Raw genomic sequence first — 72089 nt, 5'->3', positions numbered from 1 at the left:
TTAATTTCGTTAACGGATCTTTTGCTGGCATGAACTTCTATGATAGAACTAATAGAACTCCTTACCTGCCAAGGAGATTCATTGTACGAGCTTTAAGCAGGATTGATCTCCCATCTCAAAGGTACGAGCTTTAATTTGCCTGAAGTGTTGTCTTAGTTCTGCATTTTTTTAGAAGAGTTCTACTTTCTTTTTATGTAAATTGTCTCGGTTCTTATTGTGTGGCTGCATATTCATTCGGTATGCTTACAATAACTTGTTCTTTGCATGACAAAGAGGATTGAACCATCCCATAGACATAATGGGTGATGCCACAGTTAAGAAAAACAGGTATTTTTGCTGTTTCCCACTGCAAATTCATTTCCTATTTACTTGACGTGAATTTTCACTGAAAAATTTGGGCGACAGGTGGCCGGTGCCTAAACCATATTGGCACCATCGTATGTTTGATGATGAGCCTCCTCTCCGTTTTGTTGGAAGGGTGCTCCATTAGTGCTATCTACTTATCTCGATGTCCCAATTCTACTCTTTCTAGCAAGTATTTCAATGTGCCACTCTATGTAAATATGTCCCCAGGCTTTGTAAATATGTGTTACACTATGTCGTTCTAATGGCTCGGCATAAGTTTATATTAAGTACTGAATGCAGGCGTCTCTGCCACGATACCTCTAATTTGGACTATTGACTATACACAATCATCTCTAAAGATACTATAAGCTCCCAAGAGTGGAACTATGGGTTTCGTTGTTTCAGCAACCTTGGTCAAGCTATTGGGTGTGTGTGACCTGTGTGTAGATTTCCTTGTGTCATGTGTCATATTCAATGGCTCACAATGTCCATTCAAAAGACAAGGACCAGTTAAACCACACCAACTGCCTACAAAACCATACAGCACAACACACATCACCCAACAAACATCGGCATTAAACGACTAAAAAGGTACACAATTGATGTGACAGCAAAAAAACGGTGCATCAAGTTCTAGTGGTTTATTATAGCTTATTGTTGGTGGAGGGAGAGCGTGTATTGAGCTATACAGCCTGGCGGGGCCTCTCTGTTCTTCTTCACTCGCTCGCAGAGGCTGGCGCGGGACGATCGGGCAAATGGAGGTGCATGGCTTGCGGCGAGCCTAGTGGTGTGGCCCTCTTATGTCGGCGTGACGACATTTTGGGAGCCCGTGTGAAGTGGGGCAGCTGCGTCTGGCTCCAGATTAGGTAGTGGGTGCTTGTTGGGCTCCAATCAGATCCATCTGGATTTGACCCCTGGTGGTCGGCGTGCAGCGCGAGGTGGTGGCAGCGGCCAGGTGGTGGTTCGGGTCGGTTTGTGGCGGCAGCTGGATGTGCTCTGGCGTCTGCCCTTTGGCGAGTGGCTAGTGTGGATGTCCCTGGTGACCATTCGCGGCGGGAGGTTGTGCTCGGTTCGGCACCTCGCGTCGTTCAATGGGTGCCCGAGGTGTACCACGTGCGGATCCAGGAAGGGAGTTGTTGTTGGGTGTTACATGGGGTCGCATTTTAGAGAGGTGGTGAGAGAGAACGGTGGCGCCGATGCGGTCAGGCCAGCCATCACTGGCAAGGGTGGCAGTCGTAGATGTGGCCCACTCCCACATGTTTCACCTCTTCTTCGACTTAGTGGCTCCCTGATCGATCTGGTCGAACAGGATGTTGGTGGCAGTCGAAGGTTGTTGGTCGATTCATCGCCTGTAAACATCGATGGCCTCTAGGATGTCTTGTTTCCTGGGCGGCGGCCCGGGTGGTGGTAGTCGTAGTGCTCATGGGTGGAGCTTGCAGCTTAGGTCCGGGAAACCATGTCTGAGGAAAGTTTCAGTTGATACCGGGACTCACATGCTGCCGTGATACGGGCTCCTGAACCATTGGATCTCAGATGTCAGATCCGACGACATATGAGGAGCTGGTGTACGTACCTGCACACAATTTTGGGACTCTTTGAGGGTATTTTTGCAAAATGTTCAAGAGCTCCCAGGAACCATTGGATCTGAGATCCAAACGTCCCCTGAGAGTCCGTATCACCTCAGCCTCGGTATCACCTGATATTTTCCCTCCATGGTCGAGTGCACGATGTGGTGGCTGGCATACTGACGTCCTATGGTGGTGGGCGGTTGTGGTCCATGTGCTTGGAAATACTTGGGGTGAAGACAGAGTATGCTTGCTAGGGTGAAAACAATGTCTGACTTTGGTCACGCAGACGAAATCGACGCCCGTGGACGTCGTCACCTTCTTGAGGTCCTCTGTTGTGGTTGCTCCTTGACCTTCGTCATGCTTCAGATGAAAATTTTGATCTTTGGATCAGGTGGTGGCAGCGCTTTGGCATCGTGTCCTTCCTGAAGGCACTGTCTAGGAGGTCATGGTTCATTCTTCACCTCTTCACGGTGTCTTTCGCCGAGAAGGGCTCCGGCGGCTTCATAGTGCTCACGGGTAGTTTTTTTTTTGCAAAATGTTCAAGAGCTTCCGAGAACCATTATATTGGATCTGAGATCCAAACGGCTCCCGAGAGCCTGTATCGTCTCAGCCTCCGTATCTCCTGATATTTCCCCTCCATGACCGAGTGCATGGTGTGGTGGATGGCATACCTACATCCTATGGTGGTGTGCGGTTGTGGTCCGTATGCCTGGAAACACTTGGGGCGAAGGCAGAGTATGCTTGCTAGGGTAAAAAAACATGTTTGGCTTTGGTCAGGCAGACGAAGCGGCGCATGTGGACGTCATTACCTTATTGAAGTCTCCGTTGTGGTGGCAGCGCTTCGGCATCGTGTCCTTCCTGAAGACATTTTCTAGGAAGTCATGGTTTGTTCTTCACCTATTCGCGGTGTCTTTCGTCCAGAAGAGCTCCGACTACTCCATATTATGCATAGTGTCATTTTGTGTACTTTGAATCGTTTGAGGTGTTGTGGTTGCTGGCCTTTGGCACATGTGTATCTTACCTTGGGTGAGTGTGTGTGTGTTTGTGTGGTGTTCTGTGGGCGCGTCGAATTATATGTTGGGTGTCGCTTTATCTATAAAGCTGTCCAAACAAAAGCCTTAATTTAACCCCCCTTCAAGAAAAGCACAAGCCCAAATTCCCAACCACCAAAGAAGAAAATCCGAACAGACACGCATGAAATGCAGGATTACAGTACATATGAACAAGGGGATTATTGGTTAAAGGTCTCTGTCTGAAGGATTTGACTACTGCGGTAGCTTGTTGATCTTGCAGTACTTGTAGTCCTTGAACTTCTTGGCCTTGTACTTGGCCGGGAACTCGTCGGCGACGAGCTGCCGGTGCGGCCCGACGACGTGCTCCGGCGGCGGCTCCACGAACACCGGCCACGACATCCGCGTCTTCTCCCGGCTCACCGTCGTCCGGTGGAGCACGGCCTTGTACCTCCCGTTGCTCATGATCTATCACGAACAATGCAAATTAACACATGTGAAAGGTGAAATAATATATAGTTGATGCGACGCTGCAAGTTTGAGGCACTTGCCTCGATCTGGTCGCCGATGTGGATGATGAGGGCGCCGGGCACGTAGTTGACGTCGTACCAGCATCCGTCCTTGAACACCTGGAGGCCCTGCACCTCGTCGGGCAAGAGGACGGTGAGCGTGCTCATGTCGGTGTGCGGCGCGAGGCCGAGAGCGAGCTCCGGCTGCGGGCATGGCGGGTAGAAGTTGATCTTCTGGAGGAGCACCACGTCGTCGCCGCCGAACGCCTCCGCCATGGCGCCCTCGTCCAGCCCCAGCTCCGCCGAGAGGCGCCCGAAGAGCTCCCGCGTGAGCCGCACCATGTGGCCGCAGTAGGCCTCGTTGGCATCCCTGTACCCCTCGGGGCTCTCCGGCCAGACGGCGTGGTTCACGGCGGCCGGCGGCGCGACGTTGTGGAAGAGGAAGTCGGCCCAGGCCTTCTTGCCCTCCAGGTCGCCCTTCCGCAGCGTGGAGCCGTAGCCCTCGGTCCTGCCCTCGCCCGGGTCCATGGCGTACCGCTGCTTCTCCTCCTGCGGCAGCGCGAAGAACCCGCGGCCCACGCGCTGCAGCGCCGCCACGGCGTCGGCCGGCACGCCGTGGCCCACCACCTGGAAGATGCCCCACTCCGCCGCTGCCTCCGCCATGCGGCGCCCGGCGTCCGGCGAGGACATGTCGACCACGGGGATCTCCGGCGGCGCGGCCCCGCGGAACGTGGTGGCGCGCGGCTGCTCGTGCTCGGGCCGCACGAACTCGGGCGGGAGCGCGCCCAGCGAGGACGCCAGCGCCTGCACGCTCTGCGCCGCCGCCCGCGCCATCCCCGTCCGCGCTCCCCCGATCGAGCCGGCCGAGTATTTATGCACACCTCGATCTCCTCTCGCGCCGGCTCGCGTCAGCCGTGACGGCAGGGCCGGCCCATAAGCCGGGCAAAAAGGGCGACCGCCCCGGGCCCCAATAGGGAAAGGCCCAACTGAACTTATACTAGTAAGCACTATATGTCAAAATATAAGTTCACGTCACATACTAATAAGTTGTACCATGCATAGGCAAATCAGTCTGACTGGCGGAGTTGAGTTCAAATACACTAGTCTCTCTTTATGATGGATGTTTTAATATCATAATGAAAATTATGATAACTAGATTTTTAATGTTTAAACAAATGCATAATTTTTAATTCGGTAAACATGTAGGACATCTCATTTGCATCAAATCAAACCATGTGAGTCTGGATGAACATGTTAGTTAATCGAATCATATGTAGAAGTATAATCAACAATATTTTTAGTTCTTCGATGATTCTATTGTCGAACCCAACTTGCAAGTCACAATTTCTATGCCCTAGAAGTTTCCGGGAATGACTGCCTAATATACACTAGAAAGAACTATTAAAATATTTTTTAGTGTGTATATGATTTAGAAATCTCTACCATAATATTCAATAATATTAAAATATATATGAACACATGCATAGATATTCAAATGTGTATACACTACACTGTTTATGCAATATTCGAAAAATAGATCCAAAAATTATTTTAACAATAAAGAAAACTTTTGGTACATGATAAAATTTTCATTTTGTAGAATTAAAATTTTCAATGATATACATTACAATTGCATAACAATGAATAATATAACTATTATTTGAAAACAATCTTATGTGGCTAAGTAATAGAAAATATATATTAATTACAATTATAATGTGGTACACATTATTTAAAATAATTATAAAAGTTTAGTATAAAAAACAAATATTTTACATCGCCTCGGGCCCAAAAATACTTTGAACCGGCTCTGCGTGACGGGCAGGTCTGGCGAGCACGCGTGGGAGCGGGATGGGACGAACACTAACGGAAAGGTGCTCCATGGGAGCGCACGCGGTGCGTGCGGGGCGGAGGATCGCAAATTCGCAACCACTCTTGCATGGCGGTTTTAAAGCCGGGAAAAGATTTATGACGGCGACCGCTCGGCAACCTCGCCGCTCGTCGCCGTCAGGCACGTGGTGGTGGCGGTGGAACTCGGAACACGTCGGGATCTTCGCGTGGTCGCAGTTCCGTCCATGTCGATTTGATGAGCTCGTGACGATCAGTTATCAAGCAGCTACAACAATGTGGCAAGTTTTTCTTTCCCTCTGCGACTGGGCAATAATGGCTAGCGATTCCAGCTCCTCATCGTGCGGCTTGGAGTTCGATCGGCATGTACAATGGTTCTATCTTAGCAATGTCATGTAGGATAAATGATGAAGTGGAGGAGAGAGAAATCATAAAAAAAAGGCTTGTCTTCTCTTATTTAAAAGAAGGCAAGAGGTAATCTCTTAGCACAATATGTCTCACCATGTTTTTAGGAATAGCTAGTTATTGAAGATAAGGCTAAGAGATGACCCATTGTAGAACATGTTTTTTTGTCATATCTAAATTACATGCAAGACTTAAAGATAAGATTGTCTTATCAACCATTGTACATGCCCTAACAGCTGGTTTGGTGGATGGAGAGCGATGTGCGTGTCTTCAACAACCACCGCGTACTCCCGCTGCGAGGCATGCAGTCGATGGGCAATAATACCTTGATTTTCTCAAGTTTTTTATTTATTCAAATTAAAATTATATTGTATGGTACCGTCTATATGTACAACTAATCGACATGGAAAAAAACATGAGAAAAGAACATCTTTTCAGCATGGAAACCACTATCAATCAACAAGCTAAAAGAAAGTCAGGTTCGGTGCAGACATTGTTAACAAAACTATTGCAACTAGTACCGGGTAAAACTTCAGAAAATCTTTCAATTGTAAGTGTGCACGCACAGCGCATGCCATGTGGCGTAAGTGCTTCCTTTTTTTCTAGAGCAAGTGATTCTGATGTCAAGGAAAGTATACACAATCAAGTTGGGCCTGATGTATTTATGGTTTATATGGCCATACACTTGTTTCTGTCATTAAACACATCACAACTACACAAGGTAACAATGGAAATTACAGCAAGAAGTTGATCCATTTCTTAATTTGATGTTTAACAAAAAGATCAAACATTCTTAAGCCAACCAGCTATGGACAAAAAATGGTTCCGAGACAACACAGAAAATATAAGCGTAAATTATGGCGCGAAATAAGATGGTGCAACCAACAAATTGGTACTTACAGGTGACTGCTATGTACAAAGGCATAGATCACAATTCACATCTCCATAATAGCATTTTGGCACATCGTTGACTTTTTTATTTACTACCAATTCTCATGTACAATATTTGCCTTCTCAAATATGAACTTCCATTCCTTGTACTTCTGCGATTCCTCGTAGTCCATCTTGCACTTCTACACGAGCGCCTCACGACAATCAAGGTATTGGATATCGGCGACCATGTGAAGCCCCCGCATGAGCTGAATGTTCACCTTCACCCCAGTAGCAACATTCATGGCCTGAGGGACAGCCAAAAGATCAAAGGAGATAGTATCAATATTTATCCTCCAGACACAATGAAAATTGAGATGTAAGTAAAAACTTCTTCATCAGAAGGACAACTCATAGCATATCGAGTTATTGATAGCTCGTGTGACAACGTCAAACATGCTGGCATATACCACAATAACTCCACTATGCCAGTTCCTTCAAATTCATTGAAACAAATGCTAAAATCAAACTACAGGAACATAAATGCATGGTTACTATAATTTTTCTATAGAAAATGGCCGCAAACCATGCTACGAGGAAGATGCTTGATGGTGCAATGATCTTAAGATATGAACTGATACTGAATCACTTTAAACAATGATTCATAGAATAACATTTTGTTTTGTTGAGTTGGCACACATTCATATCATGCTTCTGCATTGTATCTTTGACATAAATTTTAGCCAATCGAAGGTTATGCCTGAATCTGTATCACATTTATAGTAATTCTAGAAAACGAACCCTTCTCATTATGTACAACATGTAAGTGAAGTACAGAGTCAATTTCCCGCATCACTCACCATAAATATAGTCTTTATTCTGTATGTAACTGAAAGACTCTTAACTTACCTTTACTGCCTTTACCACGATTTGGGCATTTGTGAAAACTAGTTTCCTACCTGAATCGTTTGACCAAACGTTGCTCTCAGTTCTTCATCCATATTACTCTGCAGTGAAGCAAATCACATTGGACGCTTTAGATGTATCAGAAAATAAAATGCCATAGCAATTAGTAATCAGCAGCCATGCTACTGAAAATTACATTTTGTCAATCAGCAGATTCCAAGGATAACTTATTATTATCGTTCTAATTGAAAGGATCGATATGGTTGACTAGAGGGGGGGGGGTGAATAGGCAACTACCAATTTTTACTTTTCTTTACCAAATTAAACTTTGCATCAAATTAGGTTGTCTAGATGTGCAACTAGGTGAGCAACCTATATGATGCAATAACAACAAGCATACAAGCAAGCAAGAGAAGTAACACTAAAGAGCTTGCACAAGTAAAGGTAAGAGATAACCAAGAGTGGATCCGGTGAAGATGAGGATGTGTTACCGAAGTTCCATCCTTTTGAGGGGAAGTACGTCTCCGTTAGAGCGGTGTGGAGGCACAATGCTCCCCAAGAAGCCACTAGGGCCACCGTATTCTCCTCACGCCCTCACACAATGCAAGATGCCGTGATTCCACTATTGGTGCCCTTGAAAGCGGCAACCGAACCTTTACAAACAAGGTTGGGGCAATCTCCACAACTTAATCGGAGGCTCCCAACAAAACCACGAAGCTTCACCACAATGGACTATAGCTCCGTGGTGACCTCAACCGTCTAGGGTGCTCAAACACCCAAGAGTAACAAGATCCGCTAGGGATGAGTGGGGGAATCGAAAATCCCTTGGTGGAAGTGTAGATCGGGGCCTTCTCAACCACTCCCGAGCAAATCAACAAGTTTGATTGGCTAGAGAGATAGATCGGGCGAAAATGGAGCTTGGAGCATTTAATGGAGCTTGAGCAATAAATGGAGCTTGAGGAGGAAGAGGTAGGTCAAAGGGAAGAAGGGGACCCCTTTTTATAGTGGGGGCAACAATCCAACCGTTGCCCCTCACCAACCAGCCCCGCACAGGGCGGTACTACCGCTAAGAGGGGGCGGTACTACCGCTAGGTCAGCGGTACTGCCGCACCAGCCAGCAGCACTGCCGCGCAGAGGAGACTAGTAGGGAAAAGGACCCAACGCGGTACTACCGCGGTGGTAGGGGCGGTACTACCGCTCCTGAAACGGTACTACCGCCTCTACAACTGCAACTAGTGCCGCAAAACCCGACACGAGAAAAAGACCCCTTGAGTCAAGGCGGTAGGAGCCAGACAGCCCAACGATACTACGGCAGCGGGGTCACGGGCGGTACTACCGCTGTGGAGCGGAACTGCCGCTTGTGACCCTTCGGCCGTACTACCGCTGGTAGTGCGGTACTACCGCTGGGACACAGAAGAGAGAGAGAGAGAGAGAGAGAGAGAGAGAGAATCTCTCCAAAGAGGCTGAGGACGAGGCGGTGGTGCCAGGCACCCCAGTGGTACTACTGCCGTGGAGTCACGGGCGATACTACCGCTGTGGAGCGGTACTGCCGCTTGTGGCTCCGCAACGGTACTATGGCTGGGGCTGGGTTGCGCGGTACTACCGCTGACCCAGACAGGACAAAAAGAGGAGAGATCTCTTCAATGGAATGGAAAAGCTCGGAGGGTGAGAAGCTGATGTGTACGTGTTGATTCCACCCATGCAATACCCCAGCGGACCCCCTCTTGATAGTACGGTGCCCTCTACGCAACTAGTCCACCGAGAGAGAAACGAAAGAGCTACACCGTCTTGAAAGACACTCCGAAGGGAAGAAAACGTCTCGTGCCAGGGGTGAATCTGTGAACTATTCAAAGCACATGATTAGTCCGCAAACATGTTGTCATCAATCACCAAAACTACCTTGAGAGAGATATGCCGTAACAATCTCCCCCTTTTTGGTGGATTGATGACAACTAGGGATTTGCGCAAGGAAAAGAAATAAATGAAGAAAACTAAAACTAAGAACTACAAAATATAGATGGGCTCCCCCAGGATGTGTGCACCTAGATAGAGGAGCATTCGGAAAGCAAGACACACACATCCGGATCAACACTCCCCCTATATTTTATAGTCCAACAATTCTAAGCACAAGATATATGAGAGAAGAGTAAAAAAACAGGACAAGCATGCAACTCATAATAAACTACAGTACTGAATAGACATAAGTAATAAGGTAGCGATAGGGAGCATATGTCTCACACCATATGTCTAGAACTTAGGTCTCACAGGCACCAAACCAAACCAAACAAAGACACCGAGAGAACACACAAGAAAACACAAGACGACACACACACTCAAAGCACGGCAACAACACAAATCCCTACACTCTCTCCCCCTTTGGCAGCGAGACACCAAAAAGGGCAAAGAGTGACTCTACGACTCCAGGTGATGGGAAGATGAGGATCTCGAACATCACATCTCAGCGTGATCGTCTGCATCTTCATCGTGGGTCGAAAACTACTCGGCATCGGAGTCGGTCCAAGGGCAATGCTGATGAATCCATTCCTCCTCTTCAGTGATCTGACCCTCAGAACCACTGGCAACTGTCGCTCCCATCTGACGCATGAGCTCCTTGTGGCGTATCCTGGCATGCTTCTCTGCCACATGAGTCATGTACTGACCATGAGACTCCATGCAGAAAAGCTTCTTCATCTTGCGTTTAAGCTTCTGTGCCCATGACGGTTCTGTACTAGAGGGCCCAAAGTCCTCCTCGTGATCATCAGTGGCAGCCCCACCCTCGGTCCCCATGGCAGCAGCAACAGCAGACGGACCCCCTGTTTGAGGCGCTGGGGTGACCCAATTGTCCTTCTTCCTCAGACGCTTGATCTCATGAGAAACCAAGTCTCCAGTTTCTAGCAACACTCTGGGATAGATCTGTGCCCAGGCCCTCTCAATGAGCCTCATGATGAATGGACCATATATCGGGCACTTGCGCTCAGACATGGCAGAGAGAAGTTCAGACCACATGACATGAGAAATATCCAGGCTCTCTCCAGTGTTTGCGTCCTTCTCATGCTGACAGAACAGAAGCATGTCCACGAGATAAGAGTGGACCATATCCAGATTCCCGATGCAAGGAAAGAGAGTCTCATGGAAGATACGATGAAGAATGTCCAGATACAGAGACAGCTCATAGGTTTTCTTCTTAGTCACTGGGTGAACTTTCACAGTGCAGTAGGGCCAAAGTGCTTGCTTGTGGGTGGACGTATCATTGCGGTGAGGGCGGAAACCGACTGGAGTCTCAAGCCCGTGATCCACCACATCAAGTAACTCCATGAAAGCCTTCCACTTGATAGAAAGCTGCTTGCCATTGGTCATCCATGTCAGAGTTCTGTCGGCATCTGTCCCAAGATGAACGGTGGCAAAGAATTGAGCCACAAAATCTGCATCGAAATCCTTGTTGAATTGCATGATCCTGAGAATGTTCAGCTGAGTGCACATCTGAAGGGCTTCGCCAAAGTACTCCGGGTCCTTCTCCATAGCATCAGTGTTAATGGAGCGAACATCAACAAAGAGATTCTTCTTGGCCTTGATCACATCAAAATAGATGGCAAACTGAAATCGGTTCCAGAACGGGCGGTTGACCAAAGTGGGTTGTTGGTCCACCTCATAGGGATTGCGGCGACGCTTTTCCCAAAACTCCTTGTTGGTCATCTCAGTCACAGTCTTCCCCTTTGGCTTGTTGGCGGATCTCTTCGATTGCTGAGGAGGTGGAGGAACACTTGCGGATGCACTTGCTGGAGGCGGTTGGGTGCTCGAGGAACCACTGGCTGGCTCAGAGGTGCGGTAGCGTTTTGATGTTGCACGCCCGGGGTTGATACGGCGAGCTTGATGCTCAGAATGGTCATCACCTGGAGCCAAACACAAGAACACGCAAAACAACCAGAAAGAACGAGCATAAGCCAACAAACACAACAAAAAGGATCAAGGTAAGGCAGGAATATGATGGAATTTGGCATGCAGCGGTAGTACCGTGACATGCCCGCGGTAGTACCGCCCAAGCGGTAGTACCGCCCCAAAGAGAGCGGTAGTACCGCTCGAGGTCAAGCGGTAGTACCGCTCCAACGAGAGCGGTAGTACTGCTCGAGGCGGAGAAACAGCAGTTTCCTATAGCACAGCGGTTTCCTACTACCGTGGTCAGATCCGGCACTACCGGCCTGCCAAATTCAAAAATATTCCTACCAAACTCTAATCGAGATAGTCTAGTTGCCTTCTCCAACCAACTCAAGCCTAGATTTAGCCAAAAATCTAGAGATGCTACCACCATTGCCCCTAAGAAACAAGATCCGAAAACGAGACAAAAGGAGACAAGGAACGGGGGCAATACCGGCATCCATGGCAAGAGAACGGGGTGGGGATCGACTTCACCAAAGGAAATGGAGAGGGACGCCCCGGAGACGGAGATCCGCCGGAGCCCTCCCGCGGCGAGTTGAGGCTGGAGAGAGGAAGAGGAAAGAGGGGGCGAAGTGAATGGGTATGGGGGAGAAGAAACCTCCCCCTGCCCCGATATAACCCCCTGGTCCCGTCCCTCAGCGGTAGTGCCGTGCTGGGGGCGGTAGTACCGCTTATGAGCGGTAGTACCGCGCACCACCAGCGGTAGTACTGCCCAGCACGCTGCGGCAACCAAACGACATGGCGTTTGCTCGAAGGAAAGACAAGAACGACAAGAAAAGAGAGCACACTAGCAAACGACCAAGACACACCTCTTCAAAAGAGGGCGGTGGCCGAGGCCACCTATGTTTGAGTCAAGAGGTATGGCGCCGCGAAGATTTTAACCTTGGGCCCATGACCAAAACTCGTCTTTGAAACACAAGTACCATCAACAATGGCTAAAGTGAAAGACTTGATCAATTTATGCATAATGGGGGGAGGGAGAGTTCATTAAGAGAACAACACTCCCCCTACAGCCCAGCGGTACTATGACAGCGGGGTCACGGGCGGTACTACCGCTGTGGAGCGGAACTGCCGCTTGTGACCCTTCGGCCGTACTACCGCTGGTAGTGCGGTACTACCGCTAGGACACAGAAGAGAGAGAGAGAATATCTCCAAAGAGGCTGAGGACGAGGCGGTGGTGCCAGGCACCCCAGCGGTACTACTGTTGTGGAGTCACGGGCGGTACTACCGCCGTGGAGAGGTACTGCCGCTTGTGGCTCCGCAGCGGTACTACGGCTGGGTTGCGCGGTACTACCGCTGGGACCCAGACAAGACAAAGAAAAGCGGAGAGATCTCTTCAATGGAATGGAAAAGCTCGGAGGGTGAGAAGTTGATGTGTACGTGTTGATTTCACCCATGCAATACCCCAGCAGACCCCCTCTTGATAGTACGGTGCCCTCTACGCAACTAGTCCACCGAGAGAGAAACGAAAGAGCTACACCGTCTTGAACGACACTCCGAAGGGAAGAAAACGTCTCGTGCCAGGGGTGAATCTGTGAACTATTCAAAGCACATGATTAGTCCGCAAACATGTTGTCATCAATCACCAAAACAACCTTGAGAGAGATATGCCGTAACACTAATCAAGACTGTTTTAAGTATAATCTCTGAAGAACAGAGAGCATACAAAAAATTAGGATAAAGAACATGCTTCTGAGGACAGGAGAATCACATCTCAAATAGCAATATAGCATATCTGCCTCATGTAGAAGAAATTTGGAATGCAGGTTCACACTACTTCATAGATAGAAGAACCAAGTGATGAAATATATGCCGGTTCATTTGACAGTGCTTTCTTCAGGGCTGAATTCCTCTCTCATTATGTCGATGCTAGATTCTCACTGGACGTCTCAACTGAAAGAAATAACCAAGTCTTCATATATTGTTTCTCATACCATCAACTACAGTGAAAGAAGAAATCAAGTGGGCAACCACATAATCGAGACATCTAGTCTAAATGCCTTAGCCTTATGAGGTTCCATGGGTGGGACTTACTCAAAATAGGAATTGAGCATTTTCCTCGCGTCTCCCACGTAGTACACACCTCGGCCCACCACAGTGCATGCGCCTCCCACAACGGCGCGCCACTAAGAGCGCCTCAAGCTCATACCTCGTATAGCTCCATATAGTAAACTTGTCCCTCTTTAATCATAGGATCTATATAGTCAATCTGAAGCATGTGCATCATTGTGAACATCATATTGTCCTATATAAATAATAAATTATTTCAGGTTCACATATCACAAAAAGAGTAGGGAAGTCTGCATTTTAGGCCATCGAGACCCTCTTTACAGATGAGCAAGTACATGCAAATAGTGAGAAGCTTTGAACAGCTGGTCAGCAAAATAGCAGACAAACTCAAACTGGATACATAAACAAAGGAGACAATTCTGCACTGAGATGAGAAAGTGAACACTAAAAACTACAGGAGGCATGACCCCCCTTTGATCATACATTCATTTATGAGCTTAACAACTTTTTGACACAATCAGAGACCCCAACAAGAAGTTTTCAATGGCTCTAGAAAATATGAAACAACTTCCTGCCAATGAGATTTTCTAAAGCCTTTTTAAATAATTGACTTCCACAACCCGAAAAGAAACATGTTTATTTCTTCATTTTATCACAGCAACTGAGTGTGTATAGTCAGAACTCAACAAATTGTACATCTCCACTTTGCAGTTCAGGATATATGTGATAGCTATGGTTAGCACATTAGCAGCTGCGAAAAGACTAATTAGTGACACATTTTCAAAATCCCTTGTGCCAATAAACATAGTTAATATAAATATTAAAGAAATGAAACAAAATAGCTACAGCGAATTGAGTAGGAAAGTATGAACTGGGTTAGGTGAAATTCAGCTACAAACCAGAGCCAAATATGTATGCATTAGTTGGAAAAAAGGAACTTTTGAATACCTCTTTGTCCAATGTACAGACACGCATAGTCCTATGTAACGAAGGACACGGGGCGACTTCAAACTTCCGATAGAGACACAGCACAAAATCCCAATGATTTACCCCACTTCAATTGTTGTTTTCACAGATTTTCACATCAACCAGTTGCTTTCCCATTAAACGGAGAAAATTCCTCTAATTCTAAGGGAGATGCATGTGGATGAAGGTAAAACCATGGGGAAGTGAAGAAATTAGTATAAGCATATAACTGGACATAAATACTTGCTACTTTATGAACCTGATTTACTGGAAAGGATATGGATGTCATCGGCGCGCCAATTGTTGAGGGATTTTTCGCACAAGGAGCTCCCCGGGCGTGTCGTGGGAAATGTGGAGGGCCGGCCGCTTTGTGCGCGGGGAGGCGTGGAGCGGACGCACGCTCGCGGTGGCCGGGCGCAGAGGCGCGCGAGGCGGCGACAGGGCTGAGGATGAGGAGCGGCGGCGGCCCGGCGTGGAGGCGCGCTGGCGAAGGAGCAAGGGCCGCCGGCTGCGGAGGAGCACCGCACTGAATGAGGAGCAGCGGCGTCCCGGCGCGGAGGCGCGCTGGATGAGGGGTGGCTGGGGCGTGGGAGATGCAGCGGGAAGAGGAGGGATTGAGAGGTTGGTGTGGGCAGTAGAGGTAGACCGGCGGGCAGCAGCGGCGGGGCCGTTCCCGCGTTCTTGGACCGGTGGGGGGCTGCTCACGCTCGTATTTGTCCGCGGGGAAGCAGGACCGGTGGCGGCGACGGAGGCCAATCTGAGTGGCAGCGGAGAATGAGTGGATCGGCAGCGGTGGAGGCCGAGTGGATCAGCGGGTGGCGGATGGCGCGGGAGGCAGCGGAGGGTTGGTGGATGGCGCGGGACTGGAGGCGGTGGCTCTGGCGAATGCTGGCGTCCCTTGGAGGAGGATGAGCGGGGAAAAGGTAGTGTGGGCGTGGTGTCGTGCGCAGCGGTTTTATTGGGGTAGGGCTTATCGATCCAGGGTTAGTGGCTTAACTCCGTGGCTTGTTCCGTTAAACACAGAATGATTAAAAACCATTAGATCTTGCTAATGAATGGGTCTGATTGTTTGGATATGTCCTCTCTCTTCTTTTTATAGTGTTTTTATAGTGGTAATAGAAAGTAGATAGTAGATAGATAGATAGTAGATAGTAGATAGATAGATAGATAGATAGATAGACACGACTAGCAAAAAGGGTTGCAATGGGAAAAAATCATCATCTCCAATGAACATGACCACATTTTGCCGTATCACCAAGATACACTATCACTCTTAATTTCATGAGATCATAAACATTTTCTTAAATTCGTGAACATATTTGAAATCATGAACATTTTTCAAGTTTGTGAACAATTTTACATATTTTCAAACATTTTCTAAAATCAAGAACACTTTCTAAATTCATGAACATTTTATATTATTGATAAACGTTTTTTAAAATGTGAACATTTGTTTAATAAATTTTCTTGAATCTGCAAACGTTTTTATAATCGACAAACATTTTTCCGGAAATTGATAAAACAATTTTTGAATTTCAAGAACATTTTTATATTTAATGATTTTTTTGAAATAAATGATTTTCTTGATTCCGCGAACATTTCACGAATGAATAAACTATTTTGTAAGTCACGGTTTTTGCATTTTTAGGGTATTTTTCCATTCATGAATATTTTTTGAATTGGTGAAATTTAGTTTAATTTCATTAACATTTTTTAATACACGAACTTTTTAAAATATCATGAACATTTTTTTATTTTCCAAACATTTCAAACATTTTTTGAATAAACAAACATTTTTTACAAAATTGCGAACATTTTTTAATTCAGAAATATTTTATGATTTATTAAATATTTTATGTCAAAAATCTTTTTAACACATGAACATTTTAAGGGAAAAGATCCCCATCAGCCGACTGATTACACGGCTGCATTTGCCGCTCCCTTCGGTTGACACGTGGCCCACTGGACTACCCACATTTTTCTTCCTCATTTTATCTCTTCGTCTCTTTCTCTCTCGTCTTATCTCTTTCCAACTTCTCTCTCTTGTGCCTATCAATGGCGTACATCTCACCAGTGAGGACGATGGTGATGAGGCAAAGTGGTCGGAGCTCTGGCACTCGCCCACGGGCGTCGCGATGGCGGGGACGGGTGGCGCCGCTCGCCAACACCACTGTCCGGCGGGAGCTTGTGGCGAACGACAATGTTGTTCTTTTTTTTTTTGCAACATTCAATCTGTTACAAGGAAGATTTCTGCAACATAAGTCATGTTGTAAAATTTTCTTCTATAACACCACATAAACGGGAGGAAAAATAAAAAAAATTTGCAACATCACCTCAGTTTCAAAGTTTTTCTGCAACAATACCTCTGTTGCAAAAAAAAAGTGAAGACGGAAAAAAAATTGTGCTACACAACCTATGTTTAAAAAAATGCAACCTAACCTTTGTTTCTAAATGTTTCCGCAACAAGCCCTTTGTTGCAAAATAAAGTAAGACGTTCAATCGCTTGATTGTGTCAGATCTCATGGCTCGCGAGGCAGCGGATCTTTTAAGAAGATCCGCAGGCCGACGCGTAGCGGCCCCCACATTATAAAATATCATGAACATTTTCTGATTTCACAAACATTTGTGTTCAAATTTTCAAATAATTTCTGAATAAGATTTTTTTTACAAAATCATAAACATTTTTAAATCCACAAACATTGTATGATTTATTAAACATTTTGTTTCAAAATTCTTTTTAATACACAAACATTTTAAAATATCATGAACATATTTTGATTTCACAAACATCAGTTTTCAAAATTTCAAACAATTTATAAATTAGAATTGTTTTTACAAAGTCATGAACGTTTTTTAAATCCACAAACAATTTATGATTTATTAAACTCTTTATTTAAAAATTCTCATTTTTTCTAAAAAAAATTGAACTTTTCTGAAGTCCTAAATTATTGAAAGTAGAAAAAAATGGAAACGGAAAAGAAAAAAAATGAAACTAAAAAAGGCCGCCAGACATGGGCGGGCCCAAACGGGCACACTGCATCGTCTCCCAGCGTGCAGAGTGCAGTATAGGAAGTCCCTACTGCATGGGCCGGCCCGTGCAGGGGATTCTCCCGAGTAAAACGTTTTTTTATCATTCGTAGGTGACATTGATGTGTAATATTTTGCATTTTGGGGTAATTTTTATGACTTACCACAAGAAGCAATAGCCTTTTTATTATTAGGTATAGATAATAATATTCAGTAAATATTTCACAACTATGCGTAACACAATCGAAACCCTATGTGTTTTTAATTTCATTTCTTGTATTAGTAATCTGAATTTTTAGGACACCGATAATGCCCACACATTCAGTCTCGGCAAGTGCCAGACCGAACATTTCTTTCTATACTCCCCCCTAACGAACCAGAACGGCCTCCTGGTCGCCCCTACACAATCAAAACCCTACGTTTCTTTCTGTACTCCTTGTAGGCGGCCGCCAGTTCGGCCGCCCGCTGGCGGCACCGCCAGCGGGCGAGGCGGATCTCGCGGGTGAAGCTGTAGGAATCAAACAATGCCGCCTACTCCGGCACGTCCGCATCCTACGCGGCCGCCATGCTGGCAGTGAGCTCCTCCTCCTCTTGGAGGTGCTCCTGGAGAAGTTGGTGGTTGTGGAGCCAGCGGGAGAACTTACTTTTCCGGCTATCGCATGAACAATGCCATCCGCTTTTCCATTTTGAGTTTCTATGGATCTCTCCGACAAAGTAGCGGAAGCATGAAATGCTATTCACAAATGAGCAACGTTATTTGATCCCTACAAAAGAGATAGGGGAAGCTCACTTTTTTCATATGGGGCTAGAAAGCATAGAACCCTGCGGCGTCGGCCTACGCCTCCTGAAACCGCTCCTCCCGCACCGTGTCCATGGAATGGGCATGGGCCTTGCCGATGGTCATGGTGCAATGCACCTGTGAGGGTGGCACGGACGAGGAGGGTGGCGTCGACTCGTCGTTGGCTGCATCCTCCATTGGGACGTCGTCCTCTGGCATCCCCCACGTTTGTCTCCGGTTTGAGGGAGAAAGTACGTCCGAACCGCGCAACAGATCGATACATGCCCATGTTGGATGGCTTCTGCGGTCCGGACATCGCGTTTCGGACGGATGCGGGCGGTTTGAGGGTCGGTGTTGGAGATGCCCTTACGACATTTTTCATTATAATACCTTGTGATGAAAAAAATCATCTACAGTAACCATGGCAAAAAAACATCTAGAGTATGATTTGTCATGATCGATAAAACTACATTTCAAAGATGCCATGGCAAAAAAACATCTAGATTAACCATGGCAACAAAACTCTTGAGAAAGGCACGAAAAACAAAAGTTGCCATCATGGCAACATATGCTTTAGTTGGCCATGGCAAAACATCTATAAAACTTAACATAAGTTAATATGATTTTAGTTGCCATGTTCATATGTACAATGACCAATTGGACCACAAAAAGTGTGAACAATTTGCCATGGTAGATTCATAACAAGATTTTCCATGGCATTTCATTTAAATTTGCTATGTTTTGTTTGAGAAAGAAAATGAGTGAACTAGTCATGGCAAACACATCTTAAGTTGACATGGCAAGTGCAACATATCTGAATGTTGTCGTATGGCTAATATAGTGAAAATTGCCATGGCAAGAAATCTTTTGTTAAAAAATGATGTGCGGGGAAAAATCCAAACTTGCGATGAAAACACATCTAAATTTGCCATTGCAGCAAAAATCTTATTTACCATGAAAAAAACACATCTTAAATTGCCATGGGAAAAAAACATCTTAAATTGACATGGCAAGCATATTTCCATGGCAGAACACATCGTAGTTTTTTTGTTTTTTTGGTGGAAACACGTGTGGTTTAGATGCTATTTTCTATTGAAGTTTCAACCTATCGTCATCAAGATCAAAATTAACAGGCGGTGTGCCAGAGATCTTACCTCATATTATGTTTGGCTTATGCTTTCTTATGAAGACTTGTGTAATGTTTAAGTGTCATGTTATGGTACTACGTGCCATCAGTTTGTTTATCATTGTCGTCCAGATCAAAATTAACGGCTTGTTTGCCGGAGCTGTCATTTTCTTTTATGTTTGGTTAATGCTTCCCTATTTAGACATTTTTTTTGAAAACTCATGGAGAGGGGGGGGGGGGGGGGGGGGGGGAGCTCCCCACGTGAATATATTTCTCAATTTTGTAACCCAATGTTTGCCTGATTACAAAAGTGATATTACATAAGCACGTGTAATCGTCATAAGAGATAGGAACGCCATGAGGAGGCGACCTGTTTGTGCGCTGGCATCTTCATCCGTGCGTCCAGAGTATGAGGTCGTCGATGATTCGCTTAAGGGTGAAGATGTTGTGATGGTTCTGTTTTCACAGCAGGTCATATGCACATTCAAATATTAAGTGTTTAAGTATTCATTACAATCAGCTTTGCAGCCCGAAAACTCACAGGAGTGCCCATCCTCGCCTGGTCACGGTATCATACACCGTGAGACATCATCGAGATTTGCTAAAGGGACGCTGCCATAAATTCGCCAGCTGGCCCACCTAGCGCAGTAACGTTCGTTCCATGGTAACAGCAGTTCACAGCAAGCTCCGTCTTCTACCCGTAGTCCAGGTCATAGGCTGCCGAGAGCCCAGTCACTATCCTTTCACGAGGCATCCAAGGCAACAGTGTAGTACTACTGCTTATCTACCCACCATTATTTTTTCAAAAAAGAAAACGAAGACGAGCTCCAGCAGGAAAAACTAAAGTTTCAGTCTATCTGTCGATACATCAGATAAAGTCATGGCTAGTTGGGAGAGTCATCTAGTGCATCTGGAACACACTTTCGTTTGAATTGCTGCAACACTTCATGAATCATAAGCCGACCCTCCGTTCATTTCAATTTTAAACAGCAGGTTGTCCTCACCCACTAAATGTTTGAATTTCATTTCGTTTCATGATACTTTACTCAACACATCAACAACTGAAATCTAGTCTATTCTAACACATTGTCACGTTGCATAAATTCCCACATGCAGATTAAATTCATGTAGACATAAGAGCATGATTGGTCGAATATCCACATGCGTGGACGAACTCGCCCGATCATGGAATCGTGAGGCGTCGCTTCGCTTGGGACCGAAGAGGCAACATTAGTACGGCACAGAGCGACGGGCGTCCATGCATCAGATGAGACGCTATTTTTGGTTTTGTATATCGATATGTGCAAGGTTTTGTATATCGATATGTGCAAGGTACGTGTCCAAGGTGTGAACTGATGGTAAGGTCGAGCGGCCTTTTTTTCAATTCATGTACTTTTTTAAGTTCGCATGATTTTTTCAAAATTGCATACTTTCTTCAAGTTTGGACAAATTTACAAATCCGCGTACTTTCTTCAAATCCATGAACTGTTTCTAAATCCACTTAATTTTTTCAAGTTCAGGTAATTTTTTAAAATTCACGTATTTTTCTAAAGTTCATCTAATTTTTCAAACCCATGTTTTTTTTCAAATTAGTATACTTTCTCAGATCCGCATACTTTTTTTAATTTCAGATTTTTTTAAACAATTCATGACTTTTCCAAATAAAGTACATGAATTTGAAAAAAGTATGTTAACTTGAAAATAGTACATGGATTTGAAAAGTTCACGAATTTTTAAAAATTTAATGCATTTGAAAAAAAAGTTATGTGATTCTTTAAAAAAATACTCGGACTTGGAAAAGGTACATGGATTTGAAAAGTACAGGGATCTCAGAAAAAAATCATGGATTTGAAAAGAAAACTACGCGAACTTGGAAAGTTTGTGAAAACATGGAAAATTAAGCGGATTTGGAAAATGTATGCGAATTTTAGAACATTCACGAATTTGAAAATAATACATGAATTGGAGTCAGCGCAATCAAAACCGGGGTGAAAATTGTCCGGTTTCAATAGCTGAGGGTGCAAGTTGTCCGGTTTCGAAGTTGCGGGATCAAATTTAGATCCCCGCAAAAAAAATTAGAATCCGACAAAAGTTGGGGAACGAAAAATATATTGTTCTCTAATTATAATAAAATAGTATTTCTTGCAAAAAAATATATAATAAATAGCATGTTGTACCGACGGACCGAATTTTTTATTAATCTTTACCTACTAATAAACTAGGTATTGCTTCTGGTCGTCCGTTGTGGTTGTTTTGCAGAAAACACCCTATAGTTCCCTGAAATCAACCCGCACTACAGGTTTTAGTAAGTCAAAAAACGTTTCGAATTTACATAAAGCCCCTTCAGTTTTCTTTCGAAGCAGAGGGGGGCGGGTCGTGTGTTGCTGCCTGCTGGATCGAGGGGAGAAGAAGCACGCGCTATGGCTCTCCTCGGGAGTTCGGAGCGAGAGCTCGTGGACGACGAGCGCGAGGTGCGGCGGCGTACGGGCGTCGCGGGCTCGCAATGGGCTTGGCGGTCCTCGGGGTGCAGAGGATGGACATGGCCATCGGCAGGGCAGTGGCGACCGAAGGAGGAGGGGCAAAGAGAGCAGCAGAAGGCGGACGCAGGGCTCGCTTGGCGCACGGGAGGCCGTGAAAGGGGTGGAGCTCGCCGGTCGCGTACGGATGCAGGGGCGGCCATGGGCTGCAGCGACCGGGCGCACAAGGTGAAGGCGTCACAACAGCTGTTGTTTTGCAGGAGACAGTAAGGGGCCCAGCGGAGGACACGGGGAAGGGAGGCAGAATTTGGCAACCGCGGCGGCCAGCAGCAACGATGGCGCTATGGCCATCCGGTGAGCAGAGGGCAGGCGCGGCAGCAGCGCGCGACCCGTGCGAGAGGAGGGCGGTGGGCCACGATGGGATCAGGAAGGGGCGGAGCTCGGGCATAGCAGGAGGGCGGAGGAGAAGGTCGGGCGAGGCGGCACAAAGGCGAGCAGGCGGCAGGGGTCGAGGAGGAAGGAGGCCAAGGCGGCGGCGCTCCTGTGGTCGGCCGGCGGCAGAGGATCGAGAACCTCTCCCGATCGAGAATAGGATGGAGGTGGGGTTCGAGCAGGTGAGGCTGTGCGTGATGCGTGGGGTCGAGCGAGCGCTCACGAGAGGGGAGGCAGAAGGGGAGGGGCCATGGCGACGGTGAGGAGTTTTGCTGCTGCAGATCAGCTCGCGTTGAAGGTTGTTGCTGCTTCGAGGATGTGTGGACGCGCTCGGGCGCGTGGATCTAATCCAGCTCCCACGCACTTGTGAAGAGGGGCTGCGCTGGGCGTCAGCCGCCTCGCGTGAGCTACACACGCGTCCCCTTGGTCCCACACCACCGCCTAGGCCTACCTCATCTTCTGGTCCAGTAGTTTCTTATCCACACGCAATCTCTTCTTATAGGTTCATGCGCCCGTGGTTCCAAGCTTGCTGCACAGCTGGGGAATTAACAACATTTGCTTAGCCACTTGAAAATACAAAAGCTCAGGTTTTATGCCCGGTACTGAATGTTTTAACCACCCATGCTGAATAAAATACTCCGGCCTTTTCTAAATATAAGTTTCTAAAGATTCCAATATGACTATATACTGAGCAAAATGGGTCAATCTACACTCTAAAATACATCTATATACATTCATATGTAGTCCATATTAAAATTTATAAAAAAACTTATATTTAGGAACGGAGTAGTACCTAGGCACTGAATTAAAATGGGTTGGTAGCATATCATCAACGAGAACAGACCAAGGTAGAGACCGATCACACATTTACGTACCCTTTTCTCCTTTTTTTTCCTCCCTACATCCGGATAGTTCCTAGAGCTGGCCATAGGGATATCATGGTTGTGTCAACTATAACTAAAATGGGATTAAGGCTATGCATAATAATATATTTGTAACTCCCTTGGGATTAAAATATGCACTAACATATTGAATTGCTCCGGCCTAATCTATACCTATTAATAAAAGAAATAGGTATTCTTGGTGCGTCATGCTATTTTGCAGGAAACGCCGTCAAGTTTTTGGTAATAAATTTGTAGTACATATTAATCGATTTTTAAAATATCCATAGCTTTTTAACCCTAACTCCAAATTTAACATGTTATATATGAAATTTGATTACAAAAATATGTAGAATCTGAATACGATATTATATTTACTATTATTATCCTATGCCGAAAGGGAGATGTCTTAAGATTGACAACATTCAGACGTGTTGTGATGGTATGAACACTGAGAGCCAGCGTCGACAAGAGTGGGAAGAAGGATAAATAGAAACACAAATGGGATGCCATGTGTTGAAATAAATGACATGGACCTACGAATTCATGGTTATTAGATTAGTGAGTGTTTTTATTGGAAATATGCCCTAGAGGCAATAATAAAAGCATTATTATTATATTTCCTTGTTCATGATAATTGTCTTTATTCATGCTATAATTGTGTTATCCGGAAATCGTAATACATGTGTGAATAATAGACACCAACATGTCCCTAGTAAGCCTCTAGTTGACTAGCTCGTTGATCAACAGATAGTCATGGTTTCCTGACTATGGACATTGGATGTCATTGATAACGAGATCACATCATTAGGAGAATGATGTGGATGGACAAGACCCAATCCTAAACATAGCACAAGATCGTATAGTTCGTTTGCTAGAGTTTTCCAATGTCAAGTATCTTTTCCTTAGACCATGAGATCGTGTAACTCCCGGATACCGTAGGAGTGCTTTGGGTATACCAAACGTCACAACGTAACTGGGACTATAAAGGTAGACTACGGGTATCTCCGAAAGTGTCTGTTGGGTTGACATGGATCAAGACTGGGATTTGTCACTCCGTATGACGGAGAGGTATCACTGGGCCCACTCGGTAATGCATCATCATAATGAGCTCAAAGTGACCAAGTGTCTGGTCACGGGATCATGCATTACGGTACGAGTAAAGTGACTTGCCGGTAACGAGATTGAACGAGGTATTGGGATACCGACGATCGAATCTCGGGCAAGTAACATATCGATAGACAAAGGGAATTGCGTACGGGGTTGATTGAATCCTCGACATCGTGGTTCATCCGATGAGATCATCGTGGAGCATGTGGGAGCCAACATGGGTATCCAGATCCCACTGTTGGTTATTGACCGGAGAGTCATCTCGGTCATGTCTGCTTGTCTCCCGAACCCGTAGGTCTACACACTAAGGTCGGTGACGCTTAGGTTGTAGGATAATGTATATGCAGTAACCCGAATGTTGGTTCGGAGTCCGGATGAGATTCGAACGTCACAGAGTCCGGAATGGTCCGGAGGTAAAGAATTATATATAGGAAAGTGCTATTTCGGCCGCCGGGACAAGTTTCGGGGTCACCGGTATTGTACCGGGACCACCGGAAGGGTCCCGGGGGTCCACCGGGTGGGGCCACCTATCCCGGAGGGCCCCATGGGCTGAAGTGGGAAGGGATCCAACCCAAAGTGGGCTGGGGCACCACTTCCCCTAGGGCCCATGCGCCTAGGGTGGGGGAAACCCTAAAGGGGGGGCGCCCCCTTGCTTGGGGGGCAAGCCCCCCACCCCTTGGCCGCCGCCCCCCTAGGAGATTGCATCTCCTAGGGCCGGCGCCCCCCTAGGCCCCCCTATATATAGTGGGGGGGGATGGAGGACCTCTTAGCTTTGCCTTTGGTGCCTCCCTCTCCCTCTCCAACACCTCCTCCTCCTCCATAGAGCTTGGCGAAGCCCTGCTGGAGTACTGCAGCTCCATCACCACCACGCCGTCGTGCTGCTGCTGGAGCCATCTTCCTCAACCTCTCCTTCCCCCTTGCTGGATCAAGAAGGAGGAGACGTTACGCTGACCGTACGTGTGTTGAACACGGAGGTGCCGTCCGTTCGACGCTAGGATCTCCGGTGATTTGGATCACGTCGAGTACGACTTCCTCATCCCCGTTCTTTGAACGCTTCTGCGCGTGATCTACAAAGGTATGTAGATGAAATCCAATCAGTCGTTGCTAGATGAACTCCTAGATGGATCTTGGTGAAACCGTAGGAAATTTTTTGTTTTTCTGCAACGTTCCCCAACAGTGGATCATGAGCTAGGTCTATGCGTAGTTCTTTGCACGAGTAGAACACAATTTGTTGTGGGCGTAGATGTTGTCAACTTTCTTGCGCTACTAGTCTTATCTTGCTTCAACGGTATTGTGGGATGAAGCGGCCCGGACCAACCTTACACGTACGCTTACGTGAGACCGGTTCCACCGACTAACATGCACAAGTTGCATAAGGTGGCTGGCGGGTGTCTGTCTCTCCCACTTTAGTTGGAGCGGATTCGATGAAAAGGGTCCTTATGAAGGGTAAATAGAAGTTGACAAATCACGTTGTGCACGTAGGTAAGAAAACGTTCTTGCTAGAACCCTATTGCAGCCACGTAAAACTTGCAACAACAATTAGAGGACGTCTAACTTGTTTTTGCAGCAAGTGTTTGTGATGTGATATGGCCAAAGTTGTGATGAATGATGAATGATATATATGTGATGTATGAGATGATCATGTTCTTGTAATAGGAATCACGACTTGCATGTCGATGAGTATGACAACCGGCAGGAGCCATAGGAGTTGTCTTTATTTTTTGTATGACCTGCGTGTCATTGAGAAACGCCATGTAAATTACTTTACTTTATTGCTAAACCGTTAGCCATAGTAGTAGAAGTAATAGTTGGCGAGCAACTTCATGGAGACACGATGATGGAGATCATGATGATGGAGATCATGGTGTCATGCCGGTGACAAGATGATCATGGAGCCCCAAGATGGAGATCAAAGGAGCTATGTGATATTGGCCATATCATGTCACGTTTATTATTTGATTGCATGTGATGTTTATCATGTTTTGCATCTTGTTTACTTAGAACGACGGTAGTAAATAAGATGATCCCTCATAATAATTTCAAGAAGTGTTCCCCCTAACTGTGCACCGTTGCGACAGTTCGTTGTTTCGAAGCACCACGTGATGATCGGGTGTTAGATTCCAACGTTCACATACAACGGGTGTAAGACAGATTTACACATGCAAACACTTAGGTTGACTTGACGAGCCTAGCATGTGCAGACATGGCCTCGGAACACAGAAGACCGAAAGGTCGAGCATGAGTCGATATAGAAGATACGATCAACATGAAGATGTTCACCGATGTTGACTAGTCCGTCTCACGTGATGATCGGACACGGCCTAGTTAACTCGGATCATGTTATACTTAGATGACTGGAGGGATGTCTATCTGAGTGGGAGTTCATTGAATAATTTGATTAGATGAACTTAATTATCATGAACTTAGTCTAAAATCTTTACAATATGTCTTGTAGATCAAATGGCCAACGTTAGTCCTCAACTTCAACGCGTTCCTAGAGAAAACCAAGTTGAAAGACGATGGCAGCAACTATACGGACTGGGTCCGGAACCTGAGGATCATCCTCATAGCTGCCAAGAAAGATTATGTCCTACAAGCACCGCTAGGTGACGCACCTGTTCTCCCACAGAACAAGACGTTATGAACGCTTGGCAGACACGTACGATGACTACTCCCTCGTTCAGTGCGGCATGCTTTACAGCTTAGAGCCGGGGCTCCAAAAGCGTTTTGAGAGACACGGAGCATATGAGATGTTCGAAGAGCTGAAAATGGTTTTTCAAGCTCATGCCCGGGTCGAGAGAGATCAAGTCTCCGACAAGTTCTTCAGCTGTAAGATGGAGGAAAATAGTTCTGTCAGTGAGCACATACTCACTATGTCTGGGTTGATAACCGCTTGACTCAGCTGGGAGTTAATCTCCCGGATGACGCGGTCATTGACAGAATCCTTCAGTCGCTTCCACCAGAGCTACAAGAGCTTTGTGATGAACTTCAATATGCAGGGGATGGAAAAGACCATTCCTGAAGTATTTGATATGCTGAAATCAGCAGAGGTAGAAGTCAAAAAGGAACATCAAGTGTTGATGGTGAATAAAACCACTAAGTTCAAGAAAGGCAAGGGTAAGAAGAACTTCAAGAAGGACGGCAAGGGAGTTGCCGCGCCCGGTAAGCAAGCTGCCGGGAAGAAGCCAAAGAATGGACCCAAGCCCGAGACTGAGTGTTTTTATTGCAAGGGAAGTGGTCACTGGAAGCGGAACTGCCCCAAATACTTAGCGGACAAGAAGGCCGGCAACACGAAAGGTATATGTGATATACATGTAATTGATGTGTACCTTACCAGTACTCGTAGTAGCTCCTGGGTATTTGATACCGGTGCGGTTGCTCACATTTGTAACTCAAAGCAGGAGCTGCGGAATAAGCGGAGACTGGCGAAGGACGAGGTGACGATGCGCGTCGGGAATGGTTCCAAGGTCGATGTGATCGCCGTCGGCACGCTACCTCTACATTTACCTACGGGATTAGTTTTAAACCTCAATAATTGTTATTTAGTGCCAGCTTTGAGCATGAACATTGTATCAGGATCTCGTTTAATTCGAGATGGCTACTCATTTAAATCCGAGAATAATGGTTGTTCTATTTATATGAGAGATATGTTTTATGGTCATGCTCCGATGGTGAATGGTTTATTCTTAATGAATCTCGAGCGTAATGCTACACATGTTCATAGTGTGAGTACCAAAAGATGTAAGATTGATAATGATAGTCCCACATACTTGTGGCACTGCCGCCTTGGTCACATAGGTGTCAAACGCATGAAGAAGCTCCATGCTGATGGACTTTTAGAGTCTCTTGATTACGAATCATTTGACACGTGCGAACCATGCCTCATGGGTAAAATGACCAAGACTCCGTTCTCAGGAACAATGGAGCGAGCAACCAACTTATTGGAAATCATACATACTGATGTGTGCGGTCCAATGAGTGTTGAGGCTCGCGGTGGCTATCGTTATGTTCTCACCCTCACTGATGACTTGAGTAGATATGGGTATGTCTACTTAATGAAACACAAGTCTGAACCTTTGAAAAGTTCAAGGAATTTCAGAGTGAGGTTGAGAATCAACGTGACAGGAAAATCAAGTTCCTGCGATCAGATCGTGGAGGAGAATACTTGAGTCACGAGTTTGGCACACACTTAAGAAAATGTGGAATAGTTTCACAACTCACGCCGCCTGGAACACCTCAGCGTAATGGTGTGTCCGAACGTCGTAATCGCACTCTATTAGATATGGTGCGATCTATGATGTCTCTTACCAATTTACCGCTATCTTTTTGGGGCTATGCTTTAGAGACTGCCGCATTCACTTTAAATAGGGCTCCATCGAAATCCGTTGAGACGACACCGTATGAATTATGGTTTGGGAAGAAACCTAAGCTGTCGTTTCTAAAAGTTTGGGGATGCGATGCTTATGTCAAGAAACTTCAACCTGAAAAGCTCGAACCCAAGTCGGAAAAATGCGTCTTCATAGGATACCCTAAAGAAACTATTGGGTATACCTTCTACCTCTCAGATCGAAGGCAAGATCTTTGTTGCCAAGAATGGATCCTTTCTAGAGAAAGAGTTTCTCTCGAAAGAAGTAAGTGGGAGGAAAGTAGAACTTGATGAAGTATTACCTCTTGAACCGGAAAATGGCGCAACTCAAGAAATGTTCCTGAGGTGCCTGCACCGACTAGAGAGGAAGTTAATGATGATGATAAAGATACTTCTGATCAATCTCCTAATGAAATTCGAAGGTCCACAAGGACACGTTCCGCACCAGATTGATACGGCAACCCTGTCTTGGAAATCATGTTGTTAGACAACGGTGAACCTTCGAACTATGAAGAAGCGATGGCGGGCCCGGATTCCGACAAATGGCTGGAAGCCATGAAATCCGAGATAGGATCCATGTATGAAAACGAAGTATGGACTTTGACTGACTTGCCCGTAGAGCGGCGAGCCATAGAAAATAAATGGATCTTTAAGAAGAAGACAGACGCGGATGGTAATGTGACCATCTATAAAGCTCGGCTTGTCGCTAAGGGTTATCGACAAGTTCAAGGGGTTGACTACGATGAGACTTTCTCACCGGTAGCGAAGCTTGAAGTCCGTCCGAATCATGTTAGCAATTGCCGCATTCTATGATTATGAGATATGGCAAATGGACGTCAAAACGGACATTCCTTAATGGTTTCCTTAAGGAAGAATTGTATATGATGCAGCCGGAAGGTTTTGTCGATCCTAAGAATGCTGACAAGGTGTGCAAGCTCCAACGCTCGATTTATGGGCTGGTGCAAGCATCTCGGAGTTGGAACATTCGCTTTGATGAGATGATCAAAGCGTTTGGGTTTACGCAGACTTATGGAGAAGCCGTTTACAAGAAAGTGAGTGGGAGCTCTGTAGCATTTCTCATATTATATGTAGATGACATACTTTTGATGGGAAATGATATAGAACTTTGGACAGCATAAGCCTACTTGAATAAGTGTTTTTCAATGAAGGACCTTGGAGAAGCTGCTTATATATTAGGCATCAAGATCTATAGAGATAGATCGAGACGCCTCATAGGTCTTTCACAAAGCACATACCTGATAAGATATTGAAGAAGTTCAATATGGATCAGTCAAGAAGGGGTTCTTGCCTGTGTTGCAAGGTGTGAAATTGAGCTCAGCTCAATGTCCGACCACGGCAGAAGATATAGAAGAGATGAGTGTCATCCCCTATGCCTCAGCCATAGGTTCTATTATGTATGCCATGCTGTGTACCAGACCTGATGTAAACCTTGCCGTAAGTTTGGTAGGAAGGTACCAAAGTAATCCCGGCAAGGAACACTGGACAGCGGTCAAGAATATCCTGAAGTACCTAGAAAAGGACTAAGGAAATGTTTCTCGTTTATGGAGGTGACGAAGAGCTCGTCGTAAAGGGTTACGTCGACGCTAGCTTCGACACAGATCTGGATGACTCTAAGTCACAAACCGGATACGTGTATATTTTGAATGGTGGGGCAGTAAGCTGGTGCAGTTGCAAGCAGAGCGTCGTGGCGGGATCTACATGTGAAGCGGAGTACATGGCAGCCTCGGAGGCAGCGCATGAAGCAATTTGGGTGAAGGAGTTCATCACCGACCTAGGAGTCATACCCAATGCGTCGGGGCCGATCAAGCTCTTCTGTGACAACACTGGAGCTATTGCACTTGCCAAGGAGCCCAGGTTTCACAAGAAGACAAGGCACATCAAGCGTCGCTTCAACTCCATTCGTGAAAATGTTCAAGATGGAGACATAGATATTTGTAAAGTACATACGGACCTGAATGTAGCAGATCCGTTGACTAAACCTCTCCCTAGAGCAAAACATGATCAACACCAGAATTCCATGGGTGTTCGATTCATCACAATAAACTAGATTATTGACTCTAGTGCAAGTGGGAGACTGTTGGAAATATGCCCTAGAGGCAATAATAAAAGCATTATTATTATATTTCCTTGTTCATGATAATTGTCTTTATTCATGCTATAATTGTGTATCCGGAAATCGTAATACATGTGTGGAATAATAGACACCAACATGTCCCTAGTAAGCCTCTAGTTGACTAGCTCGTTGATCAACAGATAGTCATGGTTTCCTGACTATGGACATTGGATGTCATTGATAACGAGATCACATCATTAGGAGAATGATGTGATGGACAAGACCCAATCCTAAATAGCACAAGATCGTATAGTTCGTTTGCTAGAGTTTCCAATGTCAAGTATCTTTTCCTTAGACCATGAGATCGTGTAACTCCCGGATACCGTAGGAGTGCTTTGGGTGTACCAAACGTCACAACGTAACTGGGTGACTATAAAGGTATACTACGGGTATCTCCGAAAGTGTCTGTTGGGTTGACACGGATCAAGACTGGGATTTGTCACTCCGTATGACGGAGAGGTATCACTGGGCCCACTCGGTAATGCATCATCATAATGAGCTCAAAGTGACCAAGTGTCTGGTCACGGGATCATGCATTACGTACGAGTAAAGTGACTTGCCGGTAACGAGATTGAACGAGGTATTGGGATACCGACGATCGAATCTCGGGCAAGTAACATACCGATTGACAAGGAATTGTATACGGGGTTGCTTGAATCCTCGACATCGTGGTTCATCCGATGAGATCATCGAGGAGCATGTGGGAGCCAACATGGGTATCCAGATCCCGCTGTTGGTTATTGACCGGAGAGCGATCTCGGTCATGTCTACATGTCTCCCGAACCCGTAGGGTCTACACACTTAAGGTTCGGTGACGCTAGGGTTGTGAAGATATGTATATGCAGAAACCCGAATGTTGTTCGGAGTCCCGGATGAGATCCCGGACGTCACGAGGAGTTCCGGAATGGTCCGGAGGTAAAGAATTATATATAGGAAGTGTTGTTTCGGCCATCGGGACAAGTTTCGGGGTTATCGGTATTGTACCGGGACCACCGGAGGGGTCCCGGGGGCCCACCGGGTGGGGCCACCTGTCCCGGGGGGGCACATGGGCTGTAGGGGGTGCGCCTTGGCCTACATGGGCCAAGGGCACCAGCCCTACTAGGCCCATGCGCCTAGGGTTTCCATGGGGGAGGAGTCCAAGTGGTGGAAGGCACCTCTAGGTGCCTTAGGGGGGAGGGAATCCTCCCCCTGGCCACCGCACCTAGGAGATCAGATCTCCTAGGCTGCGCACCACCCCCCCCCCCTTGGCCCTCCTATATATAGTGGGGGAGAGGAGGGACTTGACTACCTTTGCCTTGGTGCCTCCCTCCCTCTCCACACATTCCTCCTCCGTCAAGCTTGGGGCGAAGCCGCCGGTAGTACCTGCGAGCTCCATCCACCACCACGCCGTCGTGCTCTGCTTGGAACCATCTTCCTCAACCTCTCCTTCCCCCTTGCTGGATCAAGAAGGAGGAGACGTTACACTGACCGTACGTGTGTTGAACGCGGAGGTGACGTCCGTTCGCCGCTAGGATCTCCGGTGATTTGGATCACGTCGAGTACGACTTCCTCATCCCCGTTCTTTGAATGCTTCCGCGCGTGATCTACAAAGGTATGTAGATGCAATCCAATCACTCGTTGCTAGATGAACTCCTAGATGGATCTTGGTGAAACCGTAGGAATTTTTTTTGTTTTCTGCAATGTTCCCCAACAGTTTTTTCATCCGTTGCAACGCACGAGCTCATTTGCATTGTATGCCAAGGGGGAGACGTCTTAAGATTGACAACATTCAAACGTGTTGTATTGATGTCAACATTGAGGCCAGCGTCGACGAGAGTGAGAAGAAAGATAAATAGAAACACAGATGGAATGCCATGTGTTGACATAAAGGATATGGACCTACTAAAGTTTGGACTCATGGTTTATTAGATTGGGAAGTGTTTTTTTTCACCCGTTGCAACGCGACGGAGCATTTGCGTAGTATAATTAATAACCCAGTAATTCTGAACTATCAAGGGTGGGCAAAAATTGAAAAATAGGAAGGACGCCATTCGAGGACAACGTCCAGCCCCGGATGCTATTGTAGACAGCGTCCAGAGCCATGAGCTATTGTAGACAGCGTCCGCCTGGACGCTATGCAAGCCACGTCCAAATTAAGAGGTTGGCCTACCCCTTAGATCGGACTAAAACCGAGTCGTTTCGTACTGACTTATGGAACTTCCATGGGCCATATAACCCTACCTATGCATGCAGTCATTCGATCCTGCCACGACGTACGGTAAGCACCCTCCGCAGCCGACCAACACCTAAGCCGTGGCATCGTGCCCCACACCCACTCTCCATCTAGACTCCTCAATCGAACTTGTTGGTGATTCCACTGTTCGTTGTTCTTACCCCTCTAGATTGGAAGCCATTCCCATGGGTTCTATAAAGTATGCCATGCTGTGTACCAGATCTATTGTATACCCTACACTGTGTTAAGCAGGGAGTACAATAGTGATCTAGGAGTAGATCACTGGACAGCGGTCAAAATTATCCTTACTGGAATAAGGATATGTTTCTCGATTACGGAGGTGACAAAAGGTTCGTCGTAAAGGGTTACGTCGATGCAAGTTTTGACACTGATCCAGATGACTCTAAGTCTCAATCTGGATACATATTGAAAGTGGGAGCAATTAGCTAGAGTAGCTCCGTGCAGAGCATTGTTGACATAGAAATTTGCAAAATACATGCGGATCTGAATGTGGCAGACCCGTTGACTAAACTTCTCTCACAAGCAAAACATGATCACTCTTTGGGTGTCTAATCACATAGCGATGTGAACTAGATTATTGACTCTAGTAAACCCTTTGGGTGTTAGTCACATGGAGATGTGAACCATCACATAAAGATGTGAACTATTGATGTTAAATCACATGGCGATGTGATCTAGATTATTGACTCTAGTGCAAGTGGGAGACTGAAGGAAATATGCCCTAGAGGCAATAATAAAGTTATTATTTATTTCCTTATATCATGATAAATGTTTATTATTCATGCTAGAATTGTATTAACCGGAAACATATACATGTGTGAATACATAGACAAACAGAAGTGTCACTAGTATGCCTCTACTTGACTAGCTCATTAATCAAAGATGGTTATGTTTCCTGACCATGAACAATGAGTTGTTATTTGATTAACGAGGTCACATCATTAGTTGAATGATCTGATTGACATGACCCATTCCATTACTTAGCACCCGATCGTTTAGTATGTTGCTATTGCTTTCTTCATGACTTATACATGTTCCTATGACTATGAGATTATGCAACTCCCGTTTGCCGGAGGAACACTTTGTGTGCTACCAAACGTCACAACGTAAATGGGTGATTATAAAGGTGCTCTACAGGTGTCTCCAAAGGTACATGTTGGGTTGGCGTATTTCGAGATTAGGATTTGTCACTCCGATTGTCGGAGAGGTATCTCTGGGCCCTCTCGGTAATACACATCACATAAGCCTTGCAAGCATTGCAACTAATGAGTTAGTTGTGAGATGATGTATTACGGAACGAGTAAAGAGACTTGCCGGTAACGAGATTGAACTAGGTATGGGATACCGATGATTGAATCTCGGGCAAGTAACATACCGATGACAAAGGGAACAACGTATGTTGTTATGCGGTCTGACCGATAAAGATCTTCGTAGAATATGTAGGAGCCAATATGGGCATCCAGGTCCCGCTATTGGTTATTGACCGGAGACGTGTCTCGGTCATGTCTACATTGTTCTCGAACCCATAGGGTCCGCACGCTTAAGGTTTCGATGACAGTTATATTATGAGTTTATGAGTTTTGATGTACCGAAGGAGTTCGGAGTCCCGGATGAGATCGGGGACATGACGAGAGTCTCGAAATGGTCGAGACGTAAAGATTGATATATTGGACGACTATATTCGGACATCGGAAAGGTTCCGAGTGATTCGGGTATTTTTCGGAGTACCGGGTAGTTACGGGAGAAGCAATGGGCCTTGATGGGCTTTAGTGGGAAGAGGAGAAAGGGCCAAGGGGCTACTGCGCCCCCCTCCCCTCTAGTCCGAATTGGACTAGGGAAAAGGGGGCCGGCCACCTCTCCTTCTCCTCCACTTCCTTCTCCCTTCCTCCCCTCTTGGTGGACTCCTACTAGGACTTGGAGTCCTAGTAGGACTCCACATCCTGGCCGCACCTAGCCTTGGCCGGCCTCCTCCTCCTCCATCCTTTATATACTGAGGCAAGGGGCACCCCATGAACACAAGTTGATCCACGTGATCATATTCTTAGCCGTGTGCGGTGCCCCCTTCCACCATAGTCCTCGATAATATTATAGCGGTGCTTAGGCGAAGCCATGCAGCAGTAGTGCATCAAGATCGTCACCACGCCGTCGTGCTGACGGAACTCTTCCCCGACACTTTGCTGGGTCGGAGTCCGGGGATCGTCATCGAGCTGAACGTGTGCTAGAACTCGGAGGTGCCGTAGTTTCGGTGCTTGATCGGTCGGGCCGTGAAGACGTACGACTACATCAACCAAACGCTTCCGTTGTCGATCTACAAGGGTACGTAGATCACACTCTCCCCTCGTTGCTATGCATCACCATGATCTTGCGTGTGCGTAGGAAATTTTTTGAAATTACTACGTTCCCCAACAGTGGCATCTGAGCCTAGGTTTTATGTGTGGATGTTATATGCACGAGTAGAACACAAGTGAGTTGTGGGCGATATAAGTCATACTGCTTACCAGCATGTCATACTTTGGTTCGGCGGTATTGTTGGATGAAGCGGCCCGGACCGACATTACGCGTACGCTTACGCGAGACCGGTTCTCCCGACGTGCTTTGCACATAGGTGGCTTGCGGGTGACAGTTTCTCCAACTTTAGTTGAATTGAGTGTGGCTACGTCCGGTCCTTGCGAAGGTTAAAACAGCACCAACTTGACAAACTATCGTTGTGGTTTTGATGCGTAGGTAAGATTGGTTCTTGCTTAAGCCCGTAGCAGCCACGTAAAACTTGCAACAACAAAGTAGAGGACGTCTAACTTGTTTTTGCAGGGCATGTTGTGATGCGATATGGTCAAGACGTGATGAGATATAAGTTGTTGTATGAGATGATCATGTTTGGTTGAAGTTATCAGCAACTGGCAAAATCCTTATGGTTGTCTCTCTATTGCATGAGATGCAAGCGTCCAATAATTGCTTACTTTATCGCTATGCGATAGCAATAGTTGCAAGAGCAATTGTTGGCGAGACGACCACGCGACGACACATTGATATAGATCAAGATGATGGAGATCATGGTGTCATGCCGGTGACGATATAGATCATAACAGTACTTTGGAGATGGAGATCAAAGAAGCAAGATGATGATGGCCATATCATGTCACATATTTTGATTGCATATGATGTTTATCTTTTATACATCTTATTTTTGCTTAGTTTGACGGTAGCATTTTAAGATGATCTCTCACTAATTATCAAGAAGTGTTCTCCCTGAGTATGCACCGTTGCGAAAGTTCTTCGTGCTGAGACACCACGTGATGATCGGGTGTGATAGGCTCTACGTTCAAATACAACGGGTGCAAAACAGTTGCACGCGCGGAATACTCAGGTTATACTTGACGAGCCAAGCATATACAGATATGGCCTCGGAACACGGAGACCGAAAGGTCGAGCGTGAATCATATAGTAGATATGATCAACATAGTGATGTTCACCAATGAAACTACTCCATCTCACGTGATGATCGGACATGGTTTAGTTGATTTGGATCACGTGATCACTTAGAGGATTAGAGGGATGTCTATCTAAGTGGGAGTTCTTAAGTAATATGATTAATTGAACTTAAATTTATCATGAACTTAGTCCTGGTAGTATTTTGCAAATTATGTTGTAGATCAATAGCTCGCGTTGTTGCTTCCCTGTGTTTATTTTGATATGTTCCTAGAGAAAATTGTGTTGAAAGATGTTAGTAGCAATGATGCGGATTGGATCCGTGATCTGAGGTTTATCCTCATTGCTGCACAGAAGAATTATGTCCTTGATGCACCGCTAGGTGACAGACCTATTGCAGGAGCAGATGCAGACGTTATGAACGTTTGGCTAGCTCAATATGATGACTACTTGATAGTTTAGTGCACCATGCTTAATGGCTTAGAATCGGGACTTCAAAGACGTTTTGAACGTCATGGACCATATGAGATGTTCCAGGAGTTGAAGTTAATATTTCAAGCAAATACCCGAGTTGAGAGATATGAAGTCCCCAACAAGTTCTATAGCTAAAAGATGGAGGAGAATCGCTCAACTAGTGAGCATGTGCTCAGATTGTCTGGGTACTACTATCGCTTGAATCAAGTGGGAGTTAATCTTCCAGATAAGATAGTGATTGACAGAATTCTCTAGTCACCATCACCAAGTTAGTAGAACTTCGTGATGAACTATAATATGCAAGGGATAACGGAAACAACTCCCAAGCTCTTCGTGATGCTGAAATCAACGAAGGTAGAAATCAAGAAAAACATCAAGTGTTGATGGTTGACAAGACCACTAGTTTCAAGAAAAGGGCAAAGGGAAGAAGGGGAACTTCAAGAAGAACGGCAAGCAAGTTGCTGCTCAAGTGAAGAAGCCCAAGTCTGATCCTAAGCCTGAGACTAAGTGCTTCTACTGCAAAGGGACTGGTCACTGGAAGCGGAACTACCCCAAGTGATTGGCGGATAAGAAGGATGGCAAAGTGAACATAAGTATATTTGATATACATGTTATTGATGTGTACTTTACTAGTGTTTATAGCAACCCCTCAGTATTTGATACTGGATCAGTTGCTAAGAGTAATAACTCGAAACGGGAGTTGCAGAATGAACAGAGACTAGTTAAGGGTGAAGTAACGATGTGTGTTGGAAGTGGTTCCAAGATTGATATGATCATCATCGCACACTCCCTATACTTTCGGGATTAGTGTTGAACCTAAATAAGTGTTATTTGGTGTTTGCGTTGAGCATGAATATGATTTGATCATGTTTATTGTAATATGATTATTCATTTAAGTAAAAGAATAAATTGTTGTTCTGTTTACATGAATAAAACCTTATATGGTTACACACCCAATGAAAATAGTTCATTGGATCTCGATCTTAATGATACACATATTCATAATATTGAAACCAAAAGATGCGAAGTTAATAATGATAGTGCAACTTATTTGTGGCACTGCCATTTAGGTCATATTGGTGTAAAGCGCATGAAGAAACTCCATGTTGATGGGATTTTGGAATCACTTGATTATGAATCACTTGATGCTTGCGAACCATGCCTTATGGGCAAGATGACTAAAACGCCGTTCTCCGGAACAATGACGCAAGCAACAGATTTGTTGGAAATCATACATACTGATGTATGTAGTCCGATGAATATTAAGGCTTACAGCAGGTATCATTATTTTCTGACCTTCACAAGATGATTTGAGCAAATATGGGGATATCTACTTGATGAAACATAAGTCTGAAACATTTGAACAGTTCAAAGAATTTCAGAGTGAAGTGTTAAATCATCGTGACAAGAAAATAAAAGTTTCTACGATATGATCGCAGAGGTAAAATATTTGAGTTACGAGTTTGGTCTTCAGTTAAAACAATGTGAAATAGTTTCACTACTCACGCCACCCGGAACACCACAGCGTAATGGTGTGTCCGAACGTCGTAATCGTACTTTATTAGATATGGTGCGATCTATGATGTCTCTTACAGATTTACCGCTATCGTTTTGGGGTTATGCTTTAGAGACGGCCGCATTCACGTTAAATAGGGCACCATCAAAATCCGTTGAGACGACGCCTCATGAACTATGGTTTGGCAAGAAACCAAAGTTGTCGTTTCTTAAAGTTTGGGGCTGCGATGCTTATGTGAAAAAGCTTCAACCTGATAAGCTCGAACCCAAATCGGAGAAATGTGTCTTCATAGGATAGCCAAAAGAGACTGTTGGGTACACCTTCTATCACAGATCCGAAGGCAAGACATTCGTTGCTAAGAATGGATCCTTTCTAGAGAAGGAGTTTCTCTCGAAAGAAGTGAGTGGGAGGAAAGTAGAACTTGACGAGGTAACTGTACCTACTCCCTTATTGGAAAGTAGTACATCACAGAAAACTGTTTCAGTGACACCTACACCAGTTAGTGAGGAAGCTAATGATGATGATCATGAAGCTTTAGATCAAGATACTACTGAACCTCGTAGATCAACCAGAGTGAGATCAGCACCAGAGTGGTACGGTAATCCTGTTCTGGAAGTCATGCTACTGGATCATGATGAACCTACGAACTATGACGAAGCGATGATGAGACCAAATTCCGAGAAATGGCTTGAGGCCATGAAATCTGAGATGGGATCCATGTATGGGAACAAAGTGTGGACTTTGGTTGACTTGCCCGATGATCAGCAAGCCATAGAAAATAAATGGATCTTCAAGAGGAAGACGGACGCTGATACTAGTGTTACTATCTACAAAGCTAGAATTGTCGCAAAAGGTTATCGACAAGTTCAAGGTGTTGACTACGATGAGAGTTTCTCACTCGTATCTATGCTTAAGTCTGTCCGAATCATGTTAGCTATTGTCGCATTTTATGAAATCTGGCAAATGGATAAACAAAACTGCATTCCTTAATGGATTTATTAAAGAAGAGTTGTATATGATGCAACCAGAAGGTTTTGTCAATCCTAAAGGTGCTAACAAAATATGCAAGCTCCAGCGATCCATCTATGGACTGGTGCAAGCATCTCGGAGTCGGAATATACACTTTGATAAGTTGATCAAAGGATATAGTTTTATACAGACTTGCGGTGAAGCCTGTATTTACAAGAAAGTGAGTGGGAGCACTACAGCATTTCTGATAAGTATATGTGAATGACATATTGTTGATCGGAAATAATGTAGAATTATTATGCAAAGCATAAAGGAGTGTTTGAAAGGAGTTTTTTCAAAGAAAGACCTCGAAGAAGCTGCTTACATATTGAGCATCAAGATCTATAGAGATAGATCAAGACGCTTGATAAGTTTTTTCAATGAGTACATACCTTGACAAGATTTTGAAGTAGTTCAAAATGGAACAGTCAAAGAAAGAGTTCTTACCTGTGTCATAAGGTGTGAAATTGAGTAAGACTCAAAGCCCGACCACGGCAGAAGATAGAAAGAGAATGGAAGTCATTCCCTATGCCTCAGCCATAGATTCTATAAAGTATGCCATGTTGTGTACCAGATCTATTGTATACCCTACACTGATTGGCATGGGAGTACAATAGTGATCTAGGAGTAGATCACTGGACAGCGGTCAAAATTATCCTTACTGGAATAAGGATATGTTTCTCGATTACGGAGGTGACAAAAGGTTCGTCGTAAAGGGTTACGTCGATGCAAGTTTTGACACTGATCCAGATGACTCTAAGTCTCAATCTGGATACATATTGAAAGTGGGAGCAATTAGCTAGAATAGCTCCATGCAGAGCATTGTTGACATAGAAATTTGCAAAATACATGCGGATCTGAATGTGGCAGACCCGTTGACTAAACTTCTCTCACAAGCAAAACATGATCACTTTTTGGGTCTTAATCACATAGCGATGTGAACTAGATTATTGAATCTAGTAAACCCTTTGGGTGTTAGTCACATGGAGATGTGAACCAATCACATAAACATGTGAACTATTGATGTTAAATCACATGGCGATGTGATCTAGATTATTGACTCTAGTGCAAGTGGGAGACTGAAGGAAATATGCCCTAGAGGCAATAATAAAGTTATTATTTATTTCCTTATATTATGATAAATGTTTATTATTCATGCTAGAATTGTATTAACCGGAAACATAATACATGTGTGAATACATAGACAAACAGAGTGTCACTAGTATGCCTCTACTTGACTAGCTCGTTAATCAAAGATGGTTATGTTTCCTAACCATGGACAAAGAGTTTTTATTTGATTAACGGGATAACATCATTAGTTGAATGATCTGATTGACATGACCCATTTCATTAGCTTAGCACCCGATCGTTTAGTATGTTGCTATTGCTTTCTTCATGACTTATACATGTTCCTATGACTATGAGATTATGCAACTCCCGTTTGCCGGAGGAACACTTTGTGTGCTACCAAACGTCACAACGTAAATGGGTGATTATAAAGGTGCTCTACAGGTGTCTCCAAAGGTACATGTTGGGTTGGCGTATTTCGAGATTAGGATTTGTCACTCCGATTGTCGGAGAGGTATCTCTGGGCCCTCTCGGTAATACACATCACATAAGCCTTGCAAGCATTGCAACTAATGAGTTAGTTGTGAGATGATGTATTACGGAACGAGTAAAGAGACTTGCCGGTAACGAGATTGAACTAGGTATGGAATACCGACGATCGAATCTCGGGCAAGTAACATACCGATGACAAAGGGAACAACGTATGTTGTTATGCGGTCTGACCGATAAAGATCTTCGTAGAATATGTAGGAGCCAATATGGGCATCCAGGTCCCTCTATTGGTTATTGACCAGAGACGTGTCTCGGTCATGTCTACATTGTTCTCGAACCCGTAGGGTCCGCACGCTTAAGGTTTCGATGACAGTTATATTATGAGTTTATGAGTTTTGATGTACCGAAGGAGTTCTGAGTCCCGGATGAGATCGAGGACATGACGAGGAGTCTCGAAATGGTCGAGACGTAAAGATTGATATATTGGACGACTATATTCGGACATCGAAAAGGTTCCGAGTGATTCGGGTATTTTTCGGAGTACCGGGTAGTCACGGGAGAAGCAATGGGTCTTGATGGGCTTTAGTGGGAAGAGAAGAAAGGGCCAAGGGGCTGCTGCGCCCCCCCTCCCCTCTAGTCCGAATTGGACTAGGGAAAAGGGGGCCGGCCACCTCTCCTTCTCCTCCACTTCCTTCTCCCTTCCTCCCCTCTTGGTGGACTCCTACTAGGACTTGGAGTCCTAGTAGGACTCCACATCCTGGCCGCACCTAGCCTTGGCCGGCCTCCTCCTCCTCCATCCTTTATATACTGAGGCAAGGGGCACCCCATGAACACAAGTTGATCCACGTGATCATATTCTTAGCCGTGTGCGGTGCCCCCTTCCACCATAGTCCTCGATAATATTGTAGCGGTGCTTAGGCGAAGCCCTGCAGCAGTAGTGCATCAAGATCGTCACCACGCCGTCGTGCTGACGGAACTCTTCCCCGACACTTTGCTGGATCGGAGTCCGGGGATCGTCATCGAGCTGAACGTGTGCTAGAACTCGGAGGTGCCGTAGTTTCGGTGCTTGATCGGTCGGGCCGTGAAGACGTACGACTATATCAACCAAACGCTTCCGTTGTCGATCTACAAGGGTACGTAGATCACACTCTCCCCTCGTTGCTATGCATCACCATGATCTTGCGTGTGCGTAGGAAATTTTTTGAAATTACTACGTTCCCCAACAAAGAGGGTGGAACATGATTTTTGAGAAGACCAAGTCCCGGACAACGTGGCAAGTGATAGAGTTATATGTTAATTTCACGCCAAATCAAGACATGTTGAGCCAAGTCAGCGGTGGAAGCAGCATACCAATAATTGAAAGGCAATCACAAAGGTATGGAAGTGCAATACAATCACCATTGCATCAAACATCTGTTAATGCCTTCTCAAATAGTAATACACGTGGTCCTGATTTTTACAGGGAAAATGCTCCATCTTCCACTCATGGTAATATGACAAATGATTTGCCAACAAGTACTGTTAATGAATCATTTGACCAGGACGGTACAGATCCAGAGGAGGACTTGACGGGACATGATGATGACGATGAGCATGATTCTGATGCCGCACCGAGCCAGAGTTCAGACGAAGATTCAGAACCAAGAGTTGCGCATCATGTTAATGCATTTCCGTTCATGTATAGATGTGGACAGAATGGTGTGAGAGCCTTTAGTGACATATCTATACTAACGGAGACGACAGCAGATGAAGGTTTTTTTGGATGTAAGAAACGCTTTCAGAGCCCATTGTCAGAGCATCAGATTTTTGATTCAAAAGAGCACCTCAAAATTGCGATTGGTGAATTTCACATAAACGCAAACTTGGAAGTGAAGTACAACACAAGCAGTCAATCTAAACTTGTAGCAGAGTGTATTGATGACAGCTGCATGTGGAGGCTATATGCAACACCAACGAAAATTGGTTCATATTGGCAAATAAGGAAGTGTCCTTATTCTCACACTTGCCGTGCACCGGCTAATAGAACTGACCATTCTCAGTTATCGGCCTCTATAGTGGCAGATGTGATCCGTGAAGCACTGAAGGATGGCCTGGAGTTGAGTATAAAAATTATGCGGGCATTGGTGAGACAACATTACAGAAATGTGAAACCATCATATAATAAGTTGTGGCGTGGAAGGGAGAAGGCTATAGCACAACTGTTTGGTAGCTGGGAAGGATCATACAATCTTCTCATCCCATTCCTCGAGGCTATTAGAGTTAAAAATCCAGGTACAAAGTATGTTCTTCTATCGAAACCCGTGGCATAAGAAGGGCATAGAGAATTTCAATGTGTTGCTTGGGCATTTGGACCTTGCATTGCAGCAGTTCCCCACCTTCGACCAGTAATAAGTGTGGATGCATCATTTCTATCAGGAAGATACAAGGGCAGATTGATAATGGCTTGCGGATATGATGCTAACAACAAGTTAATACCTCTTGCATTTGCCATTGTGGAGAAAGAGGACGCAACTAACTGGGGTTGGTTCATGATGGCTGCGAAGGGAGGTAATTGGTGTTGGAAAATTCATGTGTGTGATTTCAGATCGCCACAAAGCAATCAAATGGGTGTTTAAGCAGCCGCACCTTGGTTGGAATGAAAGTGCTGGTGAGTGTGTGCATCGTTTTTGCTCTCAGCATGTCGCAGATAATTTGTACAAAACTTTTCGTGATGATGATGTTTTGAAAATATTTAAGTGGGCAGTAAAGAAAAAGAAACCTCGTAGATTTGAGGAGGGCATGTCATCTATTGAACATACTTGTCCCGATGCAATGACATATCTTAGAAAGGTCGGTAAGTATTTGCAGGAAGATAAAAATGAGGAAGATAAGCCTGAGAAGGTATTTCAATGCAAGGATGGGGGTTACCGTTGGGGGATCATGACAAGCAATGGGTCCGAGTCCTTAAACAATGTGTTCAGGCTTTCTCGAAGGCTACCAGTGGCAGCAATTGTGGAGGAGACATTTTCAAAGTGCGTGGAGTGGTTTGTAGAAAGAAGGCGAAGTGCTCATAACTTGGTTGACGAAGGCAAGCAATGGTCCGAACGGGTGGATAAACTATTGGTGAAAAGGAGCGACAAGGCACGACATATGCATGTTATTTCGTATGGTGATGAAGTTGGAATATTTGAGGTCAAGGTTGACAATGAGAGGGTTCCATTACGCAACGGGGATCATGTTCTTTTTATTCATAAGGACTTCAAGTACAAGGTCACTCTTCAACCAAATACTACTCCATCTTGTGACTGCCTAAAGCGAAACCTAACCGGTGTGCCATGTGCCCATTTGCTTGCTGTTTGCAAGTATAGGAATCTAAATGAAAATCAAATAGTTCATCCATATTACTCTTCTGAAGTACTTGCAAACACATGGGCTGGACAATTTTATCCTTACGGGAACCAAAATGAGTGGCCAACATATAGTGGCCCGATTATTGTTCCTGATGAGAATTTGATAAATCTTGGGCGGTGTCAACACAAAAGAATTCCGATGTACATGGATGAAACGCAAGGAAGGCTAATGGGACACCAAGCCCGGCGTTCGACAACAGACAATAATCTAGCAGGTATCTAAACTAGTTTTGTGGTACTGGTGTATATGTGAACTTATTTTCATGTAATTTTACTTTGTTGCATTCACTGTAGGTACATCGTCTAGCCAGAGACAGACCATTCCACCGAGTTAAGCGAAGAGCATATCTTCCAAAGGAAAGAGGCCGAATCAACCAAATAGCACATCATGCAATGGAAAGAGGACATGTCAGGGGAAGAGCACATCATCCAGAGAGAAGAGGTGGAGTAACTAGAAAGGCATATAATACAATCAAGGATGGACATGATTGATGATTTGCATTTGTGGTACCACATTTTCCTTTATATGTAAACAAAATTATACTCGAGATGAACTTATCAAATAAGGAGTAACAAATATTTTTTTTGGGGAACTATTACAATCCATATCTGCCATAGCAGAAACAAAATTCCTGAACTGTTTTTTTGGGCCAAATACAAAAAGATTTGGTCAGCTACACCTCCAGGTCGCTCTAGAGATGGCCATTCTAACCAACTAGTCGCTACGAACTCCTTTATGCAAGCCTACTAGCTCTACCAAGCTCATTCGAGTTGGTTTATTGGGTAACTTGACCTACATCTTGTGTTGTCGGTTCCCCATCTCTCATCGCTTCACCAGCCTTAAGATATGTTGTAAAACCTTTGCCGGAGTATATCCATTCATTGAACACATCGGAGTTGCTCTCTTTTGGGGGGCTTTGTGGGTTAGCAATATCAGAAACCTCTTCATCAGATGGAATATCTTCAATATTCAGTGGTAACCTAGCCTCAGTAAGCATGCTTTGCAGCCTAGGCTCCAGGTTCAAATCCAACAAATTTCCTACACAGGACCTCAGTATAGTTTTTCCTATCTTCTTCCATCCACTAGTAATAACACATTTAATACCCCATGGGGCATTCTTTATCTCGCGTAACCCCTGCAAGTGACAAAACAAATATTGCATGACACATTTATTACTATATGTTGTAAATAATACAATGAAAAATGTAACACACACTTACAATTCGAGCAGTGGCGGCCACTAGGCATGTAGCCAGTCCATTCGATGCTATCTCGAGGATATGGGATAGGTTTATCTAGGCCGCCCAAGCATTGAGAATCGAAGAATACTGTGTACATACCATTTTGTTGGAACCAATGTCTGTAATCAGGTAAACTAGCTTCATCGAAGGGAACATCGTCTGGCCACACTCTTGCATCAACACGGTTGTATTCTTGAACATAATTGGCGTGGACTTCCTCCCAATTATGCGATTTTCCTGCAGAATGTTTAATTTTTCAAAGTTTTCGAACCTCTGCCTCGCCACGTGGAAGAGAAGGGGGAATGGGTTGTCTTAATCCAAATTGTCGCATCACCCTATATGGATAGTGGAACTCCACAATCCAAAATTGCATGAGTGGTACTCTAGCAAACCACCAATTAGAATCTTGATGAACTTCAAAAGGCATCTGCTCCAGAAGATCATCATATGGTTGCCAACCAACTGCACCTTCTCGAATCAAGTCAATCTGATTTCAATAATATTCAGTACCTATATATTTCATTTGCAAGTTGATAAAATTGTTTGTCATAAAACAAATTATGCCAACACAAATTTGGTGAGGAGAATGCAATACCAGCATTATGAGGGACATCAAACGCATGTGCAGCACACCACTTTGCTCCAAAAACAGGGTTATAATCCAAGTGTACTTCTTGTTCTTCTTCCTCTTCATCAAGTTCCTCTCCTTCTTTGGGCTTCTCAAAAATAACTTTAGGGCGACCAAGTGGCAAATGGGACCAAGACCATAACTGTAGCAGCAATAAAGGACCTGAAATTTCTAGTCTCTCCTTCTCAGCACCTATGCTCAATTGTCTATACAATAGAGCAAGAGCAGCTGCTCCCCAATTATACTCTGTTGGTTGTCCTAAATCCTGCATAAATTGGAGATACATAGCTGGCACTCCATCTCCAGATGTATCAGTAAAGACTATGGAGCCAAGAATTTCTAGAACAAGTGCTCGAGCATGCCAATTAATCTCCCTGTCCATTGGATTATCCGGCAACACATGGAAGCGTTCCCGCAGTTTACCCAGATTTAGAGAGTATTGTGAATTCCTCACAACAGCATTATCATCACCTTTTCGCCTTTTCTTTTGTTTCATGTGTTGTTCATCCACAGGAATCCCAAGCAACCTCTCAACTATTTCTGACCACTGTGCATAAGCTTTTCCAACAAGTGGTTTACCATGGATAGGCAACCCCCACAAACAACTGACATCTTGCAACGTAATGGTCATTTCTCCTGCAGGTAAGTGAAAACTGTTTGTCTCGGGCCGCCAACGCTCCACCAATGCCGATATCAAATATTTGTCGACATTGATTTTCCTCATCTTAGCAATCTGATAAAAACCAAGGTTCTCTAAAGCTGATGTACATAGGGGGTCAAATGGGATGCCAACACGATGACACCGTACATTCAAGCAAATGTTAGGCTGCATCAATACACACAACAATTAGTCTTTAGTTAATCGCTAAGTCTAACAGATGACATGCGAATTTAAAGGATACTCACATTTTCCCAAGTTTTGGATATTTTGTGTTGGCTGTGAGGCATCCATAGCAAATCACTGAAACATCCATTTGTATCCATTTCAAGACCCTGTTGCGGCATAAAAGCAATGAGTAAGATGTTGACGTGAAAGATCAAAGCAATCAATTGAATTTATTCTTCACAATACTACACTGATAAATAAAACTCAAACAATCCAATGTTTTCAGCTATGCCTACACAGTCAGTGTAATCAGTAAAGCTACAAGAAAATAGCATAGGAATCAATTATGCTCAGCTGCTCAAGTACTATGTTATTTCGTAACAGTTCCGAAATTTATAATATTTTGGTTCGATGCACAATACCTTTTATGAAAGACAAGGAACTAATTTATATTGTTTCATAAATGTTACTTCATATGAATCTATTAGACAGAATAAGAGACAAGTAGTAAATCCTTAGTCAGAAGTAATTTGAAAGCATCTGCTCCTTGTACAGTTTAATTTGAAAGCATCGACACTGTAATCACTAATTAGGGGCTAGTAGAATGCGTGGCCGGAGTACTGTTGTTTAATTGGGGAATAGCACAGTGCGTACCTTCTATGACTGACAAATTACAGTGTAGCACCCTGGGAAGATCCAACAATGATAGGGACGGCGTACAGAGAAGCAATGGAGATAAGGGAGAGGGACGAACACCTCCGGCCAACTTGCTGATGCCGCCACAGCGGCGTCCTCCTCCCACCCCCTTTGGCCAAGAGGAGGTCGGGGCCAGCCGTGAGGATGTGGGCGTCGGGGATGAGCCGGAGGGAGGGGCGATCGTGAGGAGGCGGGGGACGAGGCGGAGGCCGAGCCGGTCGTGAGGAGGTGGGGGACGAGGCGGAGGCGGAGGCGGTCCGAGCAAGGTGGGCGGCGGGGATTTGCCGGAGGCTAGGGCCGGTCGTGGTAGGAGAGGAGATGAAGGTGGGCGACAGGCACAAGATGGATGCAGGCTGGACCCAACCAGATGGTGAATGGATGCTATCCAAAATAGCGTCCAGGGGTGGACGTCATTAGCATGTGCGTCCATATAGGGACGCTGTTGTTGACCGCGTCCTTACTATATTTAAAATTTCCATTTACACTTTATTACTTTCCTAATTACTGGATTATTAATTATTATTAATAAAAATTTCGGGCTGACGGAACATATGTGCATGTCCTACCGTCTTCATGCCGTCACATTAAACGGAACCTGTCACCGTATGCTACTGTGGATGCTGCATATCCTTCCCTGTTTTGCACACCCACACTTAATACATGTGCCCACGTGTGATTGTTCCATTGGTGCAGCTAATAGGAGCAAGCGAGCTCGTGTGCTCTATTGCCACTCTCCTTTGCAGCCAGCCTATTCTATGGGTGAAGAAGGTTTTAGGTGATGTGGCAATGACTTATAGCCAGTAGCTGACTGTGCTATTAATCTTGCTCTAAGAGCATCTTCAACAGGAGCACAAAAACTGCCATGTGCGTTAAAATTCGAGTTTTTTGGACACCGAACAGCTCCAGCAGAAGCTGTGAAATAATGCACACACAAAAAAGGATCAGGCACGCGCTAAAAAGCTCTATTAAAAGCTGCAAATTTGGGACGCCGGATTGCCCGCACTTCACAATTTACACTGCGTGTTTTTTTGACGCGCGTTTTTGGAAATCCATTAAACCAATTTTGGGTCCGACGCGCTAAAAGTGCTACAGTGAGGCGCTAAAACTATTTTAATGGGCGGAACTTTTATGCCTGTGTTGGAGATGCTCTAACCATGCTCTTATATACCGACGGAAAGAAACAAGTAAAGCCACACGATCCAATCCAACGAATGCAGGTCATATATAGCAGCGAGTAGCCATGCGCCATTTGTTTATTCGGTCCTACACTCCTACTAGTACAATTGGACTAAGTGGCCTGTTCTCTATCGTTCTACACAACTACGCTGATCACTCGGGGCCCATCACTCTCGAAAGAAACGAACCTTCTTGACAGACAAATAAGATACATTGTTCTATATAGTTACAATGGATGTCGATGATCTAGAGCTAGTTCTTGGGCAGGAGCACGTCGCGGACCAGCCCGTCGAAGTTGCGGTGAGACGAGCCGCCAGGCATGGCCGCCTTGACCGCGCTGTCCTTCCACTGCGCCGCTCTCTTCCTCATCCCCTTCCCCTTCTCCCCTTCCATGATCTCCGTGATAAGTCCCGCGACGGCATCGCGCCGGACGTTGCTATCGATCTCCATGCCGACGCCCCACTCGTTGCACTGGTACCTGCAGTTGGTCTGCTGGTCGGCGAAGAAAGGCCAGCTGATCACCGGCACGCCGCCGCACAAGCTCTCCAGGGCCGAGTTCCAGCCGCTGTGCGTTAGGAAGGCGCCCACGGCGGGGTGGTCCAGCACCTCCTGCTGCGGGCACCAGGACGCCATGAGCCCGCGCCCCGCCGTCTCGGCCAGGAACTCCTCGGGGAGCACGGCGGCGTCGCCCCTCACCAGGTCTCGGCGGACGATCCACATGAACTGCTTCCCGCTCTGCGCCAGCCCCCACGCGAACTCCACCATCTGCGCGCTGGTCATGACGGTGATGCTGCCGAAGTTGACGTACACGACGGAGCCGGGCTCCCTGCCTTCCAGCCACTGCAGGCACTCCTCCTGCTCCTTCCACAGGCTGAGGTTGATGGCGGAGCGCGGCGTGGGCGGCTCCTCGCGCGCCAGCAGCGGGAGAGGGCCGAGCGTATACACCTTGGGCAGGCCGAGCGCCTCCATGGCCTCCACCGACTCGCCCTCCAGGTCGGCGAAGCTGTTGAGGATGACGGCAGACGCGCCGGCCGTGCGCTCCGTCTCCCTTAGGACGTAGTGCACTATGTACTCGTCCGGGTCAGTGGTGCGTATGAAGGACGGGAAGTCCCTGAGCCTCATGCTCCTCAGGCCAGGCACGTCTTCCACCGGCATGTCAAGGTATCCGTTCGTCAGCTGCTCGGCATCTGCACGCGCGTAAAGACAAACATTCAGATAAGAGATTCGATCAGCGGCTGCTGATAATGGCAGAGTGTGTACGTGGTGGGGACGCAACGTGCGCCGCATCGAGTGACGGGCGCACTGAGTGGGGGATAAACTAAAAGATGTACGTACGTACGTACATGTACCTTTGAGTGGGACGATGCCCCGGCCGATGAGGAGGCGGTAGTGGCGGTACCCGAGGTAGCTGATGGCGCTGGCGGTCCAGAGCTGGACGTAGGTGAGGCCGAGCTCGTTGGCAGCCTCCATGGAGAAGCCCATGACGACGTCGGAGACGACGCAGGTGACCAGCGGGTGGCCCGCGGCGGGGTCGTTGAGCCGGGCGAGAAGGCTGCGGAAGGGCCCGAGGCAGGTCTCCGTGGTGGACTTGCAGAGCGCCGGGATGTCCTGCGTGACGTCGTCGTCGTCGGACGGCGGCAGGCCGTCGGGGATGGTGGCGAAGCGGAAGCCCGGGAGGCCGGCCACGGCGGCGAGGCCGCGGGAGCGGATGAGACGCGCGTGGTTGTACTCGGTGTTGACGAAGGTGACGTGGAAGCCCCGGGCGTGGAGCAGCTTGGCGACGTTGAGCATCGGGGTGATGTGCCCCTGCGCCGGGTACGGCAGGCACACCGCGTGCGGCTTCCCGGCGGCGGGCCCCATCGAACCCATCTTCTCCGAGACGATCAAGATCGGTCGACGGCCGGCGGTTGCTTCGTTTCGTAGCTGCTTGGTTGGCCGGGGATCGGTGTCATGGATTGGCTGCTTCGGCACGGGCGGCTGTATTTATAGGCAGGCACGGGTTGCTCAGGTAGCGGGACGCATGACAGTGATATTGAGAAATAAAAATATGATCAATTATATGGGAGGGATGTCTCCTAGTAGGTGTCTGTTGGGGAAGAGGTGTCTTCCCAACACACCCCTTCATCATGTATTGTGTCTCTTCTTTGTCTCCTTTACTTTAATATACTACAACACGTTATCACCACATAGACTCTGCCAAAAGCGATCAATCCGGCCAAGACGACGGCGGTTACGCACCACCACATCTCTCTCAAGCGACTAGGGCACAGATCACAGGAAGATCGATTCCATCCAGCGTGAGATGCATATTTGATGCCGCACTCGGGGATCGATCTTTTCTGGCGTTGTGGCACTCGGCCCGGCTCCTCGCGGAACGGCCGTGGCACATCGCGCCGGCGCAAGGCGAGACGACGGATCTCCATCGGCCTTGCGAATCTCAGTGCACGCGATGGCTCCCGACCAAGCGCGGCTTCGCCCTCCGATGTGCACTCGTGGCGTTGCTACCGGCCGCTGGCTGCAAGATGCGGCACAAAACTTTCAAAGCACTTCTGCGTCTGATAAGGGGAATAAATCAAGAGTTTACTCATCTTATCGTTTGATTATTTTCTATGTACATCTATTCACTCACATGAATTGCTTTGTACCAGAAAAAATAAACCATCACGTGCCCACTGTTTTGGGCATTGTCGATGGCGGAAAGTTGGGCAGACGACGAACTCATCGTCATTGACATTGGAGTCGTCCTCGGCAATAGCCGCTCATGGCACATGTCGTATCTTTTGGGTTGCGTAGCGGTGGCATCCTCCGATGCTTGACCAGGACGCACAAACCCGAATAGGTCATCAAACTGGACGGCGAGACTGTCGCAGAAGCGTGCGGCGAGCCAATATGGTCGGCTGTGCGCTTTGGCGCAGAAACGGGCACTCGTCCCCATGACCCCCTGATGGCGGCTAATGGTCGGCAGCACGCTCGGCTAGCGTCGAGGTTTAGTCGGCGGGGCCTGGACTTGTACATCAAGCGCCGCAGTTAGAAAAATCCCCTAGGGGATGGAACCGACGGGAGAACAAGGAAAGGAATACCCTATCTCTTTGGTGATTTTACAGATCAACCATCGGTTTCTATGCAAGTCAAAGTCTTTGCACTTTCTGGATTAGCCCTCAAGCTTATCCGAACTTGCTGCTAAGCTCCCGGGCTTATTAAAAATTACAAATAATCCATCAGACTTATGGATTTTGTAGTTTAGCCCTTAGGCTTGCTACTTTTAGCACTTTAACCACATGGTTATTGTTATTTGCGTTTTATGCCACAGACTTCAGAGCAAATATACATGATAGACCACTAGGTCTTGCTGAATTGCATAATATTCATTATGCATCATTTTACATCATGTAAAATGACTGTTTGAGGCCCCAAGTCCTCATCTATGTTGCACAAGTATGTCTATACTTCTGCATTTATTTGTATTACATGAGTAATACTGTTGCAAAGCAATATGTTGATTCCATTATTCGCATAGAATATGGAACATGCTTGCAAATTTGGAAAACAAAAGGTGGTACAGTGTATGATATTGCATGACTATGTTATGTCTACACACCTTATGTCAACAAACTGATATGACAATTTTCAAATTTGCACACAACTTATGGATTGGTTAAGCCAATATATAACTTTGTTCACAACTGAGAGGTCTATGTCACCGTGTGGCGACCACCTTCAATGTGTTTTAATTAACACAAGGTTGTGCAAAGTATCATAAGGGTGAGGTCTACACCACTTGATGGTGATTACCTCTGTGTGTTCTACAAATATGATTTACACCATGTTATGGTGATTATCTATTAGTAGAAAGTCATATTATGGGTCGTTTAGGCTTTTCCTAGACCTTTATGTGGATTTGGCATATCATAGTAACGAAATAATTTTTCGTTTGGAGCTATGATGTCTGCATTATCGGTGACTACCTTCATGATGTTTTTCCAAATACTTGGCAACTTCACATCATTTATTATTAGTTGTGACTGTTGAGTTACATACTCCATCAGGAGTGGAATCAAAGGCATTATTGGCGACAACATCGCATGTTATGCCATGAAGAGAATATGCAAAGTACTTGCATATTTTGGTGATTATCTTCCATGCATACACAACTTGAAGAGAATATGCAAAGTACTTGCATATTTTGGTGATTATCTTCCATGCATACACAACTTATGAGATGTCATCATAGCTATGAATTAATTTTCACGCACAGCTGAGAGGTTTATGCCATTTTATGGTGATTACCTTCATGTGTTATAAATAACATAAGGTTGTGGAGGCTATACTTAATGTGAACTGTCCATAAGAGTGAGGCACCACTAGGTGGTTGACTACTTCTATGTGTTTTAAAGAAATTAAGGGTTTCCTTTTGAGGTGACTACCTTTACTTGGAAGATCCACACCACACTATGGTGTTCTTCTGGAAGGCTTGACCTATGGATCACTAAGAATCACCATGATCATGATTATGTTTAGCCATAACATTTTCATCCTACTTAATTTACTGAAGGTAAATTATTGCATGAGAATTTCATGCAACATATGGCTGACCTTTTTGTAAAGGAAATGCGATGAGATGACATTTGGTGGCAGTAACTATTTAACATGGGTCATGGACATTAAAGATTTTGTCGACCTGGAGCCTTGTTGCCACAGAAACTCCACCTGCATAAAATGTCATGGCTATTTATAAATAGCTAAGAATATGCATATTTGCATTTATGTGTCATCGCAATGGCTCGGTTCTCAAACTGAGTATGTAATGGATGATGAATATCCATTTTCCCTTTCAGCCTTCATTGAGGCGAGATATATTTTTATAAGCATCACATGAATGATTATTCATTCGTTGTCAGGACTTCGAGTCTGTTGAGGCTTATAATTGTGTTGTCTATAAATCAACACTAAGTTGAGATTATATGATAGGGCAGTCTCAGATCTTGATCTGATTATATGTCCTTACTGCACTTTACATTCTCCTATGATGGTAAAACAAATATCATCTTTATTTCAGGGTAAAAATATGATGAACTTCTTGTGAAGAATCAACTGGTACACCCCAACGGGTGCTATACCATTACCTGAAATTTGTGCTAGTGCTTACAGTACTAAGCAATTTTGTGGTTAGAGAACCATGAGGAGTTGAACGTAAAGTGGAAAAAAAGACAAGCAGAAATGGAGTGTATATCTCGCAAAAGAATGGATCATTTAAATGATCACAATGACAAACTCTCAAGTTTGTCAAAATGGTGGTTGTACGAAATATCGTACCAATGATTACCAGTTGGTCAAGTATTGGGTTAATCATACCACCGGACCACTTGAGGCAAATGATTTTAATGGGATAAGTTTGAAGTTTTACTTCAAAAGGAAACAACCAGAAAATATTCTGGCATGGTAAAGGAGAATGAACTCCTCTACATTGATGATATGCTTGTGGAATGATATACCCAAGATATTTCGGAGATCTCGTGTAGTCTCATAGTTATCCCTAAATATCATTAGCCTATAATTGTACTACTACATGTAGTATAAATTGCAACATCTTGTCCATTGGACATGATAGTTGAGGAAATTGAGTATATGAATTAGTTCAAACTCAATCTTGTTGCATACACAATAATTTTTCCTCCTTTATCATCATGGTATTGGATGATTAGAGAAATTATTGGCAATTCTGTTGGTCACAACTTGACAAGTTGCAATATTCCCAACAATCATCAGATTGTTTTGTGCACTGCATGTGACATTGGGGAATTAATTTTAAGGCACTCTCACCTTAAATTTGAAACGAGCCAGCCAATATTCTTGATTGCATTCAAGAATATGTTTGGATTATTCAACCATTATCTGGGTTATGTTGATACTTCATGATGTTAATAGATGCATCTAAAAGATGGTCTTAGATGAGTATCATCCACACAAACCATGTGTTTACTGAATTAATTGCTCAAAATGACGAATTTAGAGCAAATTACCCTAAGGGATAATTCCATTGGAATGCAAATGTCGTTGAAGATTGATTCATGAGCATTCAATGGTTATATTCAGTATATAGTACATAACCATAATGGTTTGGCTTCATCTCTTATGAAAGAGATTCAATATTGCTTGGCCAATGTTGCAGAATTGTGATTTACCAACATTTTATTGATGGTAACATGCGGTCTCACACTCCGCATATTTGGTCTAAATAAGATCAAATGATACTGCACCCCCTTGCAGTTTGTACGTGGAAATAAGTGAAATATTTCCCATCTGCGGTAATTCGGTTGCATACCGATATCACCACCCCAGCGTATATCATGGGCCTTCATATATGGTTGGGATCTATGTGAGGAATAACTATGGTATGATCGTTAATCCGTCGAATACCTTAACCCTATGAAGGGAGTTATTTGCAGCCCATACGCTGATTGCTTTTGCAATAAGAACATTTTCTGGCATTAGGGGGAGATATGTACCACAAAGAATGCCAGGAAATGGATAATAAATGTCATAGAAATTTTGTCCACGTACTTAAGAATCTGAACTTGAGGTCCAGGTTATGACAAATTTGCAGCATATTGCAAATAATCTGCCAAGTATATTTACTGATGACAAAGGTGTCACTATGGTCAAGTACCAGAGAGAGTGGAGGTACCTAATAAACCACTCGTCTCCCTATATGAGAGCAAGAGGGGGAGAATTCTGGTTGCATGAGATTAAGTTCTCATATGTTTCACTGGAAACAGAGGAGAATGACCCCTCGATCAGTAAATATGATTCAACCTTGGGTTGAATGACACCTGAGGGATGCGCGGCATCCAAAGTCCAACACATATGTGCACACATTTTTAGGTGTTGGGACATCGAAACACCTTGACTCCATTGTCGTGGGAAATCACAAGGAGTTAAGAGGCGTAATAAGAATTCCACGATGATATTGATTCATGAGAATCGTATATGAGAAAGTCTACATATGTCGACATAAACTTCTTCTCGAGAATTGCTAGAATCCTTTTGGGCCCTGAACCAAATCCATGGAGAGTGTTGTTGCACTTGTATTGGTTCAAATGAAAGGAAGCAATTAAGGAAGAGTGGCACTTGCTCATCAAGAGAGAGGTATATACCATTGTAAAACCTGCTCCTCATAAGTATCTTCTAGAGGGAAGAGAAGTGAATTTTCGTTTGGAATGAAAATAAATGAGGTGGTGAGAAAGCGAGGCTTGTAGCACAAGGGTTTTCGCAGAGACCCGACATCGGTTACGATGTAGCATGCCTTCTTGGTATGAGTGGAATTATATTTCGATACTGAATGTTAATGGCAGTACAGATCCATACGGTCGATGTATGTAATGTCTACATACTCCCGTGGGTCAATTAATTTGGATGTATATATTGAAGTCATTGAATGACTCAATATTCTGAATCCAAAGGTAAATCGCAACATGCATGTGTGAAACTTCTGAAGTCATTCTATGACTTGAAGTAGTCGGAGAATTGTGTGGTGCAACCGACTAAGTGAGCTATTCCTTGACAAGGATTACTCTCATACTAATGATTGTTGACGTGTATTCATGAAGAAATCCTGGATTGGATTTTACATCACCTTAATTTGTGGTGTCGATGATCTTATCATCAAAGTCTATATAAGACATGAAATACACACAATCATGTTAAGACGGATATTTGGGTTAAACCAAATTATGCTAAGTTTATGACTTGAGCATATCTCACTAAGATATCAGTCTTCATATATTCGAAATTATTGGAGAAGTTCAATATGGATATATTATATCAAAGACACATATGGTCATATTATACCTAATATGGGACACAAATCCTTGAGACATAGGGGAGATGGTGAAGTGATAGTGAGGCATGAATTGCCATATCTAAATACCATCGAAGCACTCATATATCTTGCAAAATATGTCAGGCCTGACACTATAGTTTTTGACAATTTATTGAGAGTGCAATTCCCTGAAAGGTATAAGGTTTGTGTAAGGAATATCCTGGGATATATCCAGGGCACAAAGGGTCTTGATCAATTCCATCCGGAAAATCAAGATGGGACCATGGTTTGATATATTGATAGTGGCTAATTATCTCATCCCACAATGCCATATCAGAGACTGGGTTTGCTGGAAGAGTACTTTGAAGGAAGTATTCAGAATAGACTCTAAACGAGTCCCTCCAGTGATCATTCTATTTCATTTGAAGCATCAGAAAATGTGGATGACTTCATAGAATGATTGGCCACATGTGAAATCATGTGGAGATTATCATTATCTACCAAGATAATGTCACTTGTATTGCTTATGGGTTATATTTATCCTTGTGAATTACATAAATGTAAGAGGATAATATGCAAACAGATTATTGTGATATTCACAATATCTCTATGAATGTTTACATTCCAGAACTAGGTTCGTGGAATTGGTATGAGATATTCTTGAGGTTTGCAAAGTTCAGGGGGAGTAAAATCCCAAGTTATAACCCGTTGGTGATCCTCAAATCACTCATATTGTACTCTTTTTCCCTTTATGAGTTTTCCATGATGGTTTCTCATATAAGGTTTTTAACGAGACAATATAAATACAAGTGCGGATATATGCTATATTGGTTTCTCCTTATATTTTTCCCATTGGGTTTTAAAGGAGTTTTCGATGGCATATGATTATAAGGTTTCTCCTCAATTTTTCCCACTGGGTTTTTGGAAGAGTTTTCAGTTTGCAATATACATATGACGAATTGATCAAGGGGGAGTATTGAGAAATAAAAATATGATCAATTATATGGAAGGGATGCCTCCCAGGAGGTGTCTGTTGGGGAAGAGGTGTCTCCCCAACACACCCCTTCACCATGTATATAAGTGGGTCTCCCACATTGCAATGGAACTAGAGGATCATTTGTGTCTCTTCTTTGTCTCCTTTACTTTAATATACTACAACAAGTGAGAATCAATCCATGCATTTGGTTATGCATAACGCAAGTGATGACGTTTGACGTATTAGCAGTATCGTGTTGGTTGGACGAGTAAAGTGTTTGTTTATTGCAGCATGGCTGCTTCGAGGATGGAGATTGGAGACTCCATGGTCATATGGTCCTACTCCTGCCTCAACGGAAAGCAGCCGCGTGTGATCATGTACGGGTCATCCTGAGGTCGGTACGCGTGCAACGGCGCCGCATGGACAACAGCGGCAAGCTGAAGGGGCCGAATCCGAAAGGTCACTCACATGCGTTGTGAACACCGAATTAGGTCACATGGTGCTATACGTGCGCTGAGCTAGATATAGGAACGCCTGGACGCGCTCAGACATGCCTGCCACATAGAATTGACCGCGAGAGCCTGCACCAATTCTATAGAACACCTCCCCTCTCCTTGCCCGGCCATCCATGTTTCTCTTCTCCTTTATTCCTCGTCCGCACAGCCGCCACTATAGTTCCCCACCATCGTTCATCCGCTAGCATCCCCAGCCCAAAAATACGCCACAACGCCACCGGAGGCCCCAGCCCACCCACCGCGCCGACCCAACCGCAACCAATCAAGGTCGTCGTCCTAGTACATCCTACTCCCTCGGATATACACCTCGCGCACTATGTGTTCGATGAAACGTCCGAGCCGATTTTTTATTCTTCTTGTTATATCTAGGTCACAGATGGATTCGTTGTAGAATGATGACTATGAAAACGCCAACCTTGACAAAGTCATATTCAACGAGTTCATCGATTTGTCGGATTCGAACGACGAAGATGCTGAAATGATCATGATGATGATGATGATGATGAGTATCCAAGAGAAGCCGGAGAAGGTATAGGAGCACTTCCTGAACTTTAAGGGTTTCATAAAGGACCGAAGAGTTATTCCCCGGATAGGATTTTCGGTGCACGGCTTTTATACACAGACTACTTCACGGCGGACCCAACATACTATGAAGGTTTCTTTTGATGTCGCTTTGCAATGAGCAGAAATTTGTTCTTGCGTGTAGTGACTGCCGTGAAGAAGGCGGGTGACAGCTTCAAGCTGAGGAAGGATTGTTGCAGACAACTTTCTTTCTCTCTTTTGCAGAAATGCACAACTGCTCTCATGATGCTTGCTTACGGTAAGGCCGCAGATGCAATTTATATTGAAACCCAGATGGGGGAGACCACAGTTCTGAACATGACAGTGCAATTTGCACGCATTGTGGTGAAGGTGTTCGGACCAGAGTATTTGAGATAGCCAACTATGGAGAACACAAAAAGCTATTGGCAATTAGAGCATCAAGAGGATTTTCGGGTATGTTGGGTCCAGTTGATTGCATGCACTGGCAATGAAATGAGTGCCCAAAAGGTTTGCATGGGCAATACCAAGGCCATGTCAAAGAGGTCACCTTCATACTTGAAGCAGTGGCATCGAAGGATTTGTGAATTTGGTATGCTTTCTTTGGCATGCCAAGTCCATGCAATGACATCAATGTGCTCCAACGATCTCCCTTGTTCAATAGGCTTTGTGATGGGGGATCTTCACCGTGCAACTATATCGGCAACATACACAATTACAACATGGGTACTACCTTGTTGTTGGTATGTATCCTCAATGGCGGTGTTTGAATACCATATGCGATCCCCATGGAAAAAATCAAAGTCACTTTGCAACACTCCAAGAGGCGGTTAGGAAGGATGTGGAGAGGGCATTTGGAGTGCTTCAAGCTCGTTGGGGTATTATTCGTGGAGCTGCAATGATGTGAGAAGCGGAGACACTTTGGCAATTCATGACATGTTGTGTCACCTTACACAATATGATTGTCGGGGATGAGGGTAAAGGGGCAACCGACACATGATTTTGAGAAGCCCGATGTTCAGGTCCGCCACCCGAAACAATAGGCCGAGCATATTGTCAAACAATAGGCCGGTGTTCTGAAGATGCATCAACAATTTTAAGATCAGCAGATGCATATGCAACTTCTCAATAATTTAGTGAAGCATATGTGAATCCATGCTGGAAATCAGTAAACTTTGCTTTAATTTTTATAATTATGACTATAAACCATTTTTACGTTTGAACAATGTTTGGGTTATGTACTCGTAAGTGCGAATAATTGTATTTGTGTGCACTAATTATTTTGTCATGATGATCGATGTGCATCTATTTGCATTTATTTGATGTTTCGAAAGTAGAAATTATGGTTGCAAATTGAGTTATTTAAGGGCCGCCTGGTCATTGTCTGTTGGTGAGTCCTGGAGCGTCGCAGACGTTTATAGCCTTGCATTAGACAACTCCGGTTGTAGATGCCCTTACTACACGTATGCACGTACGGCTTATTTTAGTTCCGCTACAGGCGTTGAGCGGTGGTCTGGTTGGTCTGCGACAAGATCATTTTCGTCCTGGTAGTGAAACCTAGCCGCCGTCACCAGGAGAGCTGCTCCTTCCCGCACCGTCTTCTGTCGACTCTCCTCCACCGGCAACCTTTTGGTCGTCGGTGGTGAGGGGGGTCGCCGGATCCCGTGCGTGTGGATCATTTTAGCTTTAGGATTTAGGGCCCAAGAAACTTAGGATTTTGGATCGTTCGACATCTTGGCTTCGACGACAGTGACGGGATGCTGAATAAAGAAGCTCCGGATTCTTCTCCGGCGAGGCGATCGTCTCTATGGTCGGTGAAGGATCTGAGAACCAGTCTGTTCAAGCGGGGATTTCATGGCGGCGGCGGCATCCTTGTGGTGGACATGTGTCCTCAGGCTTCACCGTTGCGACGATGTCTGCCCCAACGTTGATGCGGAGCTTGGGAGGTAGTCGAAGAGCGGATATAGATTGTGGTCTGCATCAACGATATCTGGAAAACGGAACGTGTGCTGGGCTCGTGGTTCGTGGATGGCAAGTATGGTTTTCTCCTCCGACGCCTTAGTCATGTGGGATGCCAGATCTGGAGTTCAACGGCGTGTCCGGGGCGTTGGGCTGGTCTGATTCGTTCAACGGTAATGGTTTTGCCTTTGGCGAGCCAACTTGAAGGTCCACAAAGCTGCATATCAGCGATGGAGTCACGTCGAGATCGGGTGAGAAGGTGATCCGTCATTTTTTTTTCATTGGTGGCTGTTGTGGTTGTGCCGGAGGCAGATAACGAGTGTTGGTGTCAAGCTTAGAGACGTTTTGCTATCTTTTCAGATTTCTCGTGTTGGTCTTTATGTAACTTATATTTTAATCTCTATGATTGAATGAGACACATATTATCATGAAAAAGAAAATTAGCTCCGCTAGCTAGCTGGTGGGTGATGAGTCGTTGCGTGCTTGGAGTAGCATGGTCGATGGTTAGCAAATCTGTACACCTCGTTGACCCGTAATCCCGGCACGCAGTCGCCATCAAGCGTGGCCTGTCCTGGGCTATGGGAACGAAAGAAAGAAGGCAACAACTCTCTGAATGCATTTCGTTTTCCTTTTGGGTGAGCTCGTGCATGTTGGTTTGCAACAGACAAGAATTGGTCTAGAACGACGGCCGCTGCTTGCAGGGTGCGACCGTTCAGGTCAAGACGAGCAAATTATTGCGTTTGACATCGTCGTCGCATAACTGGAACGAAGTACTGGTCACGTAAAAAGACGGAGTACTGGATGCATGGATATACACCCAAAAAGTATAGAAAAAGACTAGCAAAAAAACCCGTGCGTTGCAACGAGAAAGAAAATAATACACGTTCTTAACCCAATAACCATGACTCAAGACCTTAATAGGCCCGCGTCTTTTAGTTTCACATGGCATCACATTTGTATTTCCTCTATACTCACACACTCGCTCGAAAAAAAAACCCGTGCATTGCAACGAGAAAGAAAATAACACACACTCTTAACCCAATAACCATGACTCAAGACATTAATAGGCCCACGTCTCTTAGTTTCACATGGCATCACATTTGTGTTGCCGACAGTGACCTCTGTGCTCACACAATGAAAACACGTTTGAATGTGGTTAGTCTTAATGTCTCTTTCTTTTGCGCGCGCGCACGTGCGCACACTCGCTTAGAATAAGATAAAAAGTATGTTGTTTTTTCCCCGCAAGGTTTTTCATAGTTATGTATGCATGGTTCTCGATGTTTTTTTCTCTCACTCTGGTTTTAATAGATGTTTATTTGCAATTTGAATCACCGACGGTACAAAAAAAACAGACCGTACACTATATATTAAGTTTGCACCAAAAATTATATTTTAGCAATATTTGACAGCTAAAAATAACTTCATATTTAGATTCTACATATTTTTCTAATCAAGTTTCATATATAACATGTTAAAATTTAAGTTACGGTTTAAAAGATATGAATAATCTTATTTTACATAAACTGTAGATTAATTAACCGAAACGTCAAGGGGTTTTCTGTTAAAACTAAAAAACCGTTTTGGCTGACTTAAATATGGACGGCGGGTTGATTGTCTAAAACGTCAGGGGGTTTTCTGAGAAAATGAGAAAGACGGTTCGGTTATAACTTAAACATGTACTGCGGGTTGATTTACAGAAAAATGAGGGGTTTATTTGTAAAATGGCGTGACGGACGACCAGAAACAATCCATGCTTTATTAGTATATATAGGTAAGATAAGATAATAAATACTCCTTTCGTCCCATCATAAGAGTATTTTTGACACCACACTATATGAATGCATTTGCATGAGATACAGATGTGGCCTACCAGGAGGCATGCATTGACGTCCCGTAGTGTTGGGCAGGCCTATTGGACGCGCCCGTACGTGTGTCACTGTAGCTCATTGATCTTCCTGCGTGTGGGCAAGGCCTTCTATCCCGCAGCGTTTGAGCTGACATGGCTGAAACTTGAGGTCTCGTCGTGTCGGGCACGTCTATCTAGTAGACCATTTACACACTGCTTACTAGCTAGGCTCCTACTGGTACCAGCTTCTGTTTGCAACGCAATGGCATCTGCGGCGAGAGCTTCTAGCATTTTCTGCAGCCTTGGCTTGGTAGCCCATACTATCACTTACACTTACATGTACGTACTCGTCGTCGCGCTGTAAAGGATGCTGTCCAGATCGAGCTAGTGCACTCCAAGCTTGAGAGTGGATTTTGTACCATGCACGGGACCTCTGATGCATGCATCCACCACCTCATTTATTATTTTGTGGGACCAATGACATCATCTATGTTGTTTTCTCTATTCATTAAGTTTCATTCAAATAAATACTCCCTCCGTTCCTAAATACTTGTCTTTCTAGACATTTTAAATGACTACTATATACGGATGTATGTAGACATATTTTAGAGTGTAGATTCACTCATTTTGCTTCGTATGTAGTCACCTGTTGAAATGCCTAGAAAGACAAGTATTTAGGAACGGAGGGAGTAGATGTCTAATGTATGTTGAAGTGAAAGTTTGATTTACATTCTGTTTGCATAATTGTTTTTTTCGACAAGATTTTTAAAACAAGACTAATATTGAGTATATTTTTTGGAAATTAGTTTTTAGACAACTAAATAACCATGCTTCAAACTTGTTTCGTACAATTGTTTTAATTCCATGCAATTTTTTTAATAATGTTGCATTCTATTTCGCAAAGAAAAAAATGTAACTATTACACTATGGCTCGCCGTGTTCCGTTATGTATCATAATATTACATTGTCTGCCAATGTGTATCAAATTGATTCTTCTTAATTTTACAGTCTTTCATCATGTTTCAGAACATGGATTTTCAAACTTGTTAAAATATATTCAAAACTGGTCTCGTTTTAAAGTTTTTGTTGTCATAAACACAAATATGCAAACAGGTCATAGATTAAACTTTTGATTTAAAAGATAAAGTAGATTTTAACTTGGAAATAGAATTAAAAAGTATGGGATGGTGAAGCCTAGCCAGGATAGTGTGCTTTCATGTGTCAGAGAAAGATGTAACAAGTATCAGCAGCATTAAACCATCAATGCATGGCATCGGATCTTCAAGAAAAATCAACGGCTCTCCCATGCACGGTACCTCCCGTGCATGGGAGAATTGCTTTTCTCCTCCAAGGTTCAGTGTACTCACTCGCAAAAAAAGGTTCAATGTACTCCGTCCGTCTCTCGGTTATCTGCACCTCCGGTCCATATGAGAAATCAAGGCGCAGCGCTGTCATGCATGGACTTATCGTCCTCAAGTTGCCTATATATATCGTCCAACTTGCGAGAGCAGTGACAATTAGCCGTCTGTTTCACCATCATTGTATGTAGATAGACTGTGACTCGTGCGGATCACCTTGTACCCAGACTGCGAGACGTGCGGATAATCGGTGGATCTCTGCATGCCTCTCCGTATGCACATGTAGCTGCTGTAGGAGCATCGACCTTTCACGCGCCGAGACAAAAATCAAGGCACGTAGTCAAACGAACATCGATGTCAAGAAACATGTAGCTAGTACGAAATACTATTGGTGAACCCTGCAGATTGCCCTGGCTGGCTTGGACGGTACCGGCGACCGACTGCACGCCGACGATAAGCACGGCCGCCGGCCAGCATGGCGTGTGTAGCCGTTGCCCGCGCTTGCCGCCGACAAGTTATCACGGACTGCATCTACGTCGCCTTCACGAACGCGACGGCGCCACCCCAGTTTTTGCCTGTGTACGTGCTCTGCAATATCCGCTGTCTCGACCTCTCCTTGTGCACGCACAGGGAGGTGCGGTGCCCGTGTAGTGCACAGCTGGCTCGGTACATGTCTGATGTATCTATCGTTCCATTTGCCTCTACGAACCAACGCAGCTTATTTTCAGCTACCACTGGCTAATCCATGCGCGATATCTTCTTTCTCTGATTTGCAACGGCGAGCATGTGAAGCTAGGGAGTGGAAGAAGGGCCGGCGTGCATACAATTTCGTTGGGTTGACTGAAAGCTGATTTGAAGTCAAATCACAGGCGGCGCCCCAGAAGATGGGATTGGGCATTGGGGCTTGCTAGCTCCATCGTTGACCATTCCGTCCACACCGGCCGTCTCCTGCTTGTGTGAAGTCAAAGACAGAGCGCCCGTGCCGCAATGCATTGGTGCTTATATAGATTAATGCTTCTCGATGAGGTGCTAAGCACATTAAAAAAATAGCAATTAAAGCCCTCAATGCATAGGTGCTTAGTTTGTTGGTGCTAAGCGGTCTTCATTTAATGATTTTGCATCTAAAGTTCTTCATTCATTGATGGAATTTTTTCATTTAAGTCTTTTGCCTAGGTTCTCGCGCTTAGCATTATTTTTTCCTGAGGTCACCACACTCATCTCTCTTCTTTTAATTACCTTGTCACATTAGACTTTTTGCCTACATGGCAGCCTTAGCACCTGTATAAGGTGGAGCATTGGGAGAGGTCTGAGGCCACTTGCAATGCATAGGTGCTTAGGTAAGGTGTTAAGCATATTAAAAAGTTTAGTAACTAACGTCCTCAATGCATAGATGCTTCACTTGTTGGTGCTAAGCTCCCCTCATTTAATGCTTTAGCAACTAAAAACTATTTCATGCATTGGTCGGTTTCCTTCATTTAATTGCTTTTGTCTAGGTTCATGGGTTTGGCATTGGTTCTTCCTGGGGTCATCAAACTTACCTCTCTCCTCTTTATTATCTTACCACATCAGATTTTTTGCCTCATGGCAGCCTTAACACATGTACAAGGTGGAGCATTGGGGAGGGACTGAGGCTTTTGACACCATATTTTGACACGGAAGAAAACATTATTAAGGTGGCCTTAAATGAATAAGTGTTATGCATGAATAAGTCGTGCTGTCAACATAAACATATTTGAAGTTTGGGCCATAGCCATTCGATTTCATCTTGAAGGCTGATTTTGTGTTCGAAGTACTGATTTTCCATCCAGAACACTGTTCGGCCAATTACACCTTCAAGACGGCCTCATATGAGAAAATGTTCTACTTGAATTGTCTTTATCTCGTCAAATCGATTGATTTTGATATTAAAATCATCCCAATCCAAGTTCGCATGCAAAATTTAGAGGCAACACTCTGCGGACCGGTCTTGAGTGAAAAAGTGACACGAGGGACTAGACATCCACCTAGGTGATGTCTGATGGGTCGTGTCAGTTATTCGGCCTTTGACAGTTGAATGAAACTTGCCGGCGAAAAGATTGTTGGCTGAGTAAAAAGCTTGCCGGTGAAAAGCTTGTCGGCGTGAAAACCTTGTCGACCAAGTGAAAAGCTTGCTGGCGTGAAAGCTTGTCGGCGTAAAAAAACTTGTCGGGAAAAGCCTTGCTGGCATGGAAAGCCTTACCGGCTAACTAAAAAGCTTGCTGGCATGAAAGCTGGAATTTCCTAACGGACGCTCGCTGTGTCAAGTTGTCGTTCCTTCGCATAGAGGCGAGTGACCTGGCGACCGAGATGGGCCGACCCAAATTTTTCAACATACCCACACGCTACAGTATCTGGTTTTGGGAACCTTCTAGAAGGTTCCTGAACCGGTTTTTACTGCTTCTTTCTTTTTGGGTTTTAGGTTTCTTTTTTTACTTATACGTTACTTATTTCAATTTTCCTATTTCTTTTCTAATTACTTTTTCTTCTAGATTTTTTTGTTTCTATTTTTTCAGATTTCAAAATGTGTTGAAAAATTCAAAAAAGTGCAGAAGTTCAAAAAACTTCCCTGATATTAATTTTTTGCACAAATTCAAAATAATCTTGTTTCTAAAAATTGTTCGCATATTTGAAAAAGTATCCCCCTTTTAAAAACAGTTCTTTTTAAAAAATCCCAAATTAAAAAATATTCGCAAATTTCAAATAACGCCACTTCCTAAAAAAAATACATAGTCTCAAAATATGTTCACATATGCAAAAAAGGTCCCTTTTATAAAATGTCCATGTTTTCAAAAAATGATACGTTTTTTCAAATTTTCTTCACTAATTCAAAAAATCCATTTTTTTGCAGATTGAAAATTTTGTTCACATCTTAAAATTAAAATATGTTTGTGATTAAAACAAAATTAAAATATGTTCCTGTTCTCAAAATTTGTTCACAAATTCAAGTTTTTTTCCTTTTTCTGAAAGGTGTTCACAAATTTAAAAATTGTTTGCATTTTTTCAAAACTTGTTCGTGATTGTCAAAAACTGTTCTGCATTAAAAAGATGTTCTTGTTTTTTCAATATTTACTCACAAATTCAAAAAACGTTCATGTTTTTAATTATTTCACAATTCAAAAAATTGTTAAATTTTTTATAAAAAATTGTACTTGTTTATCAAAATTGATTCTAATTCTAAAAAATGTTCCTGTTTTTAAATATTTGTCCACAACTTCAAAATTGTTCCTGTTTTAAAACTTTGGTTACGGATTCAAAAAATTGCTAAATTGTTTTTTAAAAATCGTGTGTGCTCTTTAAAAAGATGTCGGACTTTTTAAAAAATTGATTCAGAATTTACAGGAAAAGATTGAGAAAAGGAAAAGTAATCCGATCTGCTTGATGTGAATAGTTCTAAAGTATTCGCATGGCCATTTGACCACCAATGTGAAACAAGGGTAGTGGCTAGCTACCTCTGTCTACAGGCCGCGGTCGCGAGCTTGAATCATTGGTGAACTGCCATTTTTGTTCATTTTTTACACCGTTTGCTGCCTGCGTGGGCCGGCCCAGTCAAGGGAGAACCTGTGCGAAGCCTCAACATTCTACCGCAGAATGCGGCACATAGAAAGTCCCGTGAAAGCTTGCCGGTGTGAAAGCCTTGCCGGCAAAAAGCTTGCCGGCCAACTGGGAACTGTCAAAGCCAATCCGATTAGAAGTTAAAGATGGGCAGAAAAGATTATCTAGATGGCCTGAGATGAAAAAGTGTTCTACACGGATGTTGTGCGCATCGTCAAAACGGTCAACTTTGCTTTCTAGAGTCATCATCATCTGAATTAGTATACGGCCAGCAAGGTTGCTACAAAACTCGGACACACACGAAAACTGTATGACCGAGTCCGACTCGAAGTTAAAGGTGGGCCCGTAGTGTATTGAAGATGGCCTCTAATCCATAAACGTTCAACAGGAAAGTTGTTAGCCTCGTCAAAATTGTTAAATTTTCTTTTGGACCCATCTTCATCCGAGGCCGTTTGCGGCCTATGAGACTCAAAAACCGAATTGATATCTCAGACTTACCTATATCGGAGTTCGGGTAATTTTGGAAAGATTTGAACGGGATTTGGAATCCTTTTCTTGTACGCGAAGTCCAGCCGCCTCATAAATGGAAGACAGGTGACAGCCGATTGAACAACACAATCGAACAAATCAATATACCACTTTTTCATCTATGTTTTATCTATCCATCGTTTTTTCTCTCGTTTTTCGCTGTTCTTCGTTTTTGAGAGCTGCGAATTCTGACGCTCTAGGGGCAAGCGAATCGACCTAGGGCAGCCCATAGCCGCTACACTCCCTAACGGGATCCCTCCCGGGCGTGTGGGGTTTTGGGTCTTCAAAAGCGTCTGCCGGCTGGCTTGCGTATCGCACTGCCGGACGGAACTCCTTTGACGTGAGCTGTAGTGCATCATCCCCGGCGTCAAGGGTACACATGACGTATTCGTGTGTCAACACACTTTTTGGCGACTCCGTTGGGGGCAAAATATCAAGAATCGTCATCAACCATGTCTATTCTTCCCAAGCCCTCAGAAGTTGATGCCGATAACATCATTAAGCCTAGTCTTGATGAACTATCGGAGGAACATCGCCAAGCCTATGAAACGCACAAGAAGCAACGTGAAGAGGTTTTTGAGGCACTCAAGAAGAAGCATGAGGAGGAGGATTTGGAGGCATTTCTTGCAAGTTTCAAGAATGACCGTCAAGGCAACATCACCCCGATTGGAAACATCATTTTTTCTCCTCTCGTTGACTAAAAAGATGAAATCAGTCTGAGTAATGTTTTTTCTCCAGAGCAAGTGGCTGTGATTGAAAGTCTTGTTAGTAAGGGTAATGTGATGACATACAATTCTTTCGTAGCAAGTGCTAATGCTCAGAAAAATTTGCCTCCGTCATCTAGTGTTACTGTTGGTATATGATGACCCACAAGTTTAGGGGATCTATCGTAGTTCTTTCGATAAGTAAGAGTGTCGAACCCAACAAGGAGCAGAAGGAAATGATAAGCAGTTTTCAGTAAGGTATTCTCTGCAAGCACTGAAATTATCTGTAACAGATAGTTTTGTGATAAGTTAATTTGTAACAGGTAACAAGTAATAGAAGTAAATAAGGTGCATCAAGATGGCCCAATCCTTTTTGTAGCAAAGGACAAGCCTGGACAAACTCTTATATAAAGGAAAACGCTCCCGAGGACACATGGGAATTATCGTCAAGCTAGTTTTCATCATGTTCATATGATTCGCGTTCGGTACTTTGATAATTTGATATGTGGGTGGACCGGTGCTTGCGTACTGTCCTTCCTTGGACAAGCATCCCACTTATGATTAACCCCTCTTGCAAGCATCCGCAACTACAAAAGAAGTATTAAGGTAAACCTAACCATAGTATGAAACATATGGATCCAAATCAGCCCCTTACGAAGCAACTCATAAACTAGGGTTTAAGCTTCTGTCACTCTAGCAACCCCTCATCTACTTATTACTCCCCAATGCCTTCCACTAGGCCCAAACAATGGTGAAGTGTCATGTAGTCGACGTTCACATGACACCACTAGAGAAAAGACAACATACATGTCATCAAAATATCGAACGAATACCAAATTCACATGAGTACTTATAGCAATACTTCTCCCGTGTCCTCAGGAACAAACGTAACTACTCACCAATCATATTCATGTTCATAATTAGAGGGATATTAATATGCATAAAGGATCTGAACATATGATCTTCCACCGAATAAACCAACTAGCATCAACTACAAGGAGTAATCAACACTACTAGCAACCCACAGGTACCAATATGAGGTTTTGAGACAAAAATTGGATGCAAGAGATGAACTAGGGTTTGAGATGAGATGGTGCTGGTGAAGATGTTGATGGAGATTGACCCCCTCCCGATGAGAGGATCGATGGTGATGATTTCCCCCTCCCGGAGGGAAGTTTCCCCGGCAGAACAGCCCCGCCGGAGCTCTAGATTGGTTCCGCCAAGGCTCCGCCTCGTGGCGGCGGAGTTTCGTCTTGTAAGCTTGCTTCTGATTTTTTTTTCCAGGACGAAAGACTCCATATAGCCAAAGATGGGCATCAGAGGGCTGCCAGGGGGTCCACGAGGTAGGGGCGCGCCCAGGGGGTAGGGCACGCCCCCCCACCCTCGTGGATGGTGGGTGGCCCCCCTCTGGTACTTCTTTCACCCAATATTTTTTATATATTCTGAAACACGCTCCCGTGAAATTTCAGGACTTTTGGAGTTGTGCAGAATAGGTCTCTAATATTTGCTCCTTTTCCAGCCCAGAATTCCAGCTGCCGGCATTCCCCCTCTTCATGTAAACCTTGTAAAATAAGAGAGAATAGGCATAAGTATTGTGACATAATGTGTAATAACAGCCCATAATGCAATAAATATCAATATAAAAGTATGATGCAAAATGGACGTATCAGTATATCTGGAAACCCTAGTCCAACTTCACCTATTTCATCGGCACCTCCTATGCAACAAGAATATAAAATGTCGTTGAACTTTTACCCTAGTCAAACCAATCAGCGTGTGACTGCACCTACATATCCTAATCCTATTGTCAGTGTGCCCAATTAGGCGCCAATGCCGAAACACTTTGTCACACCACCCATAGGAACAAGCATATCTGGTTTTCCACCGACTTATGGTTTGGTGCCCATCCCATAGGTTGCACCACTAGCTAGTACTCAGGTTGCTCCTATGTCATTTCTATAAGCATCTTCATCTACCTCAGATCCAATTTTAGCTAATTAAGGGAGGATTTGCGTAATATGTTTCTAGAAACTTTCGGAAATGAGCCGAAAGTAAAGAGTCGTGTGTACCAAAAGCCTTATCCTGAGCAGTTTGATGAAGTTTTGTACCCTCCAGGTTATAAGGTTCCTGATTTTGTTAAAGTTAGTGGATAGGGCACAAAAACAACATGGGAGCATGTTAGTCAGTATCTAGCGCAGTTGGGTGAAGCGGGTTCCATAGAAGAATTGAAAGTGCGTTTTTTTCCATTATCTTTAACTGGCACCACATTTTTATGGTTTGCTGCTTTAACTCATTGTTCATTTCTCTTATGGTCGTAGTTAGAGAAAAAGTTTCATGATCACTTTTATAGCGGTGATAATGAGCTTAAGTTGTCACATCTTACATTGGTTAGGAAAAAACATGATGAATCGGTCACCGATTATGTTAAGAGATTTAGAGATATAAAAATGATGTTATAGCTTAGTGATAACTGAAAGAGACATGGCGGATCTTGTTCTTAATGGTTTGAAAACTCACATTAAAGAGAAGCTAGAAAGTTATGAGTTTTAACTATTAACGAATTCTTACAAAAAGCCTTGGCTCAAGAGAGTCGAAACAAAGAGGTTTATAGGTCTACAACCGGTCGTCCCAGAATGCATATGGTTGAGTATGGTGATGACAATTCGGACGATGAGGTTGATCTCTATACTAATGAATTACTTTGGTCCTCTAAGGCCAAACCTTATACATGTAATGCTCTTAAGCCGATTCGCACAAATCGTGATGTGGAGATGAAGTTTACTTTTGATATATCTAAGTGTGATAAAATATTTGAGGATCTGAAACGGCGTGCTTATTGCAAGTACCATCATTCATTTTCTCATGCTACTAATGATTGCAATGTCTTTCGATGACAGATACAATCGGCCATTAATGACGGATGATTGGTTTTTTCTTAGATGCAAGTTGATAAACAACCCTTCTCGTCAAACACCATGGACTTGGAAGGGAATAAAATGTTAATTCGGCCTAACATAGCCAAATGTATTAATACAAATAATGTTGTTATTGGTGAACATAGGAAAGGCAAGGAGGCCAACAAAGTCTTGGGAAGACAGGTTGTGCTTGATAAGTAACCCGATGGCAAGGTGGTATTGAAGATCACAACCAAAAATCCTGCACTCGGGGGGCAACCACAAATACAAGGGGATACTCATGCTAAATTTATCAAGCCAAGAATTCAGAAGTTGGCAAGTGGGAAAAGAATCAAGCTAAGCGCAAGCGAATCAAGCCAACTTTTGATATGTTGCTATCCAAATATGCCAATGAAGTGTTCGGTTCTAGCTCTAATCGGCCATCACGTTTGAAGCATTCAAGATCACCTCTAAAGTAAGAATTTCGATGCTATGCAAGGCCATA

General features: G+C 44.5%; 3 protein-coding genes, 1 long non-coding RNA gene and 1 pseudogene across 6 annotated transcripts; 1 reads left to right on the top strand and 4 right to left on the bottom strand.

The window, feature by feature from the left end:
- Window positions 1-490, top strand: part of LOC125516902 — a 5649-nt pseudogene extending 5159 nt beyond the window's left edge.
- A 2610-nt stretch (window positions 491-3100) lies between these two features.
- LOC125512649 (flavonol synthase/flavanone 3-hydroxylase-like) lies at window positions 3101-4323 on the bottom strand. The gene is made up of 2 exons (XM_048677747.1): window positions 3475-4323; window positions 3101-3391 (listed from the first exon to the last, which is right to left on the bottom strand). The coding sequence occupies exons 1-2, from the start codon at window positions 4264-4266 to the stop codon at window positions 3179-3181; spliced, it is 1005 nt and encodes a 334-aa protein (XP_048533704.1). The 5' UTR covers window positions 4267-4323; the 3' UTR covers window positions 3101-3178.
- An 8681-nt stretch (window positions 4324-13004) lies between these two features.
- Window positions 13005-14346, bottom strand: LOC125514872. Its single transcript, XR_007286646.1, has 2 exons — window positions 13429-14346; window positions 13005-13287 (listed from the first exon to the last, which is right to left on the bottom strand). It is a non-coding gene; the product is annotated as an uncharacterized LOC125514872 (long non-coding RNA).
- Window positions 14347-44802: 30456 nt separating this feature from the next.
- Window positions 44803-48087, bottom strand: LOC125514871 (protein MAIN-LIKE 2-like). Of its 2 annotated transcripts, XM_048680239.1 has the most exons (5): window positions 47658-48087; window positions 47084-47170; window positions 46145-47003; window positions 45529-46059; window positions 44803-45443 (listed from the first exon to the last, which is right to left on the bottom strand). In XM_048680239.1, the coding sequence occupies exons 2-4, from the start codon at window positions 47159-47161 to the stop codon at window positions 46043-46045; spliced, it is 954 nt and encodes a 317-aa protein (XP_048536196.1). In that variant the 5' UTR covers window positions 47162-47170; window positions 47658-48087; the 3' UTR covers window positions 44803-45443; window positions 45529-46042. The 2 variants fall into 2 exon arrangements, with proteins under 2 accessions (XP_048536196.1, XP_048536195.1); XM_048680238.1 differs by having other exon boundaries at window positions 45529-47003.
- An 815-nt stretch (window positions 48088-48902) lies between these two features.
- Window positions 48903-50843, bottom strand: LOC125514869 (7-deoxyloganetin glucosyltransferase-like). 2 transcript variants are annotated; one of them, XM_048680236.1, is made up of 2 exons: window positions 50219-50843; window positions 48903-50062 (listed from the first exon to the last, which is right to left on the bottom strand). In XM_048680236.1, the coding sequence occupies exons 1-2, from the start codon at window positions 50742-50744 to the stop codon at window positions 49128-49130; spliced, it is 1461 nt and encodes a 486-aa protein (XP_048536193.1). In that variant the 5' UTR covers window positions 50745-50843; the 3' UTR covers window positions 48903-49127. The 2 variants fall into 2 exon arrangements, with proteins under 2 accessions (XP_048536193.1, XP_048536194.1); XM_048680237.1 differs by having other exon boundaries at window positions 49047-50062; window positions 50225-50843.
- Window positions 50844-72089: the final 21246 nt, after the last annotated feature.

Source organism: Triticum urartu, chromosome 6 (assembly GCF_003073215.2).
Source record: "Triticum urartu cultivar G1812 chromosome 6, Tu2.1, whole genome shotgun sequence".
Classification (NCBI taxonomy): domain Eukaryota; kingdom Viridiplantae; phylum Streptophyta; class Magnoliopsida; order Poales; family Poaceae; genus Triticum; species Triticum urartu.
Note: the sequence above shows the minus strand (reverse complement) of the source record. Positions and strands in the feature narration are given on the sequence as shown.

Bases quoted from the DNA above. Each gene is read 5' to 3' on its own strand.
- LOC125514869 (XM_048680236.1), bottom strand. From the start codon at position 50,744: ATGGGTTCGATGGGGCCCGCCGCCGGGAAGCCGCACGCGGTGTGCCTG. The intron at 50,063-50,218 runs GTACGTACGTAC...ACGCGCGTGCAG, and splicing joins CGTCCCACTCAAAGGTACAT to ATGCCGAGCAGCTGACGAAC.
- LOC125512649 (XM_048677747.1), bottom strand. From the start codon at position 4,266: ATGGCGCGGGCGGCGGCGCAGAGCGTGCAGGCGCTGGCGTCCTCGCTG. The intron at 3,392-3,474 runs GCAAGTGCCTCA...TGTTCGTGATAG, and splicing joins ACATCGGCGACCAGATCGAG to ATCATGAGCAACGGGAGGTA.
- LOC125514871 (XM_048680238.1), bottom strand. From the start codon at position 47,161: ATGGATACAAATGGATGTTTCAGTGATTTGCTATGGATGCCTCACAGC. The intron at 47,004-47,083 runs GTGAGTATCCTT...GTATTGATGCAG, and splicing joins TATCCAAAACTTGGGAAAAT to CCTAACATTTGCTTGAATGT.